Source organism: Schistocerca piceifrons, chromosome X (genome assembly GCF_021461385.2).
Source record: "Schistocerca piceifrons isolate TAMUIC-IGC-003096 chromosome X, iqSchPice1.1, whole genome shotgun sequence".
NCBI classification, from domain to species: Eukaryota; Metazoa; Arthropoda; class Insecta; order Orthoptera; family Acrididae; genus Schistocerca; species Schistocerca piceifrons.
This window is the reverse complement of record NC_060149.1, coordinates 497,561,659-497,633,747: the sequence shown is the minus strand read 5'-3', so window position 1 is coordinate 497,633,747 and position 72,089 is coordinate 497,561,659.

Here is a 72,089-nt window from a genome sequence, read left to right as displayed (position 1 = left end):
TGAAGCTGTAAGTCTGTCCAAAGAGAAGATAAGATCAGGTCACTGTGTCTTGTTAAGGTATGTCTGATTCTGGGCTGGGAGTACTTGTGGTAGTCTGTTTGACCAGTGTACCAGGAAGGCTGTGTCACATTTACAGTGGTTCTCCCAGTAATTGTAAGTGGAAGAGGAAAAGTTGAACCCATGATTTCGCAATTTGTGCCATTAATCAATAATCCACTACCACACAACTCTCACTGTACCACATGTCTATGCCTCAGTTGTAATCATGTATGGAATGGATACAGTGCATACTGGCCCTTTGTAAATAGGGTCCTGGCTGTCCCAGGGGCACCCTTTTTACTTGTCTTCTCTAGAAATAACTGGACCCCATTTACATCTGTGTCAGTCTGGGCTACCAGAAAAGGGCATACTGTTACTTGCTGTGTCGTTTACAGTGATGGAGCTCTTCCACTGACATCAAAATAAAACTTCTTCCATCCTCAGATATCAACAACAGCTCCCTTGTTCATATCTACACACTCTTTCTGAGAGCCTCCCATCTCACTGGGTAGGGATGGATGGTGTGACACTCATATCATCTTTGATAACTTGCCATCAGGAATCTGACTAGCACCTAGAATCATGCTTGGTCGCTACAACATCATAATAATGTGACAGGGACTATTCATTGACAGAGCTAATGATGTTTCACCTGGGTGGAAGCTCCTTCTGCATTTTCCGTAAGCTCACCAGAAATTGCTCATGGGGCAGTAGCGTAGGGCTTAGCTGCCCATGCACAGCATGATGTATGGCCTTTTGCAATCTCGTCACTTCCACTTGTGCACTCCCTATGCTGTCAGCTATTGACCACAAAAGTCTCACTGTGATCAGTCGCATGTCTAGTGAATTCATCCGGCTCTGTATAATGCCCAGGTCCTACATGACACACCCCATTAACTCCATTGTTAGCTCACAAAGCATATACATGTTATTCACTATTCCCAGTTCTAGCTTCACCAAATGTGTGGTGTACCATTATACTACAGCTTTGTTAGTATCTGATATATTTCCCTCAATTGTTCAAGAGTACTATTTTGTACTTCGACACTGTTGGCATCCTCAGTCCTGAATACCACTGTCAGTAGCCTCCCACCTGCATCCAATCGCACTCTCTTCTGTCATCGTAATGTATACAGCACCAAGTCTAACGCTTGGGAAACTTTATGGAGCCCTTCATTGACATACGTAGTAACTGATACTCCCCTTAAATTTTGTCCACCACTCCCTTTTTCCCTGTCTAAGTGTGCAATGTTGTAATGCCTTCGTACTTCATTCCTCACTTTCCATGCATCACCTATCAGCCTTAAAGTTCACTAGTGGCTGGTCAGAATGGCATCCTCTTGACTGGAAACAACAACAAACTTTTCAACTGCTGTTCCTGCAGTGCCCTCACCACTTCCTTTCCAGTAAAGTACAGTGCTGTCAGAACTATGATGCTCTTCAAGAGCATCTTTCGTGTTGCCACAACCTGGGAAAAGGACACTTCAATCACTCTTCCTCTCTTTTTCAATAGACCTGACGTCCCTAATCTATTCCCACAGAGGAAAAAAAAACATAAAATCCTTAAACTCCGTACATTAACAATATAATAGTCTAATCACCTAACATACGAACCTGTGTTAAGAGTCTTTCCTACCCATATAACAACAAAACATCCCAACTGCAACAAAAGTTCTTACATACTGAACATGCTAAAAACTAACCAGTTGGGATTCTCTATAACTTCCAACGCTTAATACATTCGACATGTCGTGTGTGGCTTGTGCAAGTCCCTCTTACTCTCCATCCTTTGTCTTCCTCTTCTCCTTATTCTTACTGACTGGTACTGAAACCTGCAGCAAAATGTCTAGAATGCCCTGAAGCTTCGAAAGTGCCCCACATAAACTACAGATGCTCATATTGGTGATTGTAATTCAACATTCACTGTTGATGTCATCTTAATTACCTGGTATGGCCGTCCATATTGCATGATGAACTTATTTGCTTTACCCTTCGCTGTGTATGGATTTGTCAGCATCGTCCATTGTCCTACTCAGCATAGTGTTTATTTATCTGTATGCATCCCCATCCTTCCTTGGCACTCCAGGACCTTGGTGTTCACCTTTTGTACACTTTTCTATAAATCCTGCAGTGTCCTTGTAAGTTCCAAACTGGCTCTTCATTCCTCCAGATTTCCCGTTTGATTACATCAAATATTGATGGCATCTTCCTCCCATACACTACCCCATATAGAGAAAGACCAGTGTGGGTATGCAGCTTCGAACTGTGTGATACCACAACATACAGTATGATAAGTAAACATCCCTGTCGTTATGGAGACTGTTGACATAGTAGTTCAACATTCTCCCAGTAGTACGATGGACTCATTCTGCCCTGCCATTAGCGTAAAGATGCGGTGGTTAGTTTTTGAATCCCCAGACTGTGACGTAAATGGTCCATCGTGTCTGGGCTGAAGTTTGTAGCTTGGCCTGTAACTTTCCTCTCAGGGACATCAAGCTTCAGCGACCAGCTAAGAACCATGGACCGTGCCACCACAGTCGCTTGTTGATTTCAGATGGCAATCATTGCAAAATACCATGATAAATAATCAATAACTGTCAGAACACAGTGGTTTCCCACTGGTGTCTGGTTGAAATGTCCTAAAAAATCAATTCGAATTAGCTCTCAAGGTATGGTTGCCTACAGTAATTTCTATAGCGGTACTAGTTGGTGGCTTAAGTCTGGATAAAATGCACACAGTGCACGATTACTTACATACTGGTCTAGATTCTTTTCCCTTGTTCTCCACTAGTAATGTTCCACTGCTCTCCACTCTGTTGGCCTACATCTCCCTTGCCCAGATAGTACCTGATGGTACATTTCTCTTAACACCTCCTCTTTTGGCTCAGCAGGTGTGGCATAGCTTACTTGACCTGCATTACAACCTGTCACGAACGGCAAACTGCTGCTGTGTCCTAAGCTGTTCAGTCACTGTCGGCCACTTGCACTCTCTGTTACTCTGTAAGGCTGTGACTCAGAACTCACACCACACCAGCCTTCCTACTAGTTCCATCTTCATTACCATATTTTCTGCCAGGTTTATGAATTCCTTCAAAGTCAAACTCACTCATGCGGATTTAGTCAACAACCGGGAAGGGTAAGCCACTGGATGCTCTTTTCCCTCTATCTCCTGGCTCAAAACACATCTACCGCCTAGTTGGAAGCATCACATGGCTACATAAACTCCTTGTAATCCAGAAAGACCAACATAGGGCCTGTTGTTAATCCCACTTTTAATTTTTCTAATGCAACTTGTCGTTCGGCTCTATACTGAATATTCATACTCTTTTTTAACAGATGCGTAAGTGGTCATACAATATCAGTAAGTTCCTTCACAAATTTTCTATAATAATTTGCCAATCTGAAAAAACGACTGCTAGTCCTTACTCATGTGGGGTATGGGAAAATCCCTCACTGCCTGTATCAACGTAGGACTCATGTTCACTCCGTCCTCACTGATCATCTCCAAGGCTATGTGACACTTCTCAAACTGAATGTGAGATGCACGGATCATAAACCTCTAAAAACTTCCCTTAGCCGTTACACATGGTCCTCCAGATTCTTTGAAAACGCAATGAATTTGCAAGATGCACCATGCACTGGGACAGCTTTAAACCAATAAGTAATCTGTCCAGCCACCTCTGAAACGTGACTAGTGCACTTCTTAAACCAAATGGCATTCGCCAATACTGCTAACCACAAGGGACTGAAAATGTGCAGTATTTGGTCCGTCCTCTGGAACCACTTCCACTTGATGGCATCCACTCCTTCTATCTAAAGTAAAAGTGCATTGACACTGCCATAAGTTATCCAGAGTTTCCATAATGTTGGATATTGGATATGCGTCTGCTCCTGTCCTGCTATTTAAGTATCGATAGTCACCACAGAATCTATTCTTTCTCACATTTTCCTATGACTTTTTAGGTACAATGACGACAGGTGTCGCCCAGAGACTAGAGCTATATTATGGCATTGTTCAGCTACTGGTTGATGAGTTCTCCCCTATCAGTTGTAACTGATGGGGTATTCTACATACTTTCTGGCGCACTGATTCATTATGGACCATGAGAATCAAACAATTCCTTGAAATCTAACAACGTGTCCATAGCTGTCCCCTCCGTTCCCTTCAAATGCTATAGTTTTGTATGTGATGCAGCTGTACTGATGGCTTGTTTATGTCTGCAGTCAATATTTGACCTGTGTGGATTATCTTCGTCTAGAAAATCTAAATTGACGACTAACAACTCTTTGGCCAAACTTGCTTCATCACTGCTGAAGTTATCCACACTGATAGGAACCATTCTTTAACCTGTCAGTTCCCTGTATCCACACGACACTCCTAGAGTACATTCAAAATACTGTGATGCACCCAGCACCTCATTTTCTTCTAGTGATCCTACAACACAAGATGTTAACAGGTAGTTTCACGTCCGTGCTCGCCCAAAGCAATTTCCAAGTGTCTTGCGGCACTTCATCACGTGAACTGAGTCTTAGAGATTTCACTTGCTGTTTAATTGGGTTGTCCTTCATGATAGATAAACCTTATGGGTGTTTATCACTGGCAACAATTTCCTCTAGCAGGAACAATGTTCCCCTAAGTTCCACTTTGTATAGTCGAAGACCAATCTTAGTCTGACTACTAACGAGAAAATCCAATGCCAGGATCGCACAGTACCCTCCTCTTAGATCAGGCACAACCTCCATATCCACTTGGATTCATTTCGCCCCAAACCTGAAAACTCAACCATGCAGCTCCCTGCAACTCTACATCACTATTGCCTATTCGACGTAACACAACGTGGAGGGTTGAAATGACTCTCACCTAAGAGTTCCAGACTCTCCACTGGCACGTGCACCCCTGTATCAAATAAAAATCTACGCTTCATACCAGTCGCAACTCCACCAAAGACGCATTCCATCTCTGTCTACATTTTCACAGCATCGAAATTTAGTGGGGACATTGAATTACTGTTGGTGTGCAAGGTTGATTATTCCACTCTTGCCCGTTATACCTTTTGTTTCTACAATTTTCTTGTTGCTGCTGTCACACCACATCCCTAACATTGTGGTTGGTAACACTGTCATTGGATGTGTCTCAAAGATCCACAGTTACAACAATTTATGTCTGTACTTCTTTTTTTCTTTCACTCCTAATGCGGTATCTCTCTTCTCGTGTCATGTAGGTATCCTAATGGGTTTCCTAATCATTCGGTGCCCACACCCACTTTAAAAAAATCAGGTGGCAGCATGCCTGGAAAGGCATCCAGTACTGTAAGCTCCTCTTTTTGGAGAATGGTTTTGTTGGATTCATCATTCTCCATTAACAGATATATGTTTGCTTGGATTTTTGTGCTTGTATTGACAAAAGTCTCTACTGTGCATAAGAACTTCACTTACTGTTCGAATGTAAGTGCGTTTGTCAACCCTTCACGGTATGTAAGAAATGCTTTCACTTCCCTTGTCAAGCGTAGCTTAGTCTTCTGCCCAGATTCCCAGCCTAGCGGCTGCCATGAAGTCACGAATAAATGAAAATACATCCTCCCTTGGCTCACCAGAAAAGGAGGTAACCAAACTTTCAGCAGTTGAATCTACTGAAGGAGCGGTCTAATTAGATGCGACACTTCCTTATACCATGGCAACTAGCTTCCTATACATTTCCAAGTTTTCTGTTTTCAGCTGCACTAATTGGTTGATCAAAGATTCAACAGCATCCGAGTTGGAAGCACTCTGTGCCTAAGAGTGACACTGTGGAACTTGTATCCATCAAATCACACCAGACAGAAACAAAACACAATAATAGGACACAACTGAAACAACGAAACATAGGACAAGAAACCAATATAGGCAATTTGAAATAGTTATCCTAAACTCCTTGTCTAAACATTATCTTTCTCGACTCCATACATTGCTTACCAAAGTGACCATATGAAGTGTGTTGCTGATTCAGTACATGGTGTCCTATGACCTATCAAATTACCGTGGCCAGCCGGAGTGGCCGAGCGGTTAAAGGCGCTACAGTCTGGAACCGCACGACCGCTAGGGTCGCAGGTTCGAATCCTGCCTCGGGCATGGATGTGTGTGATGTCCTTAGGTTAGTTAGGTTTAAGTAGTTCTAAGTTCTAGGGGACTTATGACCACAGCAGTTGCGTCCCATAGTGCTCAGAGCCATTTTTTGAAATTACCCTGTGTACACCTCACTTTCGGAATGTAGTGTTCCCTAGAGTTCCCATGATATTAAGATAAATCGGGTGGTTCCTCCGATCTCACAAACACAACGTTATGGTTCCTGTGATATTCATATCCCTCGCACATGACCCATGAGGAATAAAACAATTAGTCCCCTCACCCCACCGTGCCTCTCGCTGCCTTAGCTGTCATTGAAAACATGGTCCCAGGTCCAGTTGCAGGCGGCCGTTTCGGCGGTGTTTGGCACCACAGCGCAGTCTTCTGTCACCACTTGTAATGTCCAGACTATGGTGGGTAGTGGAAGTAAGCTGACAGAGTCGGAAGGCGTTAGTACCCCATCCTTGGCACCGTAGTTGAGTGGTTGCCTGTTTTAGGTTGTCGAGCCTTCAAGAAAACATCATTAATTCAGAATACATTTTATCAGTGAACTAGCGTACGTGGAGATAGGTGGCTGCACTGCACTGGCCTCGAACGACTGCCCATGAGGCAGGAGGCTGGCAGCGATTGGAGGTAGGCCAGAAGTGGCCTACGGGCTGGAAGACCCTAAGCCCATAGCATCTGCCTCAGAGGCAGCAGTAATCCTGCAGATAGAGGAGGCCAAGTCTCGTAGTGGCTCCTTATAGAACCATGTCGACACGTAGTTCAGCGTAGACTGTTTCCTCTTAGATGGTGGCTGCCAGACTGTATACATCTATCTAAAAATGAGGAGTATTTATACTGGCTTGGTACGTACTTGTTTTGCTGAAGCACCACTTCCTGTCACATACCACAAACAGAGCCTACGGGAAGGTCATGTAGTAATCGGGCTTCTGCGCCATAGCAAATCTACCTTTCTGTTGTGTAGGTGACCCCTCGCCTAGGCCAACTGCCTGGTGTCGTAGCGGCACCTCTTATATCTGACATGACCTACTTCCAAGGCCTCTTGATATAGTTGTCAGCGTCGTTATTTTATTCAGTAGCATCAAAAAATAGTGATTGAGCTACTCCATTTGGAATTATCTTCGTCAGCAATGACGTCTACATCTGCATATTTAATTATCTATGTGTTTTCATGTACCTAATCTGTGTAAAAAGTTCATTTTGGACAGTGTGGTATCATTGCCGTTGTTGTAATTCTTACAAACATCAGGTTATGCCTTGCAAACATAAGACAATAGAACGAAGCACTGTAACAGAGTCACTCTGTGATGCTGATGGGAAGTATGTAGGACGTTTATTATTAGAACACTTTCGATGAGTAATGGCTTGTAGTTGCATGCTGGCGACTAGACAATAACTCAGAGACGACGTGCAAGGGAGCCACCATACCGTCTTTTAAATGCTAGAAAATACATTACGATGAGGCTGCTTCCTTGCTCATGGGAATACGTTCTCCGCCCACACCAGGTACAACTTCTGACTGTGTCAAAACAAGAATATATCAGGAAGCTCAACCAATCTCATTTTGTTCCGGATTTGGTTTGCCCAAGAAAAATGACATGAGAATGGGATAAAGTCACAGGCATAAACCCTCCAATACTGAAAAGTGCAGTTATGATTCAGTGGGCACTGTCTGGGCTGGGCCGGACGAAGTGGCCGAGCGGTTCTAGGCGCTTCAGTCTGGAACCGCGCGACCGCTACGGTCGCAGGTTCGAATCCTGCCTTGGGCATGGATGTGTGTGATGTTCTTGGGTTAGTTCGGTTAAATTAGTTCTAAGTTCTAGGGGACTGATGACCTCAGATGTTAAGTCCCATAGTGCTCAGAGCCATTTTTTTGTCTGGGCTGGTTGTTGTATGTTGTATACGAGTAAGTAGAGCAAACATACTGTCCTATTCAACTTGTGCATGCAATAATGCTAAAATGACTATCTATAGGCTTCGGTACATGCCCAAATCTCTCTTACCTTATTCACATGATTCTCACGCAAATTGTACGATCGTTATAATGTTATACAGCATTCCTTGGATATCGGTTCACGAAGGTATATAACAGAATTTGAAGAGAAAACTTCGTCTTTCTCCTACAGATCCCCATGTATTTTCCCTCATACGACATTGCTTGTCTAGGAAAGCTTACTGTACCGTCGCTTTCAAATGAGTCAAATTAGCAAGTGTCTGGCACAGCCTTTTGGAACCGCACTAGAAGCAGCTGAGGAGATTGAGAGTTTCGAGAAGCCATAGCTGAAGACGGTTGACTATTACTTGCAGTGGTACTTATGGTGATGTAGTGTACGTTCTAGGCCAATATATAAAATTTCCACTACCGAAGTCGTCAGTTCCAGTAGCACAGCAGTTACATGATGATATTAAACTGAATAAAATTACGAGAAAATTTCTATTAATTCACTTGTGCTAGTTTAAAATGGCAGAAAACCGGGAATATAGCAAAACACCTTACATAAAAGTGGCTGGAAAAAGTCACCCTTCTCATTGTAATCGGTCTCAACGTCCAAACTTCTGCTGTAGATTCTCACCTGTCGATAGTAGATTCGGTTCCTGGCAACAGTTCAGTTTTTAACAATTTTAGATAATTTCGTCAGTTTCAGTAATTTATTTATTTCATAAATTATTTTACAAGATATTATATGACATTTGCATAACGGATTACTCTTAATTCACATGTTTCAGTCCCACGAATGGTTATTTATTTCGTTAACGAAGCACTTTTTCGTTAACGTCGACATTTTCGAACGTTTGCAAGTATCACACGAGTAGTAGACTAGTTGTCATGTCACGCTGCATAACACTTTATTCTTACTTCAAGTGTTGGATTTTACAGTACTCATTAATTAAGCGCTTTTTCGTTAACTTTGACATTTTCGCACTCTGCAAGCATCTCACAGATAACAATATAATTTCATTAACTCGGCCTGTCTCTACAGGTTTCGCGAAGCAGAGGTTCCTAATCTGCTAACTGGTGAGTGCCACTTCTATACCGCTAAGCTCTGTGCAGTATAATAGTGGAACGTTTTGTGTGAGAGGGCAGTGGGAATTCTGCTTAATCACCTTAGTAGTAAGGACGGGCCAAACTTCCATTACAAAAAATAAGACAAAAAAAAGCTTGCTAACCCTCGATGACGTGGATTAATGTTGGAAGAATCGTTAGTCGCGTCCAAGTTGTATTAAGATAAGGCAGGGCTCTGTCTGGACTGGATCGTTATTTACTGATGTATTTCTTGTCACATCTTTACTACATCGCAGTTTCAGTATTTCTTACTGGATTTCTTTGATGTCAGTCCATGCCACTGTATTTCGTTTCATTTCAATGAATTTAATTCATCTGTCATGATGAATCGAAATGCATTTCTGCTCCTTACAGAGCGAGGTTAGGTAATCAGGGGTGGGGACTGACAAAACACACACTGAAGGGAAAAGAAATTAGAAGATCCATTACAGTTTTCTATCCCATTCAAAATTTGTTGTAGAAACAATACATGGAGCGATTACATTTACTGATTAATAGCACAATTTGTTTTGAGGTACCAGGTATTGATCTTTGTGGAAACACATTAGAACGCATTGTAGCCTTTACGGGCGTCAATGCAGGCAATGACTCTGGCATGCAGTGCATTATAAAGTTGCCGAATAATGTCTTGGGATACGTTATTCCACATCTGCTCGATTTGTTTACGTAGCTCTGTAAGAGTTGTGGGTGGACAAGTCGTACGAGTCACCTGTCGTTCCGTCATGCCGCACACCTGATCGACTGAAGACAAGTGAGACAATCGTGCTAACCAGGGAAGCTGCTGCAAGTCATGCAGATAATGTTCAGTTTCACAGGCAGTGTGCATGCGGGCGTCCTCCCGTTGGAACAGCACGTCAGCTTCCCAATCCAAGAACGGCAGCAGAACTTGTCGAACAAAATTCTACAAGTATCGAGTGTTGGACACCAGTCCCTGCATAAACACCAAAGGTGAACCAGAGTTGTAGCTTATCCCATCCAAGACCTTAATTCCTGGGGAGATATCAGTGTGTCTGCCTGAGACAGCGCTCACCACGTCTATATAGCACTCGTAAACGACGATTACTTGCATACAGTCAGACGCTGCTTTCATCGCTGAAGACCACGGCGCTCCATTCCATCCCCCAGGTGATATTCTGTCGGCACCAGTCGAACCACGAACGTCAATGATGTGGCGTGAGCCCACAGTCCCACTGCTAGCAACTGGGTCGCAACAGTTCGTGTCGACACTTTAGGAGTCACATTTGCTCTTATCTGTGCTGTGGAAGCTGTACGATCAGCCAGTGCTGCCCTTACAATACGGTAGTCTCAGCAAGCTTCTGTGCTGCGTGGATGTCCAGAACCTCACTTGGCAGTACGAGAATGCTCACGTGACCACTGTTGCAATCATCACTGCACAACTGACGTGTCATGTTCAACTTTTGTTGCGATTGTCCAAAATGTCCATCCAGCCACTCGAAAGGGCACAATTTAACACCTCTCAAACTCACGAAGTTGGCTGTAGGAAGGACGGGTATGTCTTTATGGCATTGTGACTGCTTGCTCTGCACGCCTTCACAGAACTAAGCCTCATGGCCGTTGGCTTTCCTTTTAAAAGGGTAGAAGCATGTGGCATTCTGATAGCTATGCCACTACGCCATCTGCTATCGGATGACCTTGAAACCATTATTGGAACATCTACCATCCAGTAGATGGCACATCCTGTCATTGAATCAAAATTCACATGATCTTTTAAGGAGTTCTAATTTCGTTTTCTGGCAGCGCATTTCTATACAGCCTGCATTATATTTGTTTTAATAAATATCAAATTAGCAGAAGCAAATTACCTAGTAGGCAAAAATATTAAAATTGTATATTAGTAGCCGGCCAGGGTGGCCGAGTGGTTCTAGATGCTACAATTTGGAACCGTGCGATGGCTACGGTCGCAGGTTCGAATCCTGCCTCGGGCATGGATGTGTGTGATGTCCTTAGGATATTTCCAGAATGAGAGGCGAGGTACTGGCAGAAGTAAAGCTGTGAGGACGGGGCTTGAGTCGTGCTTGGGTAGCTCAGTTGGTGGAGCACTTGCCCGCGAAAGGCAAAGGTCCTGAGTTCGAGTCTCGGTCCGGCACACAGTTTTAATCTGCCAGGAAGTTCCTTAGGTAGTTAGGTTTAAGTATTTCTAAGTTCTAGGGGACTGATGACCTCAGAAGTTAAGTCCCATAGTGCTCAGAGCCATTTGAACCATTTTTTTTGGTATATTAGTAAACACAGTAGAACTCACAACGATTTCTGAACAGAACACTGTTGTTTTTTTCTGAATCATACTACGCCGCAGCTTCTCTGTTCCTCATTTGCATCGATGTTCATATGAGAAATGCAGTAAGTCTTCCTTGCAATAAAATGCAATTGGTCACTACATTAGATTGGGGCCACCTTGTTTGGTGAACTTGCCGCTTAGTCCTGTACTGAAAAAAATAGTAAACCATGACCATCTTCTGGATGAATATGTAGAGCCTCTTGTACGAACAGATGGAAGACCAGGCGGCAGAATTATCATTTTTTTTTTTTCGACGTCGATTCCTACATCACGTTTCACCCATATACATCATGCTAAATCTACAGAGCAAGAACCAGCTCGTTGGCCAACTTTTTACTAAGGAAACTACAATAAACCACCAGCAGTAACACACTCTTCAAAGCCAACAAAACAATAAGGATCTCTTCTACGGGTCAAGCAAATAACAACTAATTCCTACAATAAGAGTTGCTTTAGGCTCTATACCCGTACAACTGTTCCACATCGTAGTCGGCTGTTAGCAGCTGGTAAATAGCGTAACCCGACGAAAGTGACGCATCCCAATCCCTGCGGAAGAGACGATGGTCGAGGTGGCACACCGCTGGACCTGTCGATCTTCTCCGCACTCGGCTAGTTGAACACTGCCCGCTGGACGGCCGCCGGCCGGTGTGGCCGAGCGGTTCTAGGCGCTACAGTCTGGAACCGCGTGACCGCTACGGTCGCACGTTCGAATCCTGCCTCGGGCATGGATGTGTGTGATGTCCTTAGGTTAGTTAGGTTTAAGTTCAAATGGTTCAAATGGCTCTGAGCACTATGGGACTTAACATCTGTGGTCATCAGACCCCTAGAACTTAGAACTACTTAAACCTAACTAACCTAAGGACATCACACATATCCATGCCCGAGGCAGGATTCGAACCTGCGACCGTAGCGGTCACGCGGTTCCAGACTGAAGCGCCTTTAACCGCACGGCCACACCGGCCGGCCTAGGCTTAAGTAGTTCTAAGATTAAGGAACCGATGACCTCAGATGTTAAGTTCCATAGTGCTTAGAGCCATTTAAACCATTTGTCTCTCAATAATTATAATAATGTTACTGTTCTCTGCAATTTCAATGCAACTGCACCATCAGCAAGCTGTGTGAATCATGAATCACACCAACATCTTCAGTCATTGTTAAACTGTATGATAGATAACACTTTCAGGTGTCTATATACCAAGCAGTTTAGTTGATGACATAATTTTTTATCTATAAAAGCCCATTGCACACCAATACTTGATGTAGTCGGTATCATGGCAGGGTAGGTGAAGCATCGGAACTTTGTTGTAAGCGACTGGTCCTTAGTGGAAGAAGAAGAGCAGAAGAAGAAGAAGAAGAAGAAGAAGAAGAAGAATTGAATACTCCTCCCCAATAATATACCAGCAATAGTTATAGGTCCGTCCAGTTGCAACAAGACAAATGTACTCATGTCACTGTTAATACACCCCGAGTGAGTCCGATTTCAGCATGTATGTGTGTTCTCAAAAACTCTATTTTAGCCCAAGTACCAGGTGACCCAAAAGATACTACAGGGTGTTGATGGTGCAACATACACGATGTTCAGTCAAAGCTCTGAAATCCCGCACCAGGAAAGGTAAATCCAAGTACACTGTTCATATTTGATGATATTTCTGTGGAAAACCAGGATAAAATTCTTCGATATTTCTGTTTTGGTTTATTTGAATCAGACATATTCCAGAATCCCAAAACAGTTGGTGAGGGATAATCGAAACCTTATTATAAAATTCAAAGAAGACACTCTGAATTTAAAACACATTTACCAAGTGTATGTAGGGACCGATATGCCATTCAATGAACTTGTAAAAATATGTGACGATCGTTGGAATCACACACACAGTATGTTATCAATAAAACCATAAAACTGAATAATGGTTGGTATAGACGGAACTTCCAGAAGTTTCTGTATGTATAGCTATGAAAGAGGTGGCGACAATAGTATACATCACACCATGGACAAGTTCCCACACATATCAGACGCTCCAACCGAGAGGATAGGTGTGCGTAGACAAAGAAATCGTTGGGTGGAAAACTTCAGCCTCTCGAATGTAAAGTTAAGGACCTAGAAATGTATTCTCTACAGCTTCTGAGGCTTTTCAACCAATCAGATGCTAGGGCTGTCCCTCCTGAAACGAATGTGAAAGACTTAACTGCAAAGATCGACAGAACTGAACAGAAAGTACAGGACTTACATGTAAAAGTTGATAGAATTAGGCGGGATGTATATAAGGCGCATCCTACAAAGGAGTTTGCTTAGTATATAACAAGATTTTGACCAAGCATAACGTCATTGTGGCACGGAAGGCTGTTTGGGAACAGCTATAGCTGTTAAAGTTGGGAAATTAGGATCAAGAGCAAACCCTGGGAGAAACCTTTAAACCAATTATTCTATCTTTCGATGAACTCTAAGCGAAATTACACAATGATGACAAGGTTGCTGACATAATTGTCCGCCACAACGATAATAGGATAGACAAAATACACTCCTGGAAATGGAAAAAAGAACACATTGACACCGGTGTGTCAGACCCACCATACTTGCTCCGGACACTGCGAGAGGGCTGTACAAGCAATGATCACACGCACGGCACAGCGGACACACCAGGAACCGCGGTGTTGGCCGTCGAATGGCGCTAGCTGCGCAGCATTTGTGCACCGCCGCCGTCAGTGTCAGCCAGTTTGCCGTGGCATACGGAGCTCCATCGCAGTCTTTAACACTGGTAGCATGCCGCGACAGTGTGGACGTGAACCGTATGTGCAGTTGACGGACTTTGAGCGAGGGCGTATAGTGGGCATGCGGGAGGCCGGGTGGACGTACCGCCGAATTGCTCAACATGTGGGGCGTGAGGTCTCCACAGTACATCGATGTTGTCGCCAGTGGTCGGCGGAAGGTGCACGTGCCCGTCGACCTGGGACCGGACCGCAGCGACGCACGGATGCACGCCAAGACCGTAGGATCCTACGCAGTGCCGTAGGGGACCGCACCGCCACTTCCTAGCAAATTAGGGACACTGTTGCTCCTGGGGTATCGGCGAGGACCATTCGCAACCGTCTCCATGAAGCTGGGCTACGGTCCCGCACACCGTTAGGCCGTCTTCCGCTCACGCCCCAACATCGTGCAGCCCGCCTCCAGTGGTGTCGCGACAGGCGTGAATGGAGGGACGAATGGAGACGTGTCGTCTTCAGCGATGAGAGTCGCTTCTGCCTTGGTGCCAATGATGGCCGTATGCGTGTTTGGCGCCGTGCAGGTGAGCGCCACAATCAGGACTGCATACGACCGAGGCACACAGGGCCAACACCCGGCATCATGGTGTGGGGAGCGATCTCCTACACTGGCCATACACCACTGGTGATCGTCGAGGGGACACTGAATAGTGCACGGTACATCCAAACCGTCATCGAACCCATCGTTCTACCATTCCTAGACCGGCAAGGGAACTTGCTGTTCCAACAGGACAATGCACGTCCGCATGTATCCCGTGCCACCCAACGTGCTCTAGAAGGTGTAAGTCAACTACCCTGGCCAGCAAGATCTCCGGATCTGTCCCCCATTGAGCATGTTTGGGACTGGATGAAGCGTCGTCTCACGCGGTCTGCACGTCCAGCACGAACGCTGGTCCAACTGAGGCGCCAGGTGGAAATGGTATGGCAAGCCGTTCCACAGGACTACATCCAGCATCTCTACGATCGTCTCCATGGGAGAATAGCAGCCTGCATTGCTGCGAAAGGTGGATATACACTGTACTAGTGCCGACATTGTGCATGCTCTGTTGCCTGTGTCTATGTGCCTGTGGTTCTGTCAGTGTGATCATGTGATGTATCTGACCCCAGGAATGTGTCAATAAAGTTTCCCCTTCCTGGGACAATGAATTCACGGTGTTCTTATTTCAATTTCCAGGAGTGTATTTGGTGCCAGTAGCGCCCACCCCACAAAATCACACATGTTGGGAACACAGTATATAAGTTTAAAAGAAAAAACAGTTCAAATAGGTGATAGGAAATTTCACACAACACCTGTTCTAATATATCTCATTTTCCTAAACCCAGCACAATTTGTAAATTATTCACCCAAAGATGTGGAGATGTATGGTGAAGTACATGACCGATGTACACAGGAAAGTAGGAAACTAGCCCAGTGCGAAATACAGAACCATTATGAAACCGATATTAGATGTTCGATATAGCACTGGTGATGGTTCTGAAATACAGCATAAAAGAGACATAAATCAACCTCTGCACTATATATACTATGACGATCCCAATGAGCTAATAGATTGACTGCAGTTGCTCATGGCATCAGCAGCTGCTGGTAATACCACTCATTCGAATGAGGCAGCTTCAGTAATTTCAGAGCTAACAGAGAGAGGTACTATCGAATAAGAATGGAGACAGTAGTTCGAGAACTGCACCAAGCAGACGCAAAACAAACCCTTGTAGGCATGTTATGGTTTAAAGGTCTGGATGACTTACGGAAGGCTGATCTTGTAGATACGAGGGAGTATTCACATGCGAATATGGATTCAAATATATTTTAATAGACATTGATACATACTCTAAATTCGCCTAGCTGTTACTTCATAAAACAAAAACAGGGAGGGATGTTGCACAGGTCTTTGACTGTTTGTTGCAGACAAGCACCAATCGATGTCCTGACAACCTTCAAAATAGAGTAGAGAGTTTTACAACAGGTATTTCAAGGCAGTGATGCAGAGGTATGGAATACAACACTACTCAACATTCACTCACCTGAAGGCGAATATCGTGGAACATCTGACAGAACAACAGAAGGTTAGATTTGGACGTGTTTTAATCTCGGTGGATCATACAAATGGACAGAATCCTCCCACAAGCAACTACACAGCAATATCGAACCAAACATAGCGCAATGAAAATGAGGCCTATCGATGTTCGTAATAATAATGGACTCATGGATACGGTATACTATCATATTGAAATACTGGATCCACGTAAACAGAAATTTAATTTAGGTGATTCGGTATGTACCTCAAAAAACACGAAATAGAATTTGAGGAGTCATTTCTACCCAGCTGATCAAGTGAACTTTTCGCAGTTTCTAAAGTGCAGAGAACAAATCCTAAAACTCACATCTTAAAGGATAGCAGTGCCACTGGAATTTAAGGATGCTTTTACACAGAAGAAATGCAGAAGAGCTCAGAATCACAGGTGTTCCTCATAGAGGAAGTCGTAAGACTTTGAGGAAATAGAACACTAGTTAAATGGCTTGGTTATCCTGCAACACAAAACAACTGGATTGACGCTGTGGATTTGCTAAATAATGGGGTGTACAGAGCACAACCAGCACAGTCGCATAACATGCATGATAGGAGACATATTATAAGAGGTGCTGGTAATCTCGACAAACGTCCAGTGACCTGGTATAAAACTTCAAAAACGAATGGCTCGTGGTGACAAGGGGGTTAACATACTTGCCGAGGCGTGTTTGGAAAATGACATTACATATGCGAAACACAAAGATCCCGCAGGACACCACGCTGCTGATCAATGTTTGGCTGATAAAGCCATGGCGATACGTTGGAGAAAGGATACCGGTATAGGACAGCGCATTGCGTCATTTATAATTGATAACCATGCGTGGTAAAATTAAGCTGGGCTTGGGTGTGAATTTCAAGCAATTTATGAACGCCACACATCATACACTGAAGAAGACGAAGACAACGATGAAGAAGAAGAAGCCAGGACTGGAGTGTTTAAAAAACCATATCCTGACAGAGACGTATGGAGCAAAAAGCACTCTGAGGCATAAAGGACCAGTTAAAGCACTCGAGGTTCTACCGATACCCAAGACAGCAGGTGGAATTATACCCTTCTGCATTCCTTCCCTTGCAGGTCTCTCAGCGATTGGTTCACCGGCTGGTGGTGCTGCAGCTACTCCAGGGAAAGTCAAGAACGCTAAGAACTCTCAGGAGCAGCTAGGGGAAGCAAAGAGACGTAACCACATGACGGAAGCAGTAGTCATCAGAAAAGGACCATACCTGAAACCATACAAGAAACGACAAGGTCTCTTGATAAATAAATAAATAAATAAATAAAAACTTAGCAATTCTACTGGATGGAGCGCTTACAAATACAGTTCTGCTCAGATCTGTTAGCGCAAATTTCAGCATTCCAAGACTCCGAGTTGTGTTTATGTGGGATATATTACCAAAGACTATGTGAGATTCCAGAGAATGCTGAATTGCGAATTTAAACATTGCTGGGGGACCCAGAACCCACTGGGAGTTGTATGTTAAGAAAAACAGATAATGTCAACTGTTTAGATTCGTTCGGACACCTGCAACCACCAGAAGAGCTACAGAGATACTTCACAGACAGAAGATCTATGTTCTACAATTGTCATTGCTACCACTACCTTAATACTTACATGACAGGACATCTGTGCATCATGTTTCTTCTAATGTCTACGAAAAAAACATGTATATAGGGATGTGCATTAAGCATCCACTCGTCAGTCAAGGTTCAGATGCTATGTCGTATACTCTGATTTTAAAAGAACGATCGTCAGTATTACGTCCTAATTACTTCCAACTGATTGATTTAAGCAACGGAGAGTGAAGTATTGCATTGATTGCATTGGAGGCACACATCAGCATTCCAAATATCACAGAGATTGTAAATTTAATCTGGAAAATGATGATAGAAAAGAAATTGTGGAAACAGAATCTGGTGCATACAATATTGACGATTTAAATGATGTTTTAAAACAGTTTGGAAAAGGGATTGTGCTACGTGCAAACATTAGTACACTTAATTTTGAAATAAAGTCATCGAATGAGACAATTGACTTTAACTGGAAAGGTTAAATAGGACAGCTATTGAGTTTCACAAAAGAACAGATAGCGAATAAGTATCCTAATAAATTTTACAGATCGGAGCAGATATACTTCCCGTCAGCGCAATCCGTGTTGAGCGTCAGATTGCAACAAACCCCTACCTTAACAGTAGCTTGGTTCACACAATTTATGGATTCTATCCGTCAGTTGGGACTGGATATAAGATTGTTGAGACCCTTACCAACGCTATATACCTATCAGTAACAGTTCATACACTGAACTAATTGGAACTGCATGTTGTGGATGAGGATAATCAACTTATTTACTTTCGCGATGAAGAAATCATGGTGCGGCTACATCTAAAGCGGAATCGTCAGTGACCTTAAACGGATGGAGACCTGTCGAAAACAATGACCTTCAGCTTGCTGGAACGTGTTGGTGACCATCAACGAGTTGGGACTCGCAACAACCAGCAGATTCCCTGCATCCACGTACTACCAGCGAAGGATGTAAGGTATAAAACCACCACACACAAATCGCTGCATATCACTTTGCAACAGAATACCAAGGTGATAACAAGTGCGAACTACGAGTTTCTTAAATCAGTAGGTTTGAAACCTCGCAATGACGTCATTCGACATAAATAGTCCGGTGGAATATGAGGAGCATACTATACGCCAGGAACACTCCTAGCATAAACCTTATGATTCAACCACATTTATCACGAACGATGAAATTAGGATTGTCATCCACCACGAGGACGCTTTAACCCTCCCATGCAAGAGTTTAATGTATCTGGAAGGGAAAATTAAGGAAAAGGAGATACTCCTGCAGTGGGATCGAAGCTGTCACTTAATGCTTCAGCGCTCCTGTTTCTTGAGATACAGTATGAACTTCACAGTTTCGAGATTAACTGTACACGTAATGTGGGTATACCATCAACTCTTAAAACATATGTCTCTGCTTCTCCCTCAGATTTTAACAGTTAGGAAATGCAGGATGGGGCATACACAAACCAGAGCATAGAACTGTTGAAGAGTATAGAAGATTTACACTCCTGGAAATTGAAATAAGAACACCGTGAATTCATTGTCCCAGGAAGGGGAAACTTTATTGACACATTCCTGTGGTCAGATACATCACATGATCACACTGACAGAACCACAGGCACATAGACACAGGTAACAGAGCATGCACAATGTCGGCACTAGTACAGTGTATATCCACCTTTCGCAGCAATGCAGGCTGCTATTCTCCCATGGAGACGATCGTAGAGATGCTGGATGTAGTCCTGTGGAACGGCTTGCCATGCCATTTCCACCTGGCGCCTCAGTTGGACCAGCGTTCGTGCTGGACGTGCAGACCGCGTGAGACGACGCTTCATCCAGTCCCAAACATGCTCAATGGGGGACAGATCCGGAGATCTTGCTGGCCAGGGTAGTTGACTTACACCTTCTAGAGCACGTTGGGTGGCACGGGATACATGCGGACGTGCATTGTCCTGTTGGAACAGCAAGTTCCCTTGCCGGTCTAGGAATGGTAGAACGATGGGTTCGATGACGGTTTGGATGTACCGTGCACTATTCAGTGTCCCCTCGACGATCACCAATGGTGTACGGCCAGTGTAGGAGATCGCTCCCCACACCATGATGCCGGGTGTTGGCCCTGTGTGCCTCGGTCGTATGCAGTCCTGATTGTGGCGCTCACCTGCATGGCGCCAAACACGCATACGACCATCATTGGCACCAAGGCAGAAGCGACTCTCATCGCTGAAGACGACACGTCTCCATTCGTCCCTCCATTCACGCCTGTCGCGACACCACTGGAGGCGGGCTGCACGATGTTGGGACGTGAGCGGAAGACGGCCTAACGGTGTGCGGGACCGTAGCCCAGCTTCATGGAGACGGTTGCGAATGGTCCTCGCCGATACCCCAGGAGCAACAGTGTCCCTAATTTGCTGGGAAGTGGCGGTGCGGTCCCCTACGGCACTGCGTAGGATCCTACGGTCTTGGCGTGCATCCGTGCGTCGCTGCGGTCTGGTCCCAGGTCGACGGGCACGTGCACCTTCCGCCGACCACTGGCGGCAACATCGATGTACTGTGGAGACCTCACGCCCCACGTGTTGAGCAATTCGGCGGTACGTCCACCCGGCCTCCCGCATGCCCACTATACGCCCTCGCTCAAAGTCCGTCAACTGCACATACGGTTCACGTCCACGCTGTCGCGGCATGCTACCAGTGTTAAAGACTGCGATGGAGCTCCGTATGCCACGGCAAACTGGCTGACACTGACGGCGGCGGTGCACAAATGCTGCGCAGCCTGCGCCATTCGACGGCCAACACCGCGGTTCCTGGTGTGTCCGCTGTGCCGTGCGTGTGATCATTGCTTGTACGACACACCAGTGTCAATGTGTTCTTTTTTCCATTTCCAGGAGTGTATTTCATGTGTACCTCTAAAACTGTTTATGGGTTACTTTTAGGATATGCAGCGAATTTTTATGAACGGAAACAGGAATTTATCCAGGTACGGGTGCACTGGATAAGAACTCACACATTCGAGGAGCTAATGAGGAGGTAATAATAATATGAAAAATGCCATACGTCACTGTATCTGAGCAGCAGCATTTGAAGCTTTTAAAAGTTCTGAGTGCAGGTGTGTTTCTACCATTAACTTTCTGTTCATGGGAGCTTTTCGCGTACCCAGTGTGGCAAGCAGACAAACAAGTGCTATTAAAACTTCTCTTCAATTGGAGACGCCCAGATTCATCACACTTGTGTTTCAGACCAATATAAGAGGGAATATAGCAAATGATTCCACCGAATTTGATAACTGCAGGTTAGCTAATGCTAGAGTCTATCTGAACTCAGAATTCTACCCGTATGATAATTTACAACTAAAATGGGATGAAAATTTGTACAGTCTTGCATTTGACATGTAGGTAAGGTTTTGTGCTTCTTACCATGAAAGAGCTGAAGAAGAAGGTGGAAAGTGTCTACTCAGTCCACGGAAATTCAAGGAGCTATCGCCGATCATCGTAATAGACTGTTCAAAAACAGAACGAGATAATTAAGTCTGGACCAATAGATGTGTGAATTGAATTTGAACCTTCTGGAAATCTACCCAAACACACAGCAGCGTATGCTCTAGTTCTTCATGCCCATGTGATTAAATATTGCCCTCTCACTGGTGTAATGCAGCGAGATGTTTAAATGAACAAATGGGGTCCCATCGCCCAAGGATTTCGCAATGGCATATTATGGTGTGAACATCGTCGCAGACGTTCATGGTTTCCATTATGAGAATGGGCAGTTCATATGTAATGATGTTGCATTTGTAGTGTACAGAGAAGGTGTTATTGTAATAGATGCATTGCATTGCCGAGGTCTTTCAAGGATGCGAAGTATGCTAAACCAAGGAGGACTGCAAAGTGGTTAACACATTTCTACCACGGAATTCACTGTAATGATCCCGGTATACCCAATAAAGATATGGTGACGTCAATTCACTTATTTGACCACCCTGATACCATCACCTACATCAAACGGGAGGAGAAGATCAAATGGATGCGTACAATCTTCAAGTTGGTTACCGTTCAAGACCTGAAATTCTATGGATGCCCTGCTCTTCATCGACTCAAAGAAGATGAAGTGCGAACTTGGTGTTGCTGCATATGCTTATGAAAACATAAAATTACTTTTAAGTTGCATGAAAAATAAATGAGTTTTTATCTCCCAATCTGTGTACTTTATTTTCTTTCATACCTTGTTAGTATGTAACCCAGATACCATGTTTGTGCCTCTACTCAAGCACAGGAGATTTAATGTTAGGCATGTTTGCTATATGTGGGAGCAGACACAGTCATGATCCCACAACAAAACACTTGCTGCACGGTAGGCATAGTTCGATGCAACCATTACACATACTTAATTATTCTTCCTGTTAAAATTCACTTCCTTAATAGCACTCATCTTCAAAACCAACGTACTTACCTCCTACTCATCCTTTATATATGAAAATGGCATAGGTTTTCTGTATATAACATGAACAAAGACATATGGTAACGAATTTTCTAGTTTATTCAATTCTTACTGATGCAGTTTGATGCTTTAGATACAATTTAGTTCTAGAGAATCAATTCGGTTCTTTTAGACACATACACATATGCATGTCAATATTCAGTGACAAAATTTCATTCCTGAGATACAATTCACAAATAGTGTTTGTTTCATACGATACAATTTGGTTCTTTTAGAAAACAGACACATTGTTTTTTTTTATATTTTGCGGAATAGTTACGCTTTGATACACAATTCGGATCTTTTAGACACAGATGCGTGTCAATGTCCAGTATTACAATTTGGTTCTTTCTACACATTGGTTCCTGAGATACAATACACGGATAGAATTTTTTTATATAATACAGTTTTTCTTAGAAAACAGATTGGGACTGAATAGTGAAGCAGAGGATTTTTAATTCCTTACACTATTATTAATAATAACTATAGCCTGCGGACCACACAGTTTTGAGCAACATAGCTATTTTTCTTTTTCGCGATGATGTGTGTACTGTGAAGGGTAATATTACAATACCAGCACTTGGTACATACAAAATATCTACGTATTGCATTGAACTGGGAAAAGATATACAGAAAAACAAATTGGGCAGGGTCATAGGCTAAGGTCTAGTAGCAGGTGAAAATTAAAAAGTAGACTAATTACTAAGTGTGTGGTACACATTTCTTTTGTATGACGTGCTGTCAGTTTACAAAATTAAAATATGTTGCAGCTAATTTTTTTCTACATATCTTTACACAAATTTTTATAATTGTGTCAATTTTTTTTTCTATATGGACACAGCGAAACTGTATATACACAACACATATGGTGTTCAATCTACTACTATTTACATGCTATGATAAACAGGTCATACTGTTCCACACACAATCACTCCTCTCACACCCAAATTCACTCCCTATCGTTCCCTCCAACCGCGTCATGAAGGGATTACTGTGAGTACAGGAGGGTTTCTACCCCATCCACACAAATGACCCGCTTATCGTCATGAGGCGACAGGTCAATTTTAGACTGCAGCACAGTGTACATTTCATGGCCTCGTGGGTGAATATAGTTTGCTGCACCAAGTGCTATGACTGAGGTGGAGCACCACAGAGACCAGCCTACAAGGAACCCCACGTAATTTTCAATTGTGTGGGCCCTCGATGCAACATGACACACACCCTTTGCCCCCTCTGACTGGCACCTCCCAATGTTTGCTACACATACATCTTGGATGTTGAATCTACAAACTCCACAGTCAGTAATCCATCTGCCTCGTCTTTCATTAGACCAATAACCATCTAGTTCTGCAGAAAAATACTGTTACGGTTATCGGTCGTGCATGAAGAGATGTTGAATTCACTACTGTGGTACCCATATACTTCATATGGGCAGTTCTTCACCCAGTACATGAAGCTGCCTGTATCTGTATAAAGTAACTTTGGACTAGCGAAATGGGTTTTCGTGAACTCATAGTGGAAGAGGTACATCTGGAGTTTGGATAGGTCTAGCATACACATCCTCACGCAGAGAGGTGAGGCCACCTCTCTCTCTCTCTCTCTCTCTCTCTCTCTCTCTCTCTCTCTCTCACCATCCAGCATGTGTTTGTACTAGACTGTGAGATGGCCTGACGTGTAATGTCAGAGGCTGGACAGTGCTACAGCAAGACAGGACTATCTCTCTCTCTCTCTCTCTCTTTCTCACACACACACACACACACACACACACACACACACACACACACACGCACACACACACACACACAAATACACACAAGACCCAGCAGCTCGGCTGGCAACCCATTTGACGACCTGCAGAGCCAACGGTCACATGCACTGTGTAGGGCAGTGCTCTCGTTCCATTTTTGCATGGCAGCAGCATGTGGTATTCGAAGCTTCTCCTGCATAATGAAGTATACTTCGTGATTATTATTACCAAATTGGATTTTTCTTTCCGCCTGAGTAAGCCCATATGTTGAGAGACACCACTTTGTTTTTATTTTTCTGCTGATTTCTCGTTTGTACAACTGTGCTGTGAGTTCCATGGTGCTTTGAAACACCCGGCCTGAAAGCGAGCTGCTGGTGGACAAAGGACATGGCTAGCGGCATCACTTATGTCCATGGTTCCACTGCCAGATATTGCGTCAAGCAGAGCACGTGGAGGGGCCTGCCTGGCTGTGCATTCACCCACACAGCACTGTGTGAGCAGTATCTCTTTCCAGGCAACTGTGTGTAGCAGTTTTAACATCTGCTGTACTAGCAGCCAGTGATTTACAAATCTGTTTTGTACTGTTTTCATATCCTGCAGCATAAGACTGTAATTTACAGATATAGGGGTGTGCAGTCTTTTTTTTTTTTTTTTTGCATGGTGTTATTATCAATAGCAGGTGTTTGTAATCCAATTTTTTAACATAATTGCGGATCTCGTTCTTCAGCTCTCCATAATATCTATGCATGTCCCAGTTTCAGTTTTCGTTTTAGACCAATTATTTTTCCCTGCCAATTAACAAGTGGTGGAGAGAGATTTATTTCGACTTGTAGCTCAGGATAGTGCTCTAAGTAGAGTTTCTATCTATTCTGAGTCCACCTGCTACTAGTTTCCAGCATGATAACAGCAGTTGTATGATATCATTAATTTTTGAGCTGTGTTTCGATTTTAGGCTCCTGTTGTGTACACTGTGCATATAGACGAGTAATTAGGACTAATCTTTATGATTAATTGCGTAAATAATACCGATCTTCAGTTCAGTTTCCCACCTAAAATAAATAAAGCACTCTAACCTGACCTTCTTCTGCTGCAGGTCGACAAAGACTAACCGTTTTCCGTCATATCCGGGAGTGGGGTGGTGGTGGGGGATGGGTGACACCAAAGGAGTGGGGAGAGGGATGGGGGAGCCCAACAGTGCCCTCTGGCGAAAGTAGTGTGAATCAGTTCAGTTGGCCCTTGCACATGGAAGCGAACACACACACATCTCCATGTTAGGTTACTGGAGGTGGCATAACTGAACCATAAATTAATTAATTAATTAAGTTAAATGCCTTCCTCTCCATCACAAACAAAAATAAATAAAGTACACTAACCTAACATTCCTCTCAGGCAGTTAGATGGAGACTGACCGTTTCTCACCATTTCCAGGGGTGGGGTGGTGGTGGGGGTGCATAATGTCATAGGCATGGGTGGAAGGATGAGGGTAATTAAGTTAGAGGCGGCAGCTCAGTTACTCTGTTTTCCGCCATTTTCAGGGAGTGTAGGGTGGTGTGGTGTCATAGGTGGAGGGGAAAGGTGTGGGCTACCATCCCAAAGATGTGTGGGCTCATATGCAGTTCCTCTTCATTGAAATGTCTTCGACCCATAAATAATGTAGGCCACACAGCTGCTATATGGTTAGAATAATTTTTATTCACAAAGCAAGCTAATAGTGAAAGTGGTCGTATTTAGAGCTACTGTTACAAGCGAGCGCATATCCATTTGACACACTTCGATCATTTACAACCTCAACGCAATTTACAAGTCCATCTCGTTAACTACTCGAGTTCACATCAGGCCGGTCCCCGGCCATGTTTCCCACAGGCCGAATATCCTCGCTCAACTGACTAGGGCAGTTCCCTTTCCTGAAGCTGTCCATCTGATTGGCTACAGTTTACTCTGCATTCTTTTACATTTTAAAATATTTAAATAATCGAAGCTTGACCACTTTCACGTTCTAAAGAAAGTAAAAATAATATCCATTACATAATAAACATTACATTCTTTTACATAAAACCAATACAATTTCCTTCTTAACTTTGAATGTAACGGCCAGTAGCCTTGAACCAATGTGCTTTCTGACAAATAAAGAAAGAATAAAAGTAACTATTATGCACTAAACATTAAACAGATATTCTATTACCTAATGATTAAATAAGGTGTCATGCTGTCATCGCTCAATGTGTTTTGTGTGGAGGAAATGATGATCTGATGCTTAACTGTAAATATTGATAATTTAAATTTACTATATCTTTTAAACAAATAAAGTTAGAGAATTGATATTTACAACATTTATCATTTTAATACTGCACTTCTATATGAAATGTCGATCGTTAAGATCGACCAAAATGTTCAGAGTTTAGGATTCAGGCCTTTGTTATAAAACTTAATTTCACTTTAACACTAAATCCTAAGCTATTATAGATATGATCAATATTAAAGTTCTATTGGGATCACCATGAAAATTTATGGAGGATGGCAGATTAAATATATTGTGGATTGATTCCCTGCATTACTACAGAATTAAAAAGTTTCCATAAATGTTTCCATTTACGGTCAATCTTAGGTCCGCCATATTTAAGACTGCTACATCTCCTTGGCCACAAAGGGCTTCTACTGGGTTTCCCTATGATGTACGTTCCCATCTGTCTCACTCACACGCTACAGTGTTTAGACCTCAATAGACAATAGACGCCTGTGAATTTCCCCATCTCATGGTGAATCTGCACTCTTTGTGGCATGTAGTCCTGAACGACAGGGTTCATTTCACAATTCCCTTAGGTGGACTCTTTCGGCCACATATTTAAATGAGAGCGCAATGCTCGTTAACTCACGAGGTGGACAGCCGCCATTTTGAATAAAGTAACTGCACCAGAATCCGCCTAGACCAACTACTCACAGTAGTTATTATAACCACCAACATTCTTCAGCTGAACCGGAAGCACACATTTTAACAGATACAGCTCTTGTCGGCAAAGTATTCACAATTATTCTTGATTTAAAAATCCAAATTTTTGCACTAATGTGTCCCTAGCTTAAACTGAACAAAGACAGAGTGAATAGTATCCTGTAACATGCCTGAGTAGAAACTAAAGAAAGACTAACTGAAATAAAAGACTCTCTGTAGAAAATTGTTCGATGTCTTCAGTTTATATTGGTTTATTAATGCTATATGTAATAATGTTTACCTTTCGCTGGATGACAAGGTTATTGTTATATTTTGTTTATGTATTATTGATCATGAGCAGAATCTACTAAAATATGGGGTTCTAATTTATGCTAATAGAGCTCGAATCCTGGCTTTATGACCATGGGATCCATCTCGTGTATTGAAATTTGCTTATTGAAAGTTTAGTAATTTTTAATGAGGGATTCTTGCTCTTCAGTATGAGTGTCACTGAGTTCAGAAAAATAAGACGATCAAATGCAAACCAAAAGCTACTGGAAATTTACGGTGGTTTGGCTATAAATGGCATGGAAAATTTGGACTAGGTTCAAATCATTAAATAACAACGTCTTTTCAACCAATTAAGTATGGATTAGTGAAAATACGTTACTGAAAAGAGGAAAATAGCTTTTTAATTTGCAAGTAGTCTTTCCTTCTGAATCTACCTATTAGCACATAAGATTTTCACTCAGGCTAGATGTCTGAATAGCAACTTTTGAGTGCATCATTTCTTATGAAATTAATTAGCTTATTGCGGCCAGAACAACAAACTGAATGGTCTGAACAATAAAGTTTCATGGGAGATTTGTTTCTACAGTCTTGATTATTTGCATAGTGAGTGATTAAAGTTGGAACTTTAACATCGAAATTTTGAAAATAAAGTTTGTGAAAATTTTATTCACACCTTAATGCATGAAATAGGAGTGGACACAAAGTAGAATGGTGGCAGATAAACTGCGTGGACACAACTTGTCGTCACTGCCATTGCCAATCCCACATTAATGCACCTTGCAGCTCCACTAAAACATTGCCGATCATGACAGCAGAACAGCTTGACAAACTGTACATTGATGCCATGAGCTGGGAAGGCCACCTTGTCCTGGTCACCATCCATGGTATATGCCTCATCCTTGTCCAATCTGTTTCCCACCTCGCCAACTATCCGTACATGGTACTCTTTCAAAAAATACTTACATAAATGTCTTAAGTCATTAATCACTTGACTTAGCCCAGCTGGTCGAATAGTATCCTTTTCTGTAACTGAAGGGCTATAGCACACCTGTGGCTAATACAACCCAGTAACACTGTACTGATGATCTCTGTAGCAGTTGTGAGTAGCAACTGGGGCAGCCCATTGATTGTGTGTGGTGAATCTTGGATCATTGAAATGGACACCCTGAAACTCCATCAACAACAGAGTGACGAGAAGACACCTGTGTCAAGGTAGTGGCACAGCTACCATTTCAAAGCAGCAAAGGCTAGTGAGGCCCCTTGCCTACCATAAGACTTCAAAATGTCAGCTTTCTGCCAAGACTTCAAAATAGCAGCTCTCTATGGTATAGTATGCCCTCTGGTTAAAGTTCTTTCTCCCATGCCTTACTTACATTGTTTCGTCCATTGTACATTCTTCATTCCTGCACCAAACATTCCTCCAGAAATGCAGTGCTATTGGAAATTTTCCTGATAGCTGCCATGTGCTTCTGACCTTGGAGACGTTCCTTCTGATATACTCTTTGGTGCACCTGATCTGCGCTGCTATATTTGTTCTCCAGAGACTGGCAGTTTTGGAAGCCGAGCAGAGGCTGTAGAGCTCAGAGAGCTACGTCAAGACATATGTTAACAAGTAGATAATGTATCGTTTCCTACAATAACCTGTGTATGGAATGTTATCATTTGTGAACTGAATCGCTTGTTTGTTAAATAACTTCATTCTAATGTTCACCCCTGCATACTTACATTTCAATCACACTAGCACCTAATTTCTACATTTTCGTTTGATTCTTGATCCTTAACTGTACTTCCCTCTTCTAATAACCAAAATTTGCGAACATCTTAGTTGTGTTGAATATGATCACTAACATCTCATGTTTATTACTGTTATCTACTACACTGTTTATATCCTTTTGCTAAGTGTGATTTTTCGAATAAGTATCTCCACTGTACGAGTGGCTGAATCACACTTTAAATGTTACTCTGTTCAATCATTTTTTACTTCTAAACTATTCAATGGTCGCCATAGGCATTAGCATCCTAAATACAACAATTAATCACCTTAATATGTTTTGCCATGAAGTACTACAGTAACTACAGATATAGAACTGGCTAAACTGTAAATACATTTCATTTTGAATTTACTGCATATGAGTTAGTGGTATCGTGAAGAGTTTAGCTCTATTAATATGGAAAAAGCCATAGAGCTTACAGTTCAAAATTTGTTAAAACATCATAGTCATATAGAAGGACTTATAATCCAGTGGCATTTTATCTTCAAACCCAAAGCAATTTCACTTAACTATTGCAAAAACCAATTTGAATGCATAATGATGAGAGCACAAAATAACACATAAACAGTGCAATAACATTTACTGAAAATAAATGGACTCACAATAATACTTATATTAACAAAATGTGGTAAGAAAGAAATATTGTGATTTACACTGTTTGTATCTCATTTTCAGAAACCCTAGAATGTTTGGAAAAATCTATAAAAAAGGTTAGTCCTCATTTCAAACTGATGTTCTATACATCTTATGTAGACTTCATTGTGCACTAAGTGAATAAAATGTATAGTCTTTCCTACTACTTATTTTCCTACTTTTATCCTCATATTGACTGAAAGCAATGTTTTCATCACACAACCTTCAACCTATATGCTTCCACATTGACCAATTTCAGTCTATGGTCAACAATATTCTTAAATTTTTGGTATTCCTCTGTAGGCCATATCGATCACCTCTAGATCTTGGGATCTTTTACGTTTCTTCCAGTTTTCCTAAATTTTCTTCCCTTATATTACTACTTCAGAAGAACAAAAGCTGTAATTAAGTAATAAGTTAATTAAGATGTCAATTATTAATTATTTCCTGTATTTTTAGTTTAGTACAATCTGGAGTTTGAATATTTTCATACAAACATTACTACCACCATATCCTCTAAATTTATAAGTTCTGTAATGTTTGGATAACAACTTTTGTTTTTCACACCCCTTCTGTTCTAACTCAACACTTGTTTCATAATACTATTCTTTTCCACCATTTTATAACAGTTGTCTCATTTCCTCTGAAACCCCAGATGTTTTAATGAGAAAGCCTTTAATTTTTTATTTTTGTGGAATTATTGGGGTACTTTAAAGCTATAATTCAATACACTACTCACAAATTACCTTGGTGATTTTTATTCATAATTCATCACTTTACAATTAATCCTTAATACAGTCTACGTAATTTACTTCTATGAAATTGTCGAAAAGGTAATATTAGTATCTGTTGTCTAAGTTAACTTACAAAACCACAGCAAAAGAAGTAACTATTGACACTACAGCATTTTGATGTTTCCAAAACGTGATACATGTTTATTATTTTTTACATTTCTACACTTATGTTAACATCTGAAGTATCTACAACATTACGTGAATAGTGAGTAAAAGTAACTTAATTTTCTATAAAAGTACTAGCGTACAGTTCTCTCAGTATCGAATTAATATACACATGCTGCGCTATTGCAATATGAACTGTTTTTGCATGGATCACACTACATGAATGAGAACATCTGTAGCACTTCCTGTAAGAAAAAAAATTGTTAAAGCATAATTTCTCTGGAGTATGGTCAATATGTTGTGCTTAAAAAGTGTAATTACATACCTTAGTAATAGGAAAATAACATGGTATTAGAAAAAACTATATCCAGAAAATTTAGAGAAAAAGAAATTTGTTCAATTAAAATAAATAGCAAAAGAATATAAAATTCGTGGATATTCTTATGTTAATGGTAGTAAGAGTATTCGAAAAGAAGATTTAATAAAATTAATGTTACAAGAAGAGGAAAGGCTTAAGCGATTACAGGATTTTAGCTTTGATAATGCACTGTTTCAGAGATAAACTCCTTCTATTCATCCCCTTCACAAAAATTCAATTTTTCCCTGTGTTGTAATTATAATGAAAGCCAGGAATTGAAAAAATCGACCACTGATTTTAAATATTGATAATCTGTTTTCAAAAGTATTCGTATACAATACAAATTTCATTATCTTTCAGATACTATGAATAATTCACACTCTGATCAGTTAACTGATTTATAAATAAAGATATGCCTTAAGTAGAGTAACATATCTTTAGAAAGAATGAAAGTGCAAGTTTTTTCGTTCTTAGTGTAGCCATTTATATATAAAAATTTTCATAAGATAATTTTTTCTTCATCTACCAAACCATTATGTGAATTATGAAAACTGAATCATTTAACAAATACTTTTCTCCTTTCCCTCCCAGTATGTTTTCAAAAAGATACACATCAGGATATTTCAATTTCTGTACTTATTTTTCGCAAAAATGTCTTTTGATGCCTTTCAATTGGTATGTGACTGGATTAGAATGAATAAATGATTCAGATTCAAAAATTTCTGTTGACCAATTGCCTGTATATCCTTTTTCAACAAGTCCTTTAAGTTTAGTGATGCTTACTTTATCTCCTTTTCTAAATTTCCCTTTTCCATTGGGCTCAATAGTAGTGGGTTTATATTATTATAATAACTTTTTATTGGTTTCATTTTTATTGTTGAATGCTTTATATTTTTGTATTCATCCACTAATTTCGAAATTAAATCAACCAATTTATAATTTCCTTGAAGACTAAATCTCTTCCATGTCTTTTCTTCTATGTTCTATTAAATCTTTCAACAACACATGCTTTTAATTCTGTAAAAGTTGGATAATGATTAATATTATAATTTTTCATTAATTCTTTAAAATCTTTATTATAAAATTCTTTACTATTACCTTTTGTAGACTTTTTGGATTGCAGACTTCTCTCAATATTTTTTCAAAAACATCAACTAAGTTTAATGTATAACTGAAATAGCCCAAGCAAATTTAGAAAAATACATTTATGACAGTTAATAAACATTTATATCCTTTATTTATTTTTTAAATGACCGTTAATTTTCCAGAGTCCATTATAACTAAATAAATCATCTATACGGAAGGAAATTGAATTTTTTAAATTTTGTTATCATTGGTTTATGTAATTCATTAATAATGAATATTCTTGTTACCACCATCACCTGCAACATTTTTTTAGGAATTTGATGTTTTTCCTTTTAGATACTGTCCAAAGACCTTCAATCCTCTGTCCTCCATTTTAAGTGGTGACTCGGAGAGCATTATGTGTTTCTGTACAGTTTTCTTCGCTTCAAACAGTAACTGTGATTGTCCATTCATATAGAAAAAACTAATAATTGTAAAAATTATACCATCTCATTAAATATAATTAATTTTACATCAACTGGGATTGTTTTAGTAGAAACTTTTGATGTTACAGTTAGATAATTCTATTTTATTTATTGATTGATTACTATTAATTACTTCATATAGCTTATCAATTACTCTTACAGTGATATCAAATACATCAAGTATCAGATCTTCGTTAATATTCTTACCAAATCAATAATTATACTAAATATAAAATCATATTAAAATTATGATTTTTTTGTTCACCTCCAATCATAAATGTAAATTCAGTTATATGTTTATCATATACTTAAGTCGTTTAAGGGTGTAATTAAACCTATTTGTGAGCAATAATCTGAAAAAATTTTCAATTTATTTTTCAGTAAAGTAATTACTTTTAGTGACATAATTATTCAACTGCATTAAAATACTTGTGTATTCAGGTTTTATAAGGTATTCCATTTCTTAATATTGTTTGGTAACTGCATCATAACCACTTACAGGATTTTTGAATCTACTTATCTTCTTCAATCTACTTATCTTCTTATCATTGGTTTAATTTTTTCCACTTGGTAGCAAAATATAAGCACGTGAAAGGTTATTCATTTATACCAATAAAAAATTTATAGTGATTAATAATTTTACAATTCCCATCCATTTTCGTCCTGTTCAATGCCCATACCTAACTTTTGTTTTCAATACATCATTCCTTTAAATACAGTTGTAGCTATTTTTTCTCCTAATGCAGCATCACTTGCATACAGTCTTTTGTTTGCAGCTAATCAAAGTTCTTGAATTGCTTCGAATCTTTTTTATAAATCTTTATTATCTCTATAAGCAATATCATATTTTCTACAAGCTTCACCTAATAGATTGATTCCTGGGTTCCCACGTGCTAGTCTTTTTCTAGTTCAGTAAAATGTCCACAATACAGATATCCACGTAGCTGCAGCTCCAGCATTGGTAAATTATATAAAAGCCTACTGACTAAACTTTACCATGTTTTTCACTTTCCCAAAATGTGTGTGGAAGATTATTCTGAATTCTGATCAAATATGTAATTTCTTTTGGATTGTTGATGATGAATCACTAAATTTATTTGTCGACATTTGCATTATTCCCACACTTTCATTGTGATATTTTTTATTGATTCGTCTCCATGAATTACTGCTAATCTGTCAATTAATTGACCAATATCTTTCATTGAAACATATTTTACCTGTTTTTCTGTATATTTCTTAATCAAACCATCACCAACTTTTTCTTCCTCACTTTGCAGTGAATTATCAAAATTTTTTTGACTCAATGCAAGAAAAAAGTCATCAGTAGTTTCTTTTACAACGTAATTATATTTATTTCATTTACTCGATTTTATTGTGTTTCGATTATTATCAGAATACAGTGCTCTCTAATGATATAATGTATCTGCACAATTTCGTGAATCAGAACATGTAAATAGTGTATTCATGTCTTCCATAGTTATTTGTTTTTAGTTAACAGATACATTAATCCATCTGTACTTTCATATGTCCTGCCACCAGAAGTTAATTTATTGCTATCAAATTTTGCTGGTAATTTAGCAATGAATATAAAACTACCAGTGGGTCTCAATCCAAAAACTTTATCTTCTCTATGGTTAATATATTCTAGCATTCTTCCACTTATATTTATTTTTTTAACATTTCTATCCTCTTCCTTGTCTTTAACCTCTTCTCCATACATACTCAAAAAATCTTGTATTTCTGACTCAGTTAATGTATAGTCGCACTGTGGACTTTCATATTGTTTAATTGGTGGTATATCATTAAATTCTTCTAACTGATATAAGAATAAGGAACCACTTGTTTTTCAGCTTCTCTATTTTCTTCAATTACTTTTAACACATTATCACCTAAGGATTCGATTCCTTCTTTAACTTCTTCAATTGCATCAATAAGTTATTGATCTTTTTTATATCTTTCATATTCTGTTCTTGGTTGTTTTTCCATTTTTGAAATTACTGTCTTCATTGTTCCTTTACTCTTCTGTCTCGTCTGGCTTGTTCAACAAATGAGTCTCACAACGATAGTGTTTACAATATCTTTGAATTGATAAAATATTTAAAAAATCCTACCTATAAGTGGTCAGTTTTGGAGCTCTATTCAATGACACTATCAGGAACGCAATAATATTTTTCGTTCGAAGACTGTACAGTTCAGAATGGGTATGCCAGCCACGTAGAATAGCAATGAGCATTGAGGCAATTATCCCGCTGCCACACCAGTGTGAACACACCAATTTTGGTAAAACACCATCTCCTTCTGCATGAACAAGTTCATAACTACCTGCTGCACGTCCTCGTTGAACAGAAATCATCAACACTTCAAGGCATTTTTAAGGGGCTGAAGGCATGATAATTCTATGAAAAGAGATCAGAAATGCAGGACGAATGCTAGAGTGTTTCCCACTTGAGTTAGCAAACGTCTGCGTTACGACATTGAGCGGCGTCTTGTGTCTAATCACGATCAATACGGAACTTGGCGCTCCATTTCAAAATGGTGATTTTAGAGAGTCATACTGCACCATACACATTCTTCATTTTTTGATGGATGTCTACTAGTGTTTGTCCGCTGGGAGGCAAGAAAACAATAACACCACCTGTATGGACGCATTTGGCAATAACGTCGACATAGTTCACGTTTCAGCTTTTGCCACACTCACTTCAGCTAGACACAAATGCCACACTAATCCTTTGCCTATATGTCGGCATTTGTATACTGCCATCACAGCTGCGCTACGTTCCACATATCTCAAACAGAAACTTAGTGAACGCTCCTTTCATTTCGTAACACCTTCCTATCTCAAACATTGGAAGCTGAACTCTGCTTCTTTATGAATATCCAGTAGATAGCAGAAAATGGGAGGACTGAATTAGTCTTCCGTGGTAATCTCTAAATGTCTTTATCTGAGCAGAGGAAAAGTGTTAATATAGGTATAGAACATCACAACCGTTGATACTTACCACAAAAATGTTCTAATCATGTCTGTGTGCTGCTGGCATAAGCCACACATGTAAATGAGCTATGCATCGTTGTAAAACTACACTCATGATTAGCAAATAGTGCCACAGAATTTGCATCTTTCCCTGCAGCCATGGGACTACCCTCCTCGGCCAGGCCATTGCCACCTGCAACGTATATCAGAACATATGTGTGAGTTACAAGTCTCTTGAATTTCCTACCATTTTTCCAGTATAGGTTAAAATATAGTGTGAGAACTGCAGTTCGAATTTCTCTCTGCCATTTTAACTCAGGTCGCATTGGATTGTGCTGTAGCGCCATCACAAACAGTGTAATAGCGGTGAGAATTGGGATTTCTGTTCTGCACTCTGTTACGCTATCGAAATGGTTGTATGCGTGGAGCGTCCCTATGCACTTATCTGTCACAGGCTGATGTGTATGTGACTCCCAGTTACCTGTCTGGTGTTGTGTTTCAGACCTGTATGTCTGCTGTTAGACAGTATCAGTAGCAGCTGTCTTACCAGCTGCCTCAGTACAGCTCAGCACTTCATGTGGCTGCAGCAAGGTATGGCATGGAGACTTGTGGCTGAGACTACAGCACCTGGTCAGCTACTGTGGATGGTGGGGCGGATGGGAGGGGAGGGGAAAGGCGACGCTGCGGCAGTGCACTGTAGAGGGTCCTTTCACTCTCAGTGTGGCGCTGAAGATAAAAAGCGGAAAGATCCAAACTTAGAGTTAAGAAAAGCAGTATACAGGAATTCTCTAAGTAGCCATACACCTGTGAATGTAGCTTGGAGAAATAGGAGTATGTAGGGTATGTCAGCAAACTCGCATACTTCATATAACAGACACGCATGGATCTGCAGGGGGAAACAAACATCCTTTGTCATAGGAGAGTAATTTTACATCATATTACAGTATTACAGAACTTGGTTTCTGAAATTATAGCATGGTGCCAGTATTCCAGGGCTTGTATCCTGACATCAGACAGCCAGTGCCAGTATTCCAGGTCAGCTATCTTCGATTCTGACGTCATACAGCCTGTTCCAGTAGTCAGCCATCTAGAATCCCAACATGACAATGCCCCATCTTATATTTTTGAATCTGCCGCCAATTTATACCTAGGAAAACAGTCGCACTTCCACAGAAATATCATTTGAGTGGGAGAAAACACGTGCTAGTTTTGCCTGTTTAATACACAGGGCAAATGGCCTTTCTCAGATGGAAGGACGTGGAAGGTGTAGAGAAATTTGATGACTCATCTGTGATGTCATCGGTGACTGCCTTTGGTGCTGGAACGTCATTGACAACACCCGAAGATCCAGAGGACAAAAATTATGGCGTCACTTCATGAAGGAAATCTTGAGGCTCATCAAACCTCTTGACCCTTTCCAGGATGTTGGCTATAACAAAACTACACTAAAGCATCAAAGAAACTGGTTCAGGTATGCGTATTCAAATACAGAGATATATCTGACGTTACATATCAGGTCAAGAGGTTTGATGAGCCTCAAGATTCCCTTTATGAACTGACGCCATAATTTTTGTCCTCTGGATCTTCGGGTGTTGTCAATGACGAACAAGGTGGGCGCTTTGATCAATATATCACAGTAATGAAAATATAGTAACAGGACCGCTGAATACCAGTATCATGGGAGACAACTGTTGGGAGCTTCACCAAGACGTACAATAAGCAATCCACCACAGAAAAATCTATATTAGGTGATTTAGTGAGAAGAGAGATTGAAAATATAAGCCAAAAAAGTTCATATGTGTTGAAGTGTTTTCGTATTTATATTTCAGTGAAAGCCTTGTTCATAATGGAAAGGTAATTTACGTTTCATTCTAGTTACAAAATTTTTCATATTCAGCCCGGTATAAAAAAATTCTATTCTGACAAAAATGTATGTCATAGAAAACTGAGGTTACCTGTGGACTGGAATTCAAACAAGCACAATATTAAGTTTTGACCTAACAAGCGGTAATAAAAATATTTTTTGTCGGTGTCTGTTATATTTTTTTAGTCAACACAGTCTTCATTATTAATAGTTTGCTGACTGTCTAGATGACTCCGAAAATCACAGTACTACTGTTACTCTTATTATTTGTGTTATACTAGGGTGCGTGTCTTTAATTTTTTTATAAATTATAAAGAATTTAAAAACTGTCCTTTTTTTAGGAAAGGAGATCAAGACCAAGAGGAATGAAGTGGAACGCGGTCCAACAGGGGAAACAGCCTGCTGTAGTGAGGCCGGTAAGATATCTCAGATTTTTGTAAGCGGACATCTGAATCAACACAGCTTTGACCACAGTGCACACAGAAAATTACAACTGCAACAAATGGGGAGTGAAAACTGCAACAGCTTGGAGAATATTTCTAGGTATTTAGAACCCAATTAGCGGTTGTCTGCGAAGTGGCAACTGTTGACCAGTTGTAGCTCCGTTAGAAACAGTCTCGGTCACCTCTTGTTCGCATTGACGGCACTTTGAACAGTGGACCTCAGATGTGTTACCACCCGTGGCTCTACCCTTCATTCGATCCCTGCGAAACGCTACATTTCAGCAGGATAATGCACGACCGCATGTTGCAGGTCCTGTACGGGCCTTTCTGGACGCAGATAATGTTCGACTGCTGCTCTGGCCAGCACATTCTCCAGATCTCTCACCAACTGATAATGTCTGGTCAATGGTCGCAGAGCAACTGGCCGAACCCTGTGGCCGAGCGGCTCTAGGCGCTCCAGTGTGGAACTGCGCTGCTGCTACGGTCACAGGTTCGAATCCTGCCTAGGGCATGGATGTGTGTGATGTCCTTAGGTTAGTTAGGTTTAAGTAGTTCTAAGGGACTGATGACCTCCGATGTTAAGTCCGATAGTGCTCAGAGCCATTTGAACCACTCATGTCATTTGTACATTCCGACAGACTCGGGCAGTTCCAGCAGGAGAATGCGATATCCCATACGTCTATAATTGCTTCAGAGAGGCTCCAGGAACACTCTTCTGAGTTTAAACACTTCCGCTGGCAACCAAACTTCCCAGAAATTTTTAGTGATCGGAGGCTTTCCCGGCGTATGTGTTGTTTCGAGGGATCTCGGGTGTTCATCCAGATACGATCGTTGAAGTCCGACGATATTTCGGAGGATAACCTTTCCGCCATCATCAGGTGGTTCTGATGGAATGGTCTCTCTGCTCATTGTCTGCGTTATTTATGTCTGTCAGTCGATCTTCGATACCTTGCGCCGACGGTCCGATTGCGGCCACCAACATTCCGTATACAAGCGCCGGCCCTCCGATTGCTCCATTAAGGAGTCACGCCTCAAGCGAACACAAGATCTTTCCACGACGACCGCCGGGGACACTCCATGGGATGCTGCATCTTGCACTACCCGGCGCGACGCCGGGGATGGCGCGGACCTGGGTCGGCACCCGCAAACGGATTGTCGGCGGTCGCAATCGGAGCGTCGGCCCTCGCAATCGGAATGTCGGCAGCCGCAATCGGACCGTCGGCGCAGGGAATCGAAGACCGACTGACGGACATAATTAACACTGACAGTGAGCAGACAGACCTTCCTCTCACACCGTCCTTCCTATGTCACCCTCCACAACACCAACTCCCGTATCTTTTATCCCACTACTGGGGTACCGCAGGGCTCCGTCCTCTCCCCTCTCCTCTATCTCCTGTACAGCGCTGATATGCCCAAGCCACCCTCACCTGTCCACTTTCTCCAATATGCTGATGACACCGCCTTTATGGCTCTCTATCCTAGCCTTCAACGGTCCCAATGCACCCTCCAAACCCACTTTGACCAGTTCACCACTTGGTGTAACCAGTGGTTCCTCCGTCTCAATCCCTCCAAAACTCAGGCAATCATCATAGGCCGCACTACCTGCTCCTTCCATCTCCATGACTTCTACCTCACTCTTTATGGTCGTCCCATCCAGCTCACCCCCACCCTGAGACACCTCTGCCTCACCCTCGATCGTCACCTCATCTGGACCCCTCACCTCCTGACCTTCCAGCAGAAAGCCCACTCCTGCCTCCACCTCCTGAAACTCCTGTCTGGCCAGACATGGAGATTCCATCCTTCCACCACCCTCCACACCTACAAATCCCTCATCCATCCTATCTTCTGTTATGCCTGCGTAGCCTGGATCTCCGCACCCACCCGTTTTTACAAGGCCCTTCAAATCCTCGAATGCCATGTGCTCTGCCTTGCCTTCTGTATCCGCCTTCCTCCCCCCACACGATTTCTGTATGACCTCATCCCCTTCCCCACCTGCTCCTTTTCCTCCAATGTCTCCGTATCCTTTACACTGTCTGCAGGCTTGCTCCCCTCCACCCTCTGGTTTCCTCCTTCCTCTCCACCCCCCGCCGGTTGCTGCGCCTCCATTGCTGTTTCCCTCCATCTCTCCACCACCACATCCTCCATCTCCTTCATCAGGGCAATTTCCAGCACTTTCCCCTCCCGGATGTTGAACTTCGCCATGAAATCTACACTTCCTTCCAGCTGTAACCTGGCCTTGTTCCCAGCCCTCCTTTCCTCTACCCTCCTTCTCCCAGAGCGAATTTTCCTCCTTCCCCCTCCCCCCCCCCCCCCCGAGTGCCTGCATCCCATCCTCAGCTATTTCCCTCCCACGTCCTTCCCTCCCCAGCCCTCTTCGACATGCCCCCACCCGTCTCCACTCCTCTACCCCCTCCCTCCCTTCTTCCCTTCTCCTTCATCTCTATGCCCCTGGAAGATCCTGTGTTTTGCTCATTGTCATCAGTGTGCTACTTCAGTGTTGTGTTTGGTGCTGTTCTCCTGTGCGTCAGGAGCTGTGATTTTATTTGTGTGCTGGACTTGTACATAGTGCTACTGTGAGTGATCGTTATGTGCTACGCAATCCATCGATACTTTTATGCTGAAGCCACACTTCGCCTTGTGTTCTTTTAACTCTCCCAGTGTGAGGATTTTGTGTACAATACTTTTTTAAGGTTTTTATTTCCATTTTACAGTCACCCGCTTTTTATCTGTTCTCCTTCATTATGTTTTTTGTATTCTTGCCCGCCATATTTTCTCCTTTGTAATTTTAAATGTCTTCTGTTGTATCATTATTGTCTTTTGGCTGAAGATCAACGCCTATGCTGCTGCCAGCCCACCCCGGATGGGGAAATGAAGTCCAATAAAGAAAAAAAGAAAAAAAAGCAGACAGATGATTCCATCAGGACCATCTGATGATGGAGGAAAGGTTATTAGCCAAAATATCGTGGGACTTCAACGATCGCATCCGGCTGGACACCCGAGAGCCCTGGAAACTTCCCAGAAATTAACATTATTGAGCATATCTTGGATGCCTTGCAATGTGCTGTTCAGTAGAGATCTCCACCCCCTCCTATTCTTACGGGTTTACTGACAGCCCTGCAGTATTCATGGCGTCAATTCCCTCCAACACTACTTCAGAAATTAGTTGAGTCCATGCCACATCGTGTTGCGGCAATTCTGCGTGTTCGCGGGGGCCTACACGATATTAGGCAGGTATACCAGTTTCTTCTCTTCAGTGTACAATACGGGTACTTCGTATTTACTACGAATTTAGTAACAACCTCCTTGAATGACACCCAAGCCTCCTTCTCAAATTAACTCATTTTTATTCAAAGTTGAAATCTAAGCTCGTTTCCTGATCTGGTCTGAAAAACGCCCCGTCTTTGAATATCGCTTCCGACAGCTGAGGAAACTTGTCACTAATATACGTGAAACATTCTGTATCATTGGGTAGGGCTCTCACAAACTGTTTCAATAGGCTCAACATAATGAGTAGAGATGGCAATAGATCTTTTCCGGATCTGTAAAGTTTCTGAGCAAAATGTCCTTCTCTGAATAGTTTTCTTGCTGGTCAGTTTCCTGTGGATCAATGTTGACGCCTTACTTAACCGTGCAATTCACATAATAGAGGTTTTTGGTAAAGCCTCTTTGTTTACCAAGGAGCATATATGACACTTTGGAAACGCCACATATAACTATGGGCGGAGCAACTTAATTTATTCATTTGAGCGCCCATAAGCCCCTTCTACTTCATTCGAATATTCAATGAGTTTTTAGTACCGTAAAAATTACGTAATAGGTACCGATGCGTAGGTGTTGCCATTGTGCAATGAAAAAGCCATTATATTTCTTTCTGAAAAATTAATGAACAACCTCCAGTCCTTCTCATATTAAATTCCAAACTCGTTCATCAAAACGGAAATATCTGAGAAATACAGTGAATCACTCTAATCTTTGAAACACTGAAAAAATGTATGCTCTCTTCTATATACGTTACATGAATGCTTGCTACTGCTTGCAGCAGGTTATTTCCTATAAGTCTGAGACGTGGCTTTTCAACGTTTTCCTTCTACAGGCTTAAATGTCTAGACAAATCATTTAGCTATATGTTTGTAAAGAACTTCAAGTTTATTTGCAACGTATGGGAAGTATGCGCTCTTTAGGAAGCCTGTAACGTTCCACAGATTTTTCTTAATTACAAACTCGCCACAAATGTGTCAAAACTGTCAGAATAGTTTTTACAACCACGAACAGTGAGTACAATAAACACATACACTAAATGGTAGGAAAGTAAGGTTATACTCATACTAGCATCTCCCTTTCACTGATACTGTCTGTATATGTCTCTCTCCAACTGTCTCCTTTTTCTCCCACTGATTTACAATATATCCCACTGTCACTCTCTCCTCTCTAACTTACACCGTCTCCTTTTGTCTTTCTTTTCCACTGCCAGTGTCTCCACCATACCCTGGCTGCTCAAAAATTCTGGGGCCTCAATTTACTTTTCCCTGTAGCCATGTGTTTAAAATTCCGGTTAAAAATGCACTCTTCTCTATAGCTAAGTGTTAAAGTTCGCCTGTCTAGGAGGGTCCAGACCCCCCCCCCCCCCCCCAAGCCTATGTATGGTCTTCATTCATTTGTATTTTTCATTTCCTGTGTTTTCCCTATATATGGGAACGAAGACTGAGCCAACTTTCAATGTTCTGTCAGCCTTTTGAAGAGGAATAAATTCGCCTTTTCGCAGTTCATCGAAAATGCCCTGCTTACGATTTGTATCTATAAAGAATAAAAATGTAATTAGAAATGTTTTAATAACTATGCAGTCTTTCGAGTTTTACATAAAGTTCCAGTCTTCCCAGAGAACCCGAGAACATCATCTTAAGAACATACAGTAAAAGTTTCGACTATTTTGTCATTAATAGAAATTAAAGAAGTAGCCGTCCCCACACCTGGTACTTTTGGTATGCAAAAATCATGGTTTTGCAGGTGTATCTTGATAATGAACACAGGTTTTCGAAAGCGGCGTTACTAGATGAATGTTTAAGGAATGTAAGTCAAAACCTGAGTCATTTTCTATGGTTAGTTATCCAGATAATTGCGGCACTCGGTGCAAAAACAGCTAAAACTGATTTTTGCTGTTTTCTGCACAAGCATGGTAACTCTGAATCTCCGAAGCTCGGTAACGGATATTATACCGAAAATATCCGAGAATATCATCTTAGGAATATTTTTTAAAAATTTTGACTCTTGCCGACCGTGGTGGCCGTGTGGTTCTAGGCGCTTCAGTCCGGAACCGCGCGACTGCTGCGGTCGCAGGTTCGAATCCTGCCTCGGGCATGGATGTGTGTGATGTCCTTAGGTTAGTTAGGTTTAAGTAGTTCTAAGTTCTAGGGGACTGATGACCTCAGATGTTAAGTCCCATAGTGCTTACAGCCATTTGAACCATTCTTTTGGACGCTTGTACATGAATCGAAATTACAGGGGTTGCAATCTCCACAATTAGTACTTTTCGTACCCAAAAGTCATGGTCTTTCGGGGTTTTCTGGTGGGGCATAGCAATGAATGTAGGAATCAATGAAATAATTTTCATTAAGAGCCTACAATCCGCGTGACGAACTACTCATAACTGCTGCACTGCTAGGTTTGCTGCCATACAGAGTTGTGCTATCAATTTGTGTGGACAATGATGATCGATTTGTTGTATGATGTGGGGATAGTTTTAGAGGAGCCTTTGAAAACTATTATATTTTTCTAAATGGGATTTTATATCAAGTCTAATTTTGCATTAAAATTAACCAAGACACGAAAACAGCCAGGGCTGGAAGATGATTCAGTCTTATCTTGTTCTCTGAGGGCAGATTCCAGCACACCACAGAAACAATTACAATTAATAATTAGATCTAGAATGTACCTTCTACGGGTAACGTTTTGTTTGTGTAATGCTATGGACTTTCTACACGCATTGTCTAATTAGGTACCTATATTTACTTTGCCTCGACTTGCCCGATTAAAAACGTTATTCATATGGACTGATGAAAGCTTCTTTCACACAGGTGTTGACTGCGACGACTCCGTGTTTAGTCCACGACAGCTCTCCTCCAAACAATAAACGAGGAAAACAAAATTACATTTCTTTCGAATCACAACCACACAGCCATTCATGTTTACTGTACATTTCGGAGTAAAATTTCCTACTTACTATCTGCAAAATTGTTAAAGTATGAGTCGGCTTACCTAGCGTCTTAATTTCACATTTTCTTCAAACTTGCATACATTGAAGAGTTGAGAGAGCAAGGAAATTACTTGATTCATTATTTCACATATTCACTTGTTACTTGAGCCTTACAGTTCACTGTAGCACACGCTAAAATAAGAAACACATCGCAGAGGAAATAGTTCGCTAGCAGCTACTATGTGAACTGGTAAGGAAGTATCAGACTCCCATGTAGTTCGAAGATCTGACAGCTCTGGTTCTCTTCCGAGTAATTTGGGGACTATTTCTATGGCTGACAGGCAATATTTATAGAAACAAGACCCGTATACGAGGAGTACAGTGTTGCCAAGTATTGTCCCAGCAAGTCGCACCACCCACACATACCCCCATTTTCCAGATACGCAAGCCCGTCTGCATGCACAGTGCAACCCGAATTCGCCACCGGTAGATTCCGTCCCATTCGGCCGCATTAGGGCCTAGAGCCCAGGCTTTTGAAACGAGATAAATGGCGCGCTTCTTCTCCTCTTCTTCAGAAAACTCAAATAGTAAACACAGTTAAATAAAATTATTCCTGGAGTAGCACAAACCTGCGAACCAATACAAAAGCTGCCCCTGATGCACGCACTGATTCGGTTGGGAAGTGTGTGATACAAATACTGCATTCTCTCGTAATGCAAGCTGGCGCACAACAAATTGTTGTGACTGGTCCTTAATATCCTGAATTATGGGACAGGGAAGGATTTGACGTCCAAGCTGGTGCCACACATCTTCTATCAGAGACAGATTTAGGGGTCTGGCTGGTTATGGGACAACATAACACAGACAGTTCGTAGAGACATGTGCCATCTATGAACAAGCATGGACTTGTTGAAAAATGACACTATTATATCGTAATTTAAAAGATAACAAGAGGATGCAGGTTGTGCTTGGCGTATCATTGTTCCATCAGATTTCCCTCAGCCACTACTATATGTGACCAGAAGTCATACCCAATAGACTTCCACAATATGACACCATGAGTAAGACTGGTGTGCCTCCCGCATTACTGGAAGAATGTGCAGAACTACGATTCGTTGCTGAACACAATGCGACGCTACGTATCAGCAATCCATGCTTCCCGGTCACAGCACCACTCCAAAAGGAACAATTTGTGCTGTGGTCTTAACATCAGTCAACAAATGGGACGTTGATTCCCTAGTACGACTGCTGCTAGTCTCCAACAACTGGTGTGGGATGACACAGAATCTTGCATAGTCCATTACTTGCTGTCGGATAGCAAGCAAGAATGTGAAAAGTTTACCATGTTCTCAGAGCACAAAATGGCGACCCTCCCTTGTGGTGGTTAGCAGTGGTCGAATAGAATATTGAAAATGAGTATGATTGTCCTTACGTTCTTATGCAGCCCCACACTGTCACATACGAGTGCCCTACAAATCTGAATATTAGGTGATTCCACCAGGCAATCAAATGTGGTCCATTTTAAACTCTGTCAATGCTGATAGTAGTGTCTCGCAGGAGTATGTGGCATCTCCGTATCCTTCATCGTGGTAACTCAACATCTGACACTACTCACACCCCCCATTTATTTTAGTCAGCATGGTAATAAACACTAATCGCGAACAACACTAATGCACTCTCATGGCCATCCTACCTGCAACAGAGAACTGCAAGTCCAATCATTTAAATATCAACCTATGATTTTTGTTTTTTTTGGGGGAAGAGACCAAACAGCGAGGTCATCGGTCTCATCGGATTAGGGAAGGACAGGGAAGGAAGTCGGCCGTGCCCTTTCAGAGGAACCATCCCAGCATTTGCCTGGAGCGATTTAGGGAAATCACGGAAAACCCAAATCAGGATGGCCGGACGCGGGATTGAACCGTCGTCCTCCCGAATGCGAGTCCAGTGTGCTAACCACTGCGCCACCTCGCTCGGTTATATCCACCTATGACGTGTACACGTACGAAGCTATTTGATATTTGATCATATCTTCTGGGTATTTTACTTTTTTGTCAGGCAACGTACATATCATTAAAACCCCTAAAACTATTTTTATATACAGATGTTTAATTTCAAAAACAATAGAGTGTGATAAGGCTTTTCACAACACATAAGAATTCAGCACACTGAAAGTTATGAGCATACGCCATATTCATTTAAAAAAGGTTTTCCATCTTCGACCTATCACAGGGGCGGACAAAACACAAAAACACCAAAAATACAACATATTACCATGTCTAACACGACATGGGAAACCTTTGTCATTCAGAACAGCTACCAGTCTTCTCGGAATAGAAAATACAGGTTTCGTATTGTTTTCAAGGAAATGTTATACTACTCTTCCTGCTAAACAGTAGCAAAGTCAGGTAACGGTAATCAAGATGGATAGCAACCACGCATCCTTCTCTCTAAAGTCGACCACAAAGGCTCAACAGTATTATGATCCAGTGACTGTGGTGACGAGGGGAGATGCGACAACGTGTCCTCGTGCTGACAAAAACAGCCCTGGATGACGCGAGCTCTGTTAACAGGACCCTGCCGTCTCGCTACACAGCATCACCACGGTGGAATAAACATGGTATTATGGGGTGGAACTGATCAGCCGAAATGATCACATAATGAGTGGCACTACTGTGATTTTGAGCAGTAACCATAAGGCTCATGGAATAACACAATATGACAGTCCAAATCATCAATGAAGCACCTCCATGTGTCATTCTTGAGGGGTCGGAAACAGTGTGAAACAAGATTCATCTGATCAAATGACATTCTTCCATTGCTCTACGGTAAAGGTTTTATGGCATCGGCACCACGTTTTCCAGTTACATGTAACTGCATCGTTGGTGAATGGTTTTGGAATTCCACCTCACTCTGGAATTCCCTGCTTATGGAGATCCCTTCGTGTTCTTTTTGTGCTGCCGTGGTTCCTCAGTGCGATGTTCAATTCTGCTGTAACTTTTGCATGTCTAGTCTCCTGCGTTTTGGTGACAGTCCCATTCAATGACGGTCTGTCAGGATCACTCGACACACACCATCGTCTGCGTTGCGACGTATCAGATGATGTTATTCCTCTTTCCCAGCACGCGGTATAAATTTTCGATGCGTGCCTCTGGAAATACCAAACACTGCGGCTATCTTGGTCACGAAAGCACCCACCACACGAGCACCAGCAATTTGCTCACTTTCGAACTGACGCATCTCCGACGTAATGCGCTCACAACTACACAGAACACTGTTCTGACAACGACTGACACTCGCAACGTACTGAGGACATTGCACAGATGCTATCCATTGTCAGATAAAACAGCACAACCTGAAAGATTGGCTAGCATCTGCGTCTATGTTCAATCATGCGTTTCTCTTGTTGTTTCGGTTCTTTTGTCCAATCCTGTATTTAACTGCTTTGCAGCACATGCTATTCCTTATTGTTATGTATGCACTAAGATGCGCTGATATTGGATATTATGATTCTGCACTTTGTTCATGGAGAATTCGGGGCGACTTAACCTCTGCAGTGGGTGAGAGAGTCGTTCTTTTAGAGATCAGAATGGCTTTCCGCTCTCCCCACTAGGCACTGCTGCAGCGAGGTGGCGGGTGGGTAATAAGTGGACAGCTACTGACAAATCAAGACAGCTAAAGTGACAGTCATGTATTCCTCCATATTCAGTGGTTGTGTAGTAGTAGACAACGGCCAGGATCGGACTTCAGCCCTCAAGTGCGGTGAGGATGCTGAACTCAGCTCAAAGTCTTTACTGGTGTGACCAGCTCACAGTGTAATGACAGCATACCACTGTGAGTGGAAGGAAAGATGATTATGAGCTCAGACAAGGATCAAGATACGATGTTAAGTTCATGGTTGCTCGTCCTTAGCTAGCTGTCCTTCATGATCGTTGGTTGAAGTCCTCCTCCTTCAAGGCCATGATTCAAAGTCCTCGTTGGGACAAGTGTTCCATTGTTAGCTCACGTAAACAATTTGGCAGTTGTAATTCTGTATTACATGTCATTTTTACTATCATTATTAACGACTTAGCACCATTATTTAACACACAATTGCAATGAATTATTATCCAACAATAAAGATATACCTACCAGTCTGTTGAACCAACAGACGGACTCCTCACTTGTGAACTACCTGCACACACTTTTCTTTTATATATTACTTTCTGAGTGGTAGAACTGCGTTCTTTTAACATTTATATGAAGGTATGATTTTTTTAACAGGAGGGCATGATGAAAAGTAATGCATCTGAATTTACTGCGTCAGACTCTTAAAGCCTTCTAATAAAACAGACGTTACTATCATTATACTTCTTTAATCTTCATGTCTAAATATTGGCAGCCCTCTGCTGCAAAAGGACTCCAGACTGTCACGTGTAACAAGGTGGTGTGTAATATAACTACGTCGGTGTATGAGAAACAGCATGCTGCAATCGAGTTTCGAATTCGAAGAGTTTGGCCACAAATGGAGCATCCTCTGCTTCAGCATGATAAAGGTAGATTACAAATGAGTACTGTGAGATGTGCAACAATCCGAAGCCTTGGTGTCACTTTCATCGACCATCCTCCATACAGTTCCAACTTGGCCCCATCCGACTGTCATCTGCTTCCAAAATTTAAAGAGCACATTTGAGGACAGCACTTTGACAGTGATTAAGCGGTGCAACCACAGGTGAAGATGTGGCGCCATCAACGAAGTGAAACTTTCTATAGTGATGGCATCAACAAACTGGTCTCTTGTTGGAAGAAATGCGTTCATCGCCAGGGTGACTATGTTGAGAAATAAATATGTAGAAATGAAGAATAAAGATGTACAATGTTAGTAACATTTGTTTCATTTTTAAAAAATCAAGAGTTCTCACATTAAGAATTCGGAGGAATTTCTCTTAAGACCGCCCTTGTAATAACAGGGAAATTAACTAATCTTCATTTATTCATAACAGCCGCGCGGGATTAGCCGCGCGGTCTCAAGCGCTGCAGTCATGGACTGTGCGGCTGATTCCAGCGGAGGTTCGAGTCCTCCCTCGGGCATCGGTGTGTGTGTGTGTTTGTCCTTAGGATAATTTAGGTTCAGTAGTGTGTAAGCTTAGGGACTGATGACCTTAGCAGTTAAGTCCCATAAGATTTCACACACATTGGAACATTTTTTATTCGTTATATTTTCTTTGGTGACATCTTTCTGTACAGTATGTTTTTGTTACAATGTTAGAAACACTCAAAATACATAATACTTTTGGTAGCAATTTTTTTCTTACATTGGTACTTTAATAATATTAAGGCCTAAAAATTTAAAGGCAGATATTTTTATGCTAATACCAGTAATATGAAAAAATAAGATATGTATACAACATTCGCCATGCCAGTCTTTGACATTATTGTTTATTTTGTTTGATACATTTATCATTCGCTGAGGCAGTTGCTGTAACGTTACAATTCATTCGTTACAGTTATCATCCTTGTTGTAATGAATGTTTTTTTTACAGGGGGCACGAATAAATATATGGAACAGTATTAATAATTACTGATATGACTAGCGGCAAGTGAAAAAACTAATGTAATATAAAAACACAAACATCCTCACAACTCCACCAACTACACAAACAAAATTTACACACACACACACACACATGATGTGAAATCACCTCAATCACCCACAGATATATGCACGCCCATTTGCGCTGTGACAAATGGTCCTTGTTCCTATTCCACATACACACCGCATTTTCACTCCATATACAGGAAATAAGTACCTCCACTCTCTTTTTATCGCCGGAGTGAATGGTATGAGTATGGGAGGATCTCGATACCACTCTCACAAATGAACTGTTTGTTGTCACGACATGATAGTCTGACTTTCAGTTGCGATACCGTGTGCACCAAATGGCTTCGCGGTCGGAACATTATCTGTTGGACCATATATGGGACTGACCAGGCACTACCAGCAATCGTCAATAGTGAAAGCCACTGAACATGCACGCTACACGCCCTTTGCCTGGATTTTGGTGGCACCTGTATCTGTAGAGTGTACACTCATCTCCGATCTGATGATTTCAAACTCTGCAATCTGTGACCCATTCGCCTCGTCTTCCACTAGACTAATAACTTAATCGTTTCGAGGTATAATATCTGAAAGACTATTGGTCGAATCGGTTGGGGTGGCTCTTTACTACTTCGTATGGGTCACAAACCTTCACCTATTATATAAAAACAACTGACCGTGTCCATATAAACTGACATGGGATCTGTGAAAAGAGTTTTCACGAACTCGTAATGGCACTGGTACATGTGGAGTTTGGACAGGTCTAGTACACACATACTAAAATATAAAGTTTTGGTGAACACCACTGAAGCTTTAGCCGTCACCAGAGCCACATTTCCTTCACTAATGACAGAGGACAGTTTAAAATTTGTCCAGACGATATAATTCCTTGCGCCGTAAGGCCAATCCCAGTGGTATATTTCAGTGGTTTCTCATTTTCTCCAATGTCTTGCTGAAAACTGCATTAATTTTAACATAAAAAGTTCTTTTTGAAGCCACATGTCATGAGAGTCCTCTGTTCAGTGCTAACATCAGCGCGGCTAATTAAAAGAGGTAGTGGAGACGACTCTAACCAGTTCCATGCCGAAACTGAGGCACTGCTGGAAGGTCTTGTAATGCATTATGGTCTTGCCCAAACTGAGGCACTGCTGGAGGTTTCTATAACGCATTATGTATCTCTCCTTTCCCATAGTGTCATCATCACCTGAGGGCTGGACCTGCTGTACGCACTAGGCAAATCGCTGTGCGCATCATGCAAGTTATAGGAATACGTCAGTTTTGCCTCCACGACATTTGCCTCACTGGAATCAGCAGCCACATCCCAAAATTTACCTAATCCAGAGATTTCCTCATCAGACAACCATCGAAACCCTCCAATCTGCAGAAATTATTACATGGCGTCTCTTTATAACATGTTTATATCCCAGTATTGGATGTAACTCAAATTCTCAGATGCATGTCTGTGCTTGCACGGGCAAAGCCTTCACGTATCCCGCATTCGAAAAAGAGCTATTTGTCGACACTGGGCAATAGTTCGATGCCGATGTGTGTCATTATAGCGTCCCACAAAAGCCCTGCTGTAGTGTAACAGAAGGTTGGATCCAGTGTGAATGTAGTCACGTATACACGACAGTATTTCCCGAAAATATCAGTAAGTAAACATACATCGATATCAATATACAGATTTGTGTACATCAGAGATGTTGAGCTCCGCCAAAAATTCGCTGCATGCCCGTTCTTCGAATCCATTATATCATTGTCTGTAAGTTTGTTGGTAAAAGCGGTTACATCAGGAAATGTGGTTTTATTGAGTCTCCCCAACAAAACTAGAAATATTTGTGGGAAGACCCCTTTCTCTCTCACAAGCTGAAACTTTGCGACATATGGATGTTCAGCTGTTGTGAGATGAATGTCCTTGTGACGAATTCTCTCAGCAAGTTCCAGACATGGTGCATGCATAAATCGAAGGAAGTTTAAGAAGCACAGCATAATTTTCAGCGTCCGCGTAATCCGATCGTGCGGCGAACTGAAATCACACAAGCGCTCAATAATGAAGCAAACACAGACCCGCTCATATTGTGGATAGTATTTCAGGATGCATGCATTATGTGCTGTGCCATGGAATTTCCACAGCAGACGCCGGTGGCCTCTACATGGAGTTTCCACTTTTCTATCTAACGGCAGCCCGTATATATGACACTCAACTGGGTTCTCATACAATGCATCACCCTCCTGCGGTTTGGTCCTGAGAACGTTGGTAAGATAAATCTCACCAACACACTTTGCAAGTTGTTCGAGGTCAGAGGGCAACCAGCTCTCAGTATTATTCCCAACATATGAACCAAAATGATTGAGATCTGACTCATCTGAGTGCACAACCTGATATGCCACCGTATATGGCATATGGTGCTCTGTGAAGATACCACATACCACATACCACAGAAGGGAGGAAACATTCAAAGTCAAAATATACCACGAAAAGACAGTGTCTCTGATGATGGATGTTCTTAAACATTAAGAAATTTCTGCCTCAGCAGTATTTCCACACACACCAGGTCCTAACTGGGGCAATCTATCAGATACCTTGCTTAATACTCTCTCATAGAAAATGAGTTGAGAGGTCAAGGGCAATAATTCTTTGTACCGTGATGTTTACTTCATTTTGAGTGAAGTAAGCAGGACATATTTTTGAACCATATGTGGTGTTGATTCTCTCGCTGAGAAAAAAGCAAAAAATCTACGTTTTAGGTATGGTGATCGGATATTTACAGAGAAGTAGTGAGGCCCAACGCCTCTACGCCTCTATACTTTACTTCTTTCACCACATCATGCTTCTGTTCTTCTCGCTTGCTTTCTTCTTCCTTTCTCAGGCCATAAACGGAACTGATATGTGCAAATTCAGCATCTCATATATATTAACGTCCTGAACGTTAGTGGGGAAATTGATGTTGTCAGATTTATAAAGTGAAAGAAAATCTTTGGTTTCGTATGTACTGAGATGCTCTGCATTTTGATGTAAATTCTCTCAGAAGCCAGTAGTGACTTAGCAAGGTGAAGTTAACCGTCATTATTTTAGAAATTAATACATGCGTGTTTAACAGCTGTATCCTTTGGGAGACTCATGTAGGAGGAGCCCCCTTTGAATGGTTCATTGACAAGTCAATGGACATCCAAATGGAGTGTATGTCTGAGTGCCCTACAAGACCCTCTTTCCTACATATGGGAAAAATGACCTAGTCTGAAACATGACGTACAAGTTTCGAACCATGCAGCGATTAGACACCTCACAATATCACACCAGTTTCCCCCTGATCTTCTGTACCATACACAGCACATGCACTGCCCACCACAAATTCCACGTCCTGATAAGAGGAAGACACTTGCCCCTGTTAATTAAATTATCTGCAAAACTAATTTCAGTTGCATCTATATAATAGCTGTTCCAAAACCTGGAAAAAGTGGCAACTATCAGAGTCCCATCAAATTTCATCCCACCTCCCTCACTTAAACAATGTCCCGCTGCCGACGATTTTTTCAGGCTGTTCTAGCCTTGTGGGACGGCAATGTTCTGTGAACCTCTCCTGAACTGTGTGGATTGAATGGCCGATGTAAGCGTTCCCATATTGGCAGGGAATTTTTGTATTCCTAAGCCCAAACAACATCTTTGATAGAGCCGAGTATTGCCCTAATCTTGTAAGGTGGGCAAAACACACTCTATATGTTAATAAAATTCTTTCGATCTTGAACGATATGCCCCAGCATGTGCAATAAAGGCCACAGTTCTTTGCTTCCCCTCATGTATCTCTGGTGATGGTCCAAATTCCACAGGTCGAGGTATTTGTTTTTCACAGTACCCATTTTCCTTAAACGCAGCCATTAAATGTGGCAGTTTCTGGGTTAAGTTGTTTGCCTCAGAAATAATATAATTTCTGTGTACCAAAGACTTAAGACTGCCATTGCATTGGCATAATGAATGGCAACTTATAGCAAGCAGATACCTATCGGTGTATGTTGGCTTACGTGAAAACTATGTCCCAGTGAACCATAACGTGTTTTGTTAACTATGACCTCCAAGGTAAAGTTAATGTTGGGATGAAGGCATCTGAAATTATACAAAAAACTGGTGCTCCTGCACCCAACCAGTTGCGCCCAAGTGGGTGAGGCTGTACTTGGATAAGAACATTGCTCCCTGATGAATCCTAGTCGATGTTCCAGCTATATTCATAGACACACACTCGATTTCATTTATTTGTTATCAAACGCCAAACTATTCTGCTTTTCCAGCAGCCATTCCAACGACTGCGGATGTACACTATGTGATCAAAAGTATCTGGACACCTGGCTGAAAATGACTTACAAGTTCGTGGCGCCCTCCATCGGTAATGCTGGAATTCAAAATAGTGTTCGTCCACCCTTATCCTTGATCACAGCTTCTACTCTTGCAGGCGCACGTTCAATCAGGTGCCCATTCTTCACAGAGTGCTACACTGAGGAGAAGTATCGATGTCGGTCGGTGAGGCCTGGAACGAAGTCGGAATTCCAAAACATCCCAGAGGTGTGCTGCAGGATTCAGGTCAGGATTCTGTGCAGGCCAGTCCATTACAGGGATGTTATTGTCTCGTAACCACACCGCCACGGGCCGTGCATTATGAACAGGTGCTCGGTCGTATTGAAAGAAGCTATCGACATCCCCGAATTGCTCTTCGACAGTGGGAAGCACGAAGGTACTGGCCTGTGCTGTGATAGTGTCACGCAAAACAACAAGGGGTGCAAAAAAAATGGTTCAAATGGCTCTGAGCACTATGGGACTTAACATCTGTGGTCATTAGTCCCCTAGAACTTAGAACTACTTAAACCTAGCTAACCTAAGGACATCACACACATCCATGCCCGAGGCAGGATTCGAACCTGCGACCGTAGCGGTCACGCGGTTCCGGACTGAAGCGCCTTTAACCGCACGGCCACACCGGCCGGCAACAAGGGGTGCAAGCCCACTCCATTATAAACACGACCAAACCATAACACCACCGCCTCCGAATTTTACTGTTGGCACTACACACTCTGGCAGATGACGTTCACCGGGAATTCGCCATACCTACACCCAGCCATCGGATCGCCACATTGTGTACCGTGATTCGTCACTCCACACAACGTTTTTCCACTGTGCAGTCGTTCAATGTTTACGCTTCTTACACCAAGAGAGGCGTCGTTTGAGATTTACCAGCGTGATGTGTGGCTTATGAGCGCAGGGGCCCGATCATGAAATCCAAGTCTTCTCACCTCCCGCCTAACTGTCGTAGTACTTGCAGTGGATCCTGATGCAATTTGGAATTCCTGTGTGATGGTCTGGATGGATGTCTCACTATTACACATTACGACCCTCTTCAACTGTCGGCGGTCTCTGTCAGTCAACAGACGAGGTCGGCTGTACGCTTTTGTGCTGTACGTGTCCATTCTCATTTCCATTTCACTATCACATCGGAAACAGTGGACCTAGGGATGTTTAGGAGTGTGGAAATCTCGCGTACAGACGTATGACACAAGTGACACCCATCACCTGACCACGTTCGAAGTCCGTGAGCTCCACGGAGCGCCCCATTCTGCTCTCTCACGATGTTTAATGACTACTGAGGTCGTTGTTATGGAGTACCTGGCGGTAGGTGACACCACAACGCACCTAATACGAAAAACGTATGTTTTTGGGGGTGTCCGGTTACTTTTGATTACATAGTGTAATTCGATTCACATGATGCAGAGTAAGCCTCGAATTTCGCTTATCGTTCAGTGTGCGTTGAACCTTGGGAGGGGGCCACCTGCAAACACATTCGCTTATGCCAACTTATCGACGAATTGAGTGACATATTCTCGCCTAAACTTGAAGAATGTGATATCGTATCTGTAACAAATTGAATACATACTGCGAATATATCCTTTTCTGAATAACTTGTGTAACTCTGTGGAGATGGATGAATAGATAATAACACATCGTATTTTTATTAGAAGTATTTAGTCACCTAACTTAAAATCAATTCGACATTTTCTGAAGCTGACATAAACCTAAAATAAATCTACTTTCTTCACCATATTGCTTCTTCAGCTCTCAGGGAGGGGGGTATCTACATGATTTCTAGTTCTGGTTTGCTGGCTCTTGTAGATTCCACACATCCATCATATCTTCTTATCACATTTAATACATAGGATCGTGTCTTTGTTGTCAAATATTCAGATGTCATTACATCTGCGTATGGCGCACCCGTATCGTCCCACTGTATTGAATGATAATAATGCATTAACCATAACGCAGTTCTTCATTTGCATTTCACATCCTCGAATAGCTTTGGTGACGCTACATTTGGAGAGACTGTTTTATTATGTGACCTCTCTTGATGACTGCAATAAGTCCTATATCCTGTAACATAAACTACTCATATTTATCATTTAAGCATCAAGAACAGTGTTCACATTTCCAGGTGTATGCATATCCGAAGGATATTTGCATCGTATTTCTGAACAACACAGGCACTACCATATCGCATTCATCCGGCGACACCAGGCAAATATCTCCCCCATACAGGAATATACATAATGAATGTACGGGTACAGGTTGTTGACACATGGTTGATGATAAGGTGACCGATTGGATAAGCAGGAAATCCTGGTTCGAGTCCCAGCCCAGTACAAATTTTCATTATCATCATTTTATTATACAGCTGATGGTTGTCCATATCCGCAACTGTGAATGAATTTCATGTTTTTCGTAACGGCTATAGTCGCTGCAGTGCCTGTGCCATTTGACGTGCATGAATGTTCAGATGAACTTTGCATAGTATTCCTGAACAACACAGTCTATGCAATATCTTATTGTATCGAAAGGTATATTGCTTTGATGAGCGTCTCTACACTCATCAGCCAGAACATTATAGCCACCTCCCTAATAGCCGGTATGTCCAACTTTGGCACGGATCACAGTGGCGACGCGTCGTGGCATGGAAACAATGAGGCCTTCGCAGGTCGCTGGAGGGAATTGGCACCGTATCGGTACACACATTTCACCTAATTCCCGTAAATCTCGGGGAGGGAGGTGATGAGCTCTGACGCCACCTTCAAACAATTTCCAGATGTGTTCGATCGTGTTCAGATCTGGTGCGTTGGCGGATCAGTACATCAACTGGAACTCGCCACTGTCTTCCTCAGACCACCCCATCACACTCCTGGTCTTGTAACAAAGCACATTATCTTGTTGAAAAATGTCACTACTGTCAGGAAACAGGATCCTCATGAAGGGAAGTACGTGATCTGCAATCAGTGTAGGATGCTACTTGGCCATCTTGGTGCCTTGCACGAGCTCCACTGGACCCATGGATACCTTTTCTAATCACCGAGAGTACACTCACTGATACTAATTGCACCATGTGTGTGTCTGACTAGCAGTAATGCCTCGCCAGGTGACGCTGCTTTCGCCTGGACGCATTTAAATCGATAGTAGGTCCGTGATGATTATGTTCTGGACCATCAATGTACAATCTTATAATCTGGGCTGGCCCGGGGAGGAATCCATTAATTGTACGAATCAGTTTACTGCTGAGATATGCGCCTATTGTGATATTATACTCGACGAGACTTTTACTGGCTGGTAATATATCTACCGGCTGAGCTGACGCAAAAAATTTATCCGCACTCTTCCTCAGAACTTGACCATTTTAGAAACCTAGTAATTGGTCCTACTGAACCTTCCACCCTAAAATCTATAGTCGCCTGTGTTATGATCATTTCCTATTGAAGCATATTGATGTTTGCACGTAGAACCAACCCGTTCACTTTCCATTTTATAAATGCGTTTAAATCATTAAGGGGGGTAGGACGTGAAACGGGCCGACTTAGAGCAGGAGAGGCACCACAGGACATTTTAATTTGCACTGTCTATACTTTCACAAATAAATTCATAAAACTTTGTCAGCATTCAGGATTCACACTCATAGCAGAGGAAGTTCAGAAACATAACAAAACAATTTTTTTTTACATGTGAAATTTCATCATTTTTTTCACTTGGTATTGGCTGCATTTGTTGCTGTAAGTACACTTTTCTTCATAAGTAAGAGAGATTCTTCGATGAATTTTGCACAGCATACAAACCATACTTACAGGTGTATGAAACTTTAGAATTTCCCAAATCTGTTAAAAACTGTGGTAAAAATTGAGATAACTAACAATAAAATTCGATTTTTCTCTAAACACGAAATTTAAAATGTAACAGCCCATTCATTTTTCCATAGATTGAATAAATTCTAGAGTTTCATACACCTGTAAGTATGGATTGTAAGCTGTGCAAAATTAATAGAAGAATCTCTCTTACTTATGAAGAAAAGTGTACCTATAGCAACAAATGCAGCCAACAGTAAGTGAAAAAATCATGAAATTTCACATTCAAAAAATATTATTTTTTCCTGTTTTTGAACATCCACTGCTATCAGTGTGAATCCTGAATCCTTCCTGGTCATGCTGACAAAAGTTTCATGAATTTATTTGTAAAAGTATAGACAGTGCAAATTAAAATGCCCTGTGGTGCCTCTCCTTCAAGAAGTCGGCCCGTTTGACGTCCTACCCCCCCCCCCCCCCCCCCCTTAATATCGTATGTGCCAGGTGATATTTTGACAACTTCTTTTTTAATATCAACTGGTAGTTTACTGTTGCCTCAGTGATCTTAGGAATGCTGTTATACGTCGCTAGTCCAGTTAGTGTGATATTCCAAATACCAAAATCATTTAGTGGAAAACAGCTCGTATTTACAGCTGACGATAGTTCTTTTAGGATCAGAGTGTATGATATATCTGAACTTCAGCTGATGTGATATGCAGGCTGTCTGTTTCTATGGACTTGTCACGAGAAAACCTAGGCAAAAATGACTGCAGAGATATGAATCGAAGTCTTGACAGCATTGAAACTTATGGAAAACACAATTGTTGGCGAAGTAATGGCCTAATTCCTCAGGTGGCAGCTAGTCACCGAAAGTGTGAAAATTGTCTAAGTTATTTCTTTTTTTAACGTGCACAACGCAGTGAGTTCCATGTCCTGCTGCAACAGCTCAGTTCACAATCCCACATTCTTTTGATTTCAAAGTAGTCGTGGATTATGTATTCCACACAAACACTCCTTGAAATCTTGGAATTTTGAATTTTCTGACGAATTTCAGGAGATCAGTATTTGTGAGTAGCCTGTTGTTTAGTATGGCTATGAGATTTTTTATGAATAGTCCAAGCCCTAGACAAAGTTCTTTCTCAATAACCACGGATTCAACAATCCAGTTACGTCTTTTCGCCTCATCAAGCTGTTCCTGGAAGTTGTTCTCATTTTTCACTGTCCTGGAAAAAGCTGCAGCCACTGCAGCTAAAGAACCAGTCACTGAAAGACCCGTCAGCGCAGGAATCAGGAATGTAATAATTGCACCTGTTGTATTAGGTATTGGTAGAACTCATCATTTTCATCATCACCCTCCTTTCTACTTCACGATGCCTTTAGCTGTGAACAGCACTGATTAGATGAACTTTTCTAAATGTGTTATGGGTTTATTCTTTGTCGTCTTCAGTGTACCACGAGCAGCATTCATAACTTATCAGAAATTTACTTCCTAACAATATTTGAGTTTGGTGTGCATTGTTCTATCGACAAATGCTGTGATACGCTGTCCTATGTCGATGTATCTTCTGTCACATATACCTCTAGCCTTATCAGCTACAATTTGATTCGTAACGTGACGTTCTGTAAAACCTTTATTTGTAGCGCATGCAATATTATGTTGTTTGCACGTCTCGCCCAGTAGGTTAATTACCTTATCACCACGTGCTAGTCGTTTTTCATGCCTTGTTCCCAGTCTACAATATTTATTGGAAGGAATAGCAAATCCACTGGTAGCTTATCTCACTACCACCACCGCCTCTGATTTTCCTCCCACCATTCATGTTATGTAACTACAGTATGTCGCTTGCATATGTTGTTCTATACTAAATCATGCATGGAGTCAACTGTTGTGTAATGATGGGAAACCCAGTAATTTAACTAAAACTCTGTTCCTTTCACGTCTTATGACATGCTCTATGAGAAAAATGTCTAGTTCACAGCTTCTCTGCAGTTCCTCTTTGTAAAAACCCCCAGCAGTAGCGCAACCTTTCCACCCATTAACTTATACTTTGGAAACCTTAAATACGAGGTACGTTTAATAAGTAATGTAACACATCTTTTTCTGAAACCAGGTTGCTTTTGTTCAGGATTCCAGTACATGACACCACTCCCCACTCTTTTGACTACAAAACCATGTTTTTCAACACAATCTCAGTTTAGCAGAGTCTACGTCTTGTTGCATCATCTATATACTGCTTCTTGTAGAATGCATCTATCATTGGCCAAACAGATGAAAGTCAGAAGGCGCAGAGATCCAGAGTGTATGGTGGGATGACTTGTGTGAAGCCTTGCATTGTATGGAGAAGGACATGTCCATTTGCAGCTTTGCAGCGACGAACACGCTGAAATCCTTTCTTCAGTTTCCTGAGGGTAGCACAATACACTTCAGAGTTGAATGTTGCATCATGAGGGAGGACATCAAACAGAATAACCCCTCCAGTGTCCCACAGGACCGTCACTATGACTTTCATGGCTGCGGGTGCGGCTTTGAACTTTTTGTTTGGAGTTGAGTCAGTGTGGTGCCACTCCATGGATTACTATTTTGTTTCTTGTTTTCAGTGATGATCTATAGACATTCTGCAAGCACCTATGAAAATTTGTGATGCTGTCATTTCCCTCCAAAAGAAACCCAATGACAGATTTCTGCTAGGTACACACCTTCGTTACAGATGTCACTTTGAAGGCTACGTAAAGTGCCGCCACCTATCGGAACTTATTTTCCAATGAACTCTTACAGTTGTCATATTCATTTGATCCACAGCGTCTCTCAATGTTTGCATTTCCTTAGAATGACGTTTACGGATTCCTCTGATAGTTTTAATTTCCATATTACAGCTTTTAAGACTCTCGTTTAGCGCTTCAATTTTCCCACCCACATACAGTCGAATGTTTTGTCTGTGCACTCCACAAATCTCGGGGCGATTGCTTGACAAGCAAGCGAATTTGTCCATATTGTAAAGTATACTGAAGTACTTACCTGTATAAAAGGTTACAATAAAAAGTTTAATCTTTATTGTCCATTGTTCAGTTTTCTCGTGTAATCTGATCATGGAAATCTCCACATATGGTTAACTGATTGAATGTTATGTCACATGCTACATGCACTTCATAAATGTGTTTGAAATTCATATTGGCGTGTCTGAAGGCTATAATAAGGTTAGCACGATCCCCTATGAACCGTTTTGGAACCCTAGAATATGTCGGGCTTGTGGTGTCACCGCCAGACACCACACTTGCTAGGTGGTAGCCTTTAAATCGGCCGCGGTCCGCTAGTATAAGTCGGACCCACGTGTCGCCACTATCAGTGATTGCAGACCGAGCGCCGCCACACGGCAGGTCTAGAGAGATTTCCTAGCACTCGTCCCAGTTGTACAGCCGACTTTGCTAGCGATGGTTCACTGACAAATTACGCTCTCATTTGCCGAGACGATATTTAGTATAGCCTTCAGCTACGTCATTTGCTACGACCTAGCAAGGCGCCATTATGATTTGCTATCTATCTTGTGATGCATGTACCGTCAGACCGATGTTCACCAATTATGAATTAATGTTAAGTATTCCAGTAGTTACTTACGTTCTTTGCTACTATAAATTCCCTTACCTGTTCCAGACCTCACGCCAGCCTGCGTAGCTTAAAGGCGTGCCTTTCGGCTACCTGTCATAGTGGCTTGGCTGTCTTGCCAAGTCACAACAGGGCTCAAATAAAAGACGTCACATCCCATATGATGACCGTAGCACAAATGTATCCATATTTACTCCTGATTTTCCATTGCGACATCATCAAATATAGACGAACTGTTCGACTTTATTTACTCTTCCAGGCTGTGTGATATTATTGGTTTCACTGAATTATGAATATGTTACACCATCGACACCAAGTAATATCTCTTGGAACAGCTGGTATTTCCACTGAAATAATGACTTTGAAAACACATATACCTGCTTGAGGCGAATTCCATCTGGATGTGTCAGCAGTGACTTAAGGATATTCGTATTGCCACTGTTGGATGGGCCCACAATTCTGGCATGTATATTATCAGGAAGGACTGCCCCACTCTTCTTCTTCTTCTTCTCAAGTCACATTAATTCAGTCTGTCAAACACAATCCACAATGGATCACTTCTCCAGATTTTAATTCAAGTGCTGTATGCCCATACATATCTATGATAGATGCTTAACACCAAAGAAGGTGATGCCTGGCGAAGGAGGATGAACTGGTTACTAGTCAGTCGTCATGTGAGCATTGATATATGTCACCGCACCATTTAGCTCATCCAATTCTATGTACGCGAACTGCACTTCAAGACCATGTTTCACATTCTCAGTTTCCATTACTACATGGCAGTCACTGTCTGCTTGTATACCAATGTTTACACATTTGGTTCCACTACCAATTAAATTACATGTGGTGGATAATAGTAGTACAGTAGGACCACTTAGCTGAGGCTCAACAAGTGGCAGTGTTGCAGCAAGTTATTGTGTGTTCTGTTCTGAAACTTCTACATGCTACTGTGACTCAATGAATCAGATGAATTTTGTTCTGATGGAAAAAAGAATAAAATTGTAAGAATTTGCGAAATTACACACACACACAAATAATTATAGAGACGAGTTGCTTAATATTTACATGTTAGTTTTCCTCTGTTATTCTATTTGGTGGCTGCTCTGACTACATTCACTATGGTGTACAGAACATAACTGGTGTACAATTGACCTATAGAGAGAGGGGTGGGGAGAGAAGAAGGAGTGAAGGGGGAAGATTTTGGTGAAGGAGAACTTTGACCTGTGGCCCTGAAGGACTTCGATCAGCGACCTTGAAAGACAATTGGGCCTCAGATTTTGACCCTTGACTGACCTTGCCCCTTTACTGTAGTGATGCCATCGAGGAACGGCATCCACGCTGCAGGGCACTGGTGCATATGTCAGTGCAGCATCGAACTGTTTATTCCAGCACAGATGGCAATGACATCGGCTGGTAGCGATAGAGTAGGCCCACATGAGATGAATGGGCAGAAGTAGAGAAAGACCACACAAGGCATATGGTTAAGCTCAGGCATGAACCAAGGTCTCCCAACCTAGACAACCACAGTTCATGGGAATTAGATAACAGGTGGCCTTTCAGCTGGAAGGCACCAGTACAGATCCCAGCAGCAGCATCCAGACGTGGTACAGCAGGCAGTCCTCCAGCTTAGCCAAGTAGGTGCCTGGCAGTGGCACCTGGATGACCCATTTCAGGATTATGACCAGTGTGGAATATTTGTTGTAGCTGGCTGCGTGCAATGACTGACACTGCTTGGCTAAAATGAGCAGTATTTATGTGGGATCACCTCATCATTGTTTTGAAACAGTATCGTTTTTCTAATTCACAACAGAGCCATAGCACGAGGCTTGGTATGGTGGCAATCAGGTCACCACCGCCACAGATGCTTCTGTCTTTGCACTCTGTCTGCGGTAGTACAGTTCTGGCTGCACCTTCAGAGCTCAAAGGTGTAACGGTTTCTCATATCAAGATCCCCAGGCAGCGATTCCCCAAGTAGCTTCTTATGCAAGAACTCCTAGCCAGACTCCTTATGTCCTGCGTCCCTGGTGCTTCTTGCATAATCCAAGGGCAACGACCTTTTGTTAACTTAGCTACGCCAAGTAAAGAAGCTGGGTCGCTACATTCCGTATGTATGTCCACTGACAATGAAAACGTTGACATTGTCCGCTCACACTGACGAATTTCTATTACTTTTCTTATACCCTGAGTCTTCCACAGTAGGTCAACAAAAAACAACAGTTTTACTTTAAAACAAAACTCATGTGATCACATCGTTGAGAACTTTTAGATTCAATTTTAAATTATATATGGCAAATTTGCTGCCAGCTGCTCTGAACGTAAAAGTACAGTAAAGTACACCAAAGTGCAAAAACTGTTACAATAAAGTTGTATTATACTTTTAAATCTTGCAATCAGGCAAAAAATCTTGTAAGGGTTTTTGAACAAAACACTCGGGGTAAAACAGCTTTTCTATACAATAATTGGTAAATAAACTTCTTTCAAGTTACTTACCTCATTAAGATCCGAGCGCTGCATTTTTTTCTGTGGATTATTCTTCGATTTGTGCCTCCTCTTTGATTCTCCATGCTAAAAAGAGAAACACAAATTTTTCTAGTTCTGAAATTTATAAATGAAAGGAAAGATACATACGTTAATATGGGAGACTGTTGTATTTCAGAACATATTCCTTATTTCTGTCTCTTGAAATTTAATATACTTTTTATTCCGTTTTAAAATGATAGCGTTAATTTTTTATCTGCTGCAGTCTTTTCCTGAAATCACAAAAACTAATCAAGAAATAAGGTCTTTCCAAGTGTGAAAACACGTTCCCAGGTACAACATTGTCATCTATGTATTTATTCTACCAATCAGTAACAATCAGTAAGGGAAATCAAACGAAGCAGAAATATTATCAAAAGCCAGTTACAAGTTAAATACATTTTAAAATAGATATTACTTCAAACTAACACAAATTTCCATTTTCTGGACAGGTAAAACTGTTAAGACGTTACCGAAACTAAGTTAAATGGCAAATATAACATGTGCCATGGTAAAAGACATTATTTTGTTTCAAGTTACATGCTGGCACACGATCAATGAAGTATGGCTTAACCGTCCATATGTTATAGATCCAGTTTTGAAAATATATTGAATTTTACATGACATAAGTATTTGTAACCTAAAATTAACATTATACGGCAAATAACTTTAATACTTTATACGGCACTTAAATGTGAAGGATTCGAAATATTTACAAATGTAGCATACAGCACAATTTCATGTCCAAAAACAGCAACAAAAACAGTAGAAAATGCTGAAAACTGCTTATGGCGATCTGTAACGTGCATGCCTTCACGTGATCCAAAATCAGTCCCTACACGGAAGTGCCGACCAAAACACATTGTGTGTTCCTAGGTACACTATCCTCTAGGTACAACACTCTCCCCTACCGTTTTGGTAATAATGAAAGTTTCCCAGTTCTCTACGTGATTATGAGCAATGTTGTGCCACTCAAGCCGAGCGTGTGCAAACATCGTTGTTTCTCAAAACAGAAATTAAATTATGCTTTTACTTGGCCGACACAGCAAAGTGCAACTTGCTAGTGTACTAGGTTTACTTTTTCTAGTGGTTGCTTAACTAGGAAAATTGTAGGATATTTTTAGTGTTTTGAAATGGAACTTAAGTCTGTTTTTAACAGAATTTTGTTTGCTCTTTAAGTTCCACAAAAGTTAATCAAATTTATCAAAGAAACAAGATTAAATGAATTAAGAATAAGGTTAACATAAAATGGCGCGAACACTGTGGGAGGTACGAAGTGAAAGCAAGAGTGCATGGAGGCTGAAGCACGAACCCATCCTTATCTGTGCAGCTGAGAGATACGAGATTACTGAAACAATATAAAAATTCGAATTAAATCAGCAAGACAAACGTAAGAGAAGCAGGCAGCTCAGATTACAGATCCTGCTACTGCGCATAGGCGTAGCCAAGATTTGATTTCCAGGTGGGGAGAGTTCAATAAATAAAGTGGATTTGTAATAGAACACAGTGTATATATATATAAAATACAGGTTATTGTGAGTCATTTAGCTAATACATTATAACATTCATCATCAAGCAGAAATCCATATGAGATCTATATAAATAAAGCTGTTCGTTTGTTCAGAATCATAAATCTCCGAAAGTTCTTCACCGATAGCTTTGAAATTTTGAAACACAGTTGTATAAGAACACGCACGTATTCGAATACATCTATTTTTCAATACATGTAACATATAAACTAACTATATAACACACACTGAAGTGCCAAAGAAACTGGTATGGTCATGCCTATTCACATACAGACACATGTAAACAGGCGGAATACGGCGCTGCAGTCGGCAACACCTATATAAGACAAGTGTCGGGCGCAGTTGTTAGATCCATTACTGCTGCTGCAAATGTAGGTTATCAAGATTTAAATAAGCGATGGAACACAGCATCTCCGAGGTAGAGATGATGTGGGGATTTTCCCGCACGACCATTTCACGGGTGTACCGTGAATATCAGGAATCCGTTAAACAACAAATCTCCGACATCACTACTGCCGGAAAAAGATCCTGCCAGAACGGTACTAAGGCGACTGAAGCGAATCGTTCAATGTGACAGAAGTGCAACCCTTCCGCAAATTGCTGCAGATTTCAAGACTGGGCCATCAACAAGTGTCAGCGTGCGAACCATTCAACAAAACATGATTGATATGGGCTTTCGGAGCCGAAGGCCCACTCGTGTACCCTTGATGACTGCACGTCACAAAGCTTTACGCCTCGCCTGGGCCCGTCAACACCGATATTGGACTGTTGATGACTCGAAATATGTTGCCTCGTTGGACGACTGTGGTTTCAAATTGTATCGAGCGGATGGACGTGTACGGGTGTGGGCAATCTATGAATCCATGGCCCTTGCTGACATGCAGGTGGAGGCTCTGTAATGGTAAGAAGCGTGTGCAGTTAGAGTGATATGGAACCACTGATACGTCTAGATACGACTCTGACAGGTGACACGTACGTAAGCATCCTGTCTGATAACCTGCATCCATTCTTGTCCTTTGTGCATTCCCACCGACTTGAGCAATTTCTGCAGGACAATGCGACACCCCACATGTCCAGAATTGCTCCAGAGTGACTCCAGGAACACACTTCTGAGTTGCCGGCCGCGGTGGCCGTGCGGTTCTAGGCGCTCCAGTCCGGAGCCGCGCTGCTGCTACGGTCGCAGGTTCGAATCCTGCCTCGGGCATGGGTGTGTGTGATGTCCTTAGGTTAATTAGGTTTAAGTAGTTCTAAGTTCTAGGGGTCTGATGACCACAGCAGTTGAGTCCCATAGTGCTCAGAGCCATTTTTGAACACTTCTGAGTTTCAACATTTCCGCTGGCCACCAAACTCTCCAGACATGAACATTATTGAGCATATGTGGGATGCCTTGTAACGTGGTTTTCAGAAGAGATCTCCACCCCTCGTACTCTCACGGATTTATTGACAGCCCTGCAGGATTCATAATGTTAATTCCCTCCAGCACTACTTCAGACATTAGTCGAGTCCATACCACATTGTGTTGCGGCACTCCTGCGTGCTCGCGCGGGCCCTACACGATATTAGGCAGGAGTTCCAGTATCTTTGGCTCTTCAGTTTACAATGGGGGAAATTGCCCAGTAGGCTATGTAGTCTTTTAAACTACAACGTACGGGTTTTCTGTTAGAACCGATTGTGAGAAACAAATGCTCTGCTGTAAAAATATGTTGTTTTCTTTCTCCCTGCCAGTTTTAACTCTGACTGCGAGACATTTAAACCATTCGACAAGTTGTTTCCCTTCCTAATTATACACATTTTTAAACGAAACTGCATGCACAAGAACGTGCTGCTGTGGTTTCTTTCTCACCGACTGCTTTCACAGAAGACAGGAAAGTTGTATTTATGGCTTCTTGGCTTATGATTAGAGTGCTACTACAGAATCTGAATTTGCAATAACAATAAACGAAGCGCAATTTCAGAGAGAGAGTAGGAGAGGGAATATACAAAGGAGTGGAATGAAATGGACATAGCGGAAAGGAGGAGATAGGCATAGTGAGGGGGCCTGCGGAGTCAGAGAGAGAACGAGAAATTAAGATGAGCAGTGAAAGGGGAAAGGAAGAGGACGGAGGACACAGACAAAGAGAAGGGGAGGAAGAGACGCACGGAGATTGGGACGTATGGTGAATCCCCATACATAGGAGAAACATGTGCTTTCTCTTTTCTTTATTTTCTATTTAACCAAACTGAGCCACAGCAACACGTCTCAGGGAACAGCTAGTGAAAAAAATGGTTCAAAGGGCTCTGAGCGCTATGGGACTTAACTTCTAAGGTCATCAGTCCCCTAGAACTTAGAACTACTTAAACCTAACCAACCTAAGGACATCACACACATCCATGCGCGAGGCAGGATTCGAACCTGCGACCGTAGTGGTCGCGCGGTTCCAGACTGTGAACAGCTAGTGAGACAAAATTCTTTTGTCGGTGGTATCTCCCTGGAGCTGTGTTTTTGTATTGCAGTAAAAGTTATATACATATGGCAATGAATATTTGGGCATACATGTCGGCAATCCACGTCTTTCCAACACGTGATCTAAGGTAATTTCAAGCAATAACGAGTAAGCGAGCGAGAGAAGCAGCACAGCGACCGTCAGGAAGAGTGGAGAAGTACGGGAGAGTGAGGGAAATTTGCGCAGTGGGTTGGATGTCACATGTTAATACGTCTTTAGCTGCGAGAGTTAATCCTATCTGGTCAGTGCTGCCATTTGGTGCTCAGTTATACAAATAAGCATACAGAACGCGTGAACCGTTACTGGCCAAATGTCCACGCCAGATGCAAGGGTGTATTTTGTCTTTGTTTCTTCTAATATTTGATCTTCTGATACTAAGAGGTAAGCCGTTCCCCGTTATGTTCAAATATAGGTTTTTGTTGTTATAACTACCTCTGAGCATTGACACTCACGACTACAACCGAGTGAGGTGGCGCAGGGGTTAGCACACTAGACTCGCATTCGGGAGGATGATGGTTCAAACTCGCATCTGGCCATCCTGATTTAAGTTTCCCGTGATTTCCCTAAATCGGTTAAGGCAAATGTCGGGAGGGTTCCTTTGAAAGGGCACGGCCGATTTCCTTTCTCAACCGTCGCTAATCCGAGCTTGTGCTCCGTCTCTAATGGCCTCGTTGTCGACGGGGCACTAAGCCCTAATCTCCTCTTCTACTCACGATTACATAAGTATTATTTCTCTTAAGCAAAGCGGAAGTGTGGAACTAAAGTTTTATATAGGCCATGCTTGTTGGGGTAATTTGACACACAGAGGTCACATGCATCATTTCACCCCACTTCAGTTTCACACTGATGAAAGCAGGTAGCTATTAAGATACATTAATGTATATTTAATGAAAGTTAAAATAACGTTGTGCATCATTTTTATAAGAATGGGTTCCTCCGTCAGATGCCGAGAGCGTGCACCCATAAAACAGAAAGAGCTTCTCGGGCGACGGGTGAATTAAGAAATGCCATCAGTGTTGTTGATAATGAGACTTCTGCTAGATAGAGCGCCATCCAGCCCAACATATCAGAGGCAAAGATCTGTGTGTAGTACGTGGTGAATTCGACAGAGATGGTGAGGAATGGTACTTGTGTATTTGTTGTGCTTTTTCGTGTCATTCTGAATGTACTGGGTGGCGCAGTCCTGAAAATAATAACAGTGACCTGTGTCTGAAGAAGTGTTAGTTGTTTTACAGATATGCAAGAGACTAGTTACTGAATATTCGTATATCGATTCTTCTTCTTCATTTTTTTCGCTATTTTATAAGAAACCTGTTTTTATTGCTTTGTATCTATTCCATAAGAAATTAAACTGATGTTTTCGTTATTTTCTTTTTGTAAACTATGTTGTTCATTGTTTTATTAAATAAATATAATAATCAATACATATATTTTGTATTATAAAAGGTGTGGAATTAAATACATTATACCTTTCTTTGCTCCTGTGCATCCCACTTACCACCTCATTTTACACAGTATGTCGGGTAAAATGATGCAATGCAATAATTATCAGTTCTTTTATAAAACGTGTAGCTGTACATTTATGGTTACAAGATATGCAACAGTAAACACATGCGGCTAATGCTATGCGAAAATGGGAGCCTGTATTTATCGTAGAATAAAGGTTATAGTCAAAATGCCTTAAGTGATTCAAATTCCTCAACTTTCACCTATACGGAATTTCATCCTGCTCAGTGCCGAAAACACATGCAAGGTTTCCATTCCGTAGGCCCAGCGATATTCTGCTACGTTAGAAGTAAGTAAGTTTAGTGTTTCATATCTCATTGACAGCTGAGTTCATTAAAAACGGAGCATTGTGCGGACATTTTAATAACGGAGAAGAAGGGAGCGGCGTGACCTTTTCAAGGAACCATCGCAGCATTCGCCTAGAGTAAACTGGGAAACCACGGAAAACCTAATCTGTATAGCTGGCCCTGGTGTTGAACACAGGTCTCCTGAATGTGAGTCTAGTGCATTGGGCACTATCCCTAAGTGATTTGGTAGAAAAATAATTATAAGTTTTTGTGAAACCGCAGAACAGGAATGTTTATGTTATTTGACTCATATCCTAACAATGTTAGATTGCAAAGTTGACAATGGCCAGCTGCTGCCCAACGTTTACCCACTTTTACTGTCACTTTGGCCTACCGATTTCAACTGTAGCTTGTAAAAGTTTTCTTGATAGTTTCGTAACAGAAGAAAAAGAAGAAGAAGAAATTAATCATCATATCATAGTTGAAAAAAGACGTATGCACACCAAAAAACAACATGAATATTAATCATCACCTGCAGAATCATCATCAGAGATCAATCTGATACACCTACTAGCGGCACCAACAATGCGTCGCTTCTTAACGCACAGAATGCTGATATGAAGGAAAAAAATATTTAACAGCAGTTTCTTCTGAGAGTTAGTGGGAATGGTTGGATGGTTACTATTGACAAGCACTACAGAGATCCTCCAACCAGTCTACTCAATAGGAGACGAAGAGAATGCTGAGATGGTTCCCAATGAGAAGCATTAGAAAGTTCCTCCATCAGCATCCCTCTTTATAGGCTAGAGCCACATATTTCAGCCAATAGGAAACAGGTACACTTATCCCTGCATAGACAGGCCAATTCCTGCATGCATGGGCGCTGTAACTTCGGCGGAATTCAGCAGCATCCTGTGATCGAAAGAAAAGTATTGTTTTCCGCCCCTTTTTCGCACCAATATCACGCTGATGGTATTGCAGATGTGCGCTATATCATATTCGAGGTCGTACGTGGGCTGCACTGCACCTGACGAATATTTTTCTATTGCTTTGCAGGACCTCCCCTATAATGGTAGAATCGTTGTCCACTCATTATCATGCCGGTAACCGGTGGCTGCCAAGAGACCACCAATGTTGCTGCTGCGAGGAAAAATTTTATTACCGTATACGCAGAGTGCAAGGAATATGAAGACGCGACAGGATATACACCCAGCGTCGCAAATGACCTGTCTGATACACATAACAATATGTACTTCGAACTGGACCTAGCGAGGTGGCGCAGTGGTTAGCATACTGGACTCGCATTCGGGAGGACGACCGTTCCAACCCACGTCTGGCCATCCCCATTTCGGTTTCCTGTGATTTTCCTAAATCGCTTCAGGAAAATGCCAGGATCATTCCTTTCAAAGGACACGGCCGACTTCCTTCCACATCCTTCCCTTATCCGTTCGAACTGATGACCTCGTTGTACGCTTCAGGAAAATGCCAGGATCATTCCTTTCAAAGGACACGGCCGACTTCCTTCCACATCCTTCCCTTATCCGTTCGAACTGATGACCTCGTTGTTTGGTCCCCTCCACCAAATCAACCAGGCAACCAACTTCACACTCAGAGTAATGCTTCGTCGGATGTCTACCTGTGTGGATCGATCGAATCTACAGCTATTTATCATTTACCTCCCATGTTTCGAATTTTCACAATTTCCTGTAGTAATAAGAGCAACCGTTTCGTAAGAGAATGGTTGCTTCCTGCCACCTTCAGATGCAAGATGATTTTATTTTAGCAGTAGAGTTAAAGCACATTGAACGTGAAGACCATCATGTTTACACACATCCATCGTCACGAAGTACTTGCCTGATACATATGGCAGCACATTTCCTCACGCGGTGGTCTAGCGGTTATAGGGGCGCAGTCCGGAACCGCGCGACTGCTACGGTCGCAGGTTCGAATCCTGCCTCGGGCATGGATGTGTGTGATGTCCTTAGGTTAGTTAGGTTTAAGTAGTTCTAAGTTCTGGGGGACTGATGACCACAGATGTTAAGTACCATAGTGCTCAGAGCCACATTCCCTCACTACGCAATGCTACTGGTAGGAGTTTCCTTTATGTGTGGACAGGAGTGGTGCAGTGTAATAAAATTGCTGCATTCCCAGCCCCACCAACACATGGACAGTACTGGTCATACTGGGAGAAATATAGCTACAAAATATAATCCTGCAAGCACACTGAGGGTGGACGAGATCTGCCACTAACCCCATCCCCTCATGCAGAATAATGTTTCTCATTTTCAGTGTGTGTTACATGAAATATACATTATGAGTCACTCTTCTGTGGAATACTTGTTTAGTGGGGATATTGATGGAAGGGGGCTACACCTGGGTTTACTTATGCATGTGTCCAAATAGCAATCAGACTGAACCATGAAACGGATAGACTCTCGCTAAT